This window comes from Ailuropoda melanoleuca, chromosome 2 (assembly GCF_002007445.2).
Source record: "Ailuropoda melanoleuca isolate Jingjing chromosome 2, ASM200744v2, whole genome shotgun sequence".
NCBI classification, from domain to species: domain Eukaryota; kingdom Metazoa; phylum Chordata; class Mammalia; order Carnivora; family Ursidae; genus Ailuropoda; species Ailuropoda melanoleuca.
This window is the reverse complement of record NC_048219.1, coordinates 197,841,769-197,909,517: the sequence shown is the minus strand read 5'-3', so window position 1 is coordinate 197,909,517 and position 67,749 is coordinate 197,841,769. Positions and strand designations below refer to the sequence as shown.

Genomic DNA, 67,749 nt, shown 5'->3' with positions numbered 1-67,749 from the left:
GAAGACTTCAGAGGGGAGGGGGTGGGGGAATGGGATAGACTGGTGGGGTAGTAAGGAGGGCACGTGTTGCATGGTGCACTGGGTGTTATACGCAACTAATGAATCATCGAACTTTACATCAAAAACTAGGGATATACTGTATGGTGACTAACATAATATAATAAAAAAATAAAAATAAATAAATAAATAAATATAAAAATAAAAAAATAAAAGCAGTTGACTTTAGACCGTGGTCTTCTGTGTCCCAGAGCAGATGGACGGGCAGGCTGGAGACCACGCGCCCACTCCCACCCTGTTGGCTTTCCCTTCCCGCCCATCTCTCCACTGACTTCACAGAGAGCCATTGCTTTATTGGCCAAGAGCATCTGACATTTTAGTTTTGTTTAAAACAATTAGTTTTATTTCCTGTGACTGTGGGGGGCAGGTGCACGCATGTGGGAAGTGATATCTACAAGTGTGGGGGTGTCTGTGCACACGGCCCAGACCCCTTGCATCCCGTGTGCCTGAGATGAGCCTGGCAAGGCCCTCCCTGACGTCCACACCTCCCACAGCGGGTTCCAACCCAGAGGTGGAAACGACCACCCAGCCCTCCCCTCCCCAAGGCCAGCTTTGCCACATGGAGGCCGGGAAATGAACAACCCTGAGGGTCACCCCCTTCCCCTGTGGGCCCCAAGGCCTCAGCAGACCCGTGCCCACAGCATCCAGAGAGGGACCACATGACCCGGCAACTCTCTGGGACTCTCTCTCAAGCTCCCACCCGAATCGCCGCTTTTGGGAGAAATGATTCCCCCTGACTCCGGGCGAGGTGCTGGTGAGCTCAGGCTTCTCAGTAGAGGTCGGCGGAATGAATGAGTGAATGAATGAATGAATGAGCAAAGGACGCTGAGGAGCTGGTCCCTGGCGACAAGTCTCTTCCGGGCCAAGGGATCCCCCTCGCTCCGTCGTGTGGCTGGGCAGCGGCCCTCAGATCTGGGGGCTCCGGGACTCCTCACCATCCTGAAAAGCATTGAGGACCCTGAAGAGTCGGTGTGTATGCGGGTTATAGCCGTTGAGAGCTACCGAGAGTTTTCAGAATATTTGTGAATCCATGTAGGAATAGTAATAACCCACCACATGTTAACATAAAGAATGTATATTTATGACGGAAATAGCCTATTTCCCCCAAAAAAATTCAGTGGGAAGGACAGCACCATTTTACGTTTTCACAGCTCCTTTTCACACCTGCGCTCACAGGAAAGGCCACGATTCTCATACCTGCTTCCGGGCTCGATCTGGGGCGCTGTGTTGTTTTGCTGGAGCTGAGCGAGGAGAATCGGCCCCACACAGATGTGCAGTAGCGGGGGAGGGGAGCGTTTTAATGGCTTTTCCAGATAATCGGGGGGAATCTGCTGACACTACACCCAAACTTCACAGCGGTGGTTTCTCAAAGGCCCTTGAATGTGACATCTGGAAACACGGTGAGCTTTCTGTCCTCCAGGGCAGCTTGGTGCTGCTCGGGGCTCCCGCCTCGGCCCAGGCTGAGGCTGCCGGGCCACCGCCGACACCGTCGCCGTGAGGACAGAAGAGGAAGGACTTCTGGGTGCCACTGCGGACACAGCTTCCCACGTGGACCCTCAGCAGGAGGTCTCAGACCCTGAGAGTCTCTGCCGCGGATCTCACAAGGCCTCGCTGAAGGTAAGCGGGTCTTCCAGAGCCAAGACCTTCGTCTCTTTGTTTCCCATGAACGTTGGAAATGTCTGCTCCCGTCCTCCTCTCTCCTGTGTTCGCATGTGAGTTCTCACGTCGAGAGCCAAGAACACACACCACCGAGTTACCGACACACAGGGAGCCCGCCGGCCGGGCTGCACCTCGGCCCTCTTCCCTTGCTCTGGGTCTCCAAGAAGCTGAAGGCCCTCGGGTTCTCATGGCCCCACTGATGTCCCTGAGGCCGGGGGCGAGGCCGGGGGGCTGGTCCACACATGGGGGTCCGAGTGGGCTGTGCGCAGGCCCCGCCCGGCCCTCCCTGGCCCTGGTCACCCGCATTCCCCAGAGTCTAGGCAAGGGTGCTGTTCTCTCAGGGAAGTGAGGTGGGCAGGGTTTATTTCCCATAGAAGTTACCGTTTTGTTTTTAGTGAATACCCGACAGTTTAATTTTGACGGTTCGCAAATGAAATGTTCCCAAACATAATGTCTTCTCCTGAGAAATGACTGAAAATACAGATATTTTCACAGCATCTTGCACACAGCTGCTGATGTGAACAGAGCTGGAGTCCGTCCTCGCGTGGGGGCCTCCCGTGGGTGGGGGGGTACCCAGGGGGAGGTCTACTGGGAACCGGAATCTTGCCCACGGGAGGCCAAGGCTCACGGACCCTCTGCCTACAGAGACCACGTGCACTGCAGATCATGTCTGGCCTTCTGCCGGGGGCGTCGGGCCGCCGGCCACAGGCCAGGCACTCGCACAGAGCAGGCACCGCACTGAGTATGGGTGAGGACGGGGCGGGGGCGGGTTGGAGGGGGGGAGGCTGGGGGGGCGGCGCTCCAGGGATGAGCCAATGCTGGCCCCTGACCCCCGAGGCGGGGAGGGGGCTCTGACATACCCCCGTGGGGAGGGGCGGCCCAGCGTCAGCATGTGTGTCCCCTGAGCTGCACGGCACCAGAACCGGGCCCACTTCTTACGCTGGCAGAAAGCTGGGCCCTGAGCAGGAGAGAATCCCAGGGCTTCCATTAGAGATTACCAACAAGTACTCGTGGGATGGGTGAAAGAGTGAGTGCACGGGCTCTCTACCCAGTGTCGTCCAACGAGCGGCTGAGACAGCCCCGGTCCCTGTGGCGGCCGTCCTGCCCTGGCGCCCCATGTGGGGTCCTCCCCTGCTGATGGAGGAGAGGCACTCCTTAGCGCTGGGTTCCACAGAGGATATCCAGCCACGACCAAAGCCCGGCTGATCCATCCCCCTGCTGCACTGCACCAGCCGAGGCCCGGGCAGAAAGGAGAGCCTTCTCGGTGTTTCAGGGAGAAGGACTCCATACAGGGGATTGTGTCCAGCTGGAGGAGCTGAGGTGCAGTGCAGCGCTCACATCAGTGGGGCATGCTCCCTGCCTTGGGCTCGAGGGCCAGGGCAGAGCCGCCCTTCTGAGCCCGGGAGCTGGGCGCTGGCAGGGGAACGAAGACCACCGGGAGAGGGGCTGTCAGGTGCGAGATGGCACCTTGGCATCTCCATCCTCCTGCTGCTGCAAGGTTGTCTGAGTGCACGTCCCGTGGCCAAATACCCAGGAATCCCAGAGCAGGGGCTCCAGGGAGCTGCAGGCCCGAAGGTGGTCAGCATGGACGATGGGCCCCGAGCTCTCAGCCCTCAGCTGCCCCAGCGCCAGCTACCTTCCCCACTGCTTGGCACAGCAGCTTCCCACTCGCTGTGCCCACGGCCCGCAGCGTTCCTGATCAACTCTCCACCGGCGGCCCAGCCTCCTCCTGCCTGTCTCCTTCAGAGAAGCCCCCCACCCACCACCTCACCCTCTGCACCACACCCCACCACTTGCCCTCTAGACCTGCTCTCCGCCCACCTCCTCTTTGCCTGGTGCTGGTTCCTCCGGCCTCTCTGCATGGGCTTGAAGGCTGGTGGCAGCATCTTCCCCGTAAAGGTCTCAGTCTCTGCACGCATCCCTCTCCCGTGGCTACCGCTCTGCTTCTGAGATCTGGTGATGCTCCCCTGTCAGTGGCCCAGGTGTCCCCCAACCTCGCCCCACCGCAGACCAGGGCCCTTCTGAGCGTGGACACCTTCTGGTGTCCCGTGGAGCACGGCTGATACTCTCTGCCACCTGCTTGCTTCATCCACAGAACTGGCCACAGCGATGCTAACGGACCACCTCCAGAGAACTGAAGGAAGGGAAGGTTCCAGGCTGCCAGCTTCTGGCCCCCGTGGCCTCCTTCACCCCAGATATTCTCCTCTTCCCCTTGTGGCAAATCAGCTTGTCTGCTGGCTTGTAAATGGCAGATGAACTGTGAACCCATCCCCTCTCGGGGGTCCTGTGTCCCAGCAGACATGGAGCCCACTTGCTCCACACTCGGGCCAGACTTGTTCCCGCCGGGGTCCTCTGTGAGCGGCTGGGAGGGGTGAGTGGGGGACAGAGAGGTCTTCCCCGAGGGGATCCTGCAGGCAGAGGCGTCTCAGAAGGTGGCACCCAGGTCGGGAAAAGCATTGCAGTGGGTGTTGCCCCTCCCCAGCGTCTGGGAACCGGCATTCCAGGGTGTACGGGAGGCTGGATTGGCACGTGACCCCCCCCCAAGGGAGGATGAAGGCAAGCCCCTGTCCCCAGGCCCCAAGGTGGAGGGGAGAGCACCAGGTGACTGCATGCGGCTTTGCTATCTCTAGTATGTGCCACTGAAGACTTGGGGACTCCCCTCCCTACAGAGCACGGTCTTTTCCCCAAGCAAATGGCCAAAGTTCGAGTCACCTTCAGAGAAACTTTTGTCCAAGGAGCAGGAAACCAGAGCCAGCTCTCAGGAGGAGAGCACACGCTTCTGCTCTGCCCCCAGCCACACCGCAGAGCTGCCATGCTGAGCCAGACCCTCTATCTGAGCGTGTGTGTGTGCACACACGTGTGCGTGCTCGTGCATGGGTGCAAGGGCAGGTGCATCTGTGTGTGAGCATGTGTGTCTCTGGGGATGCGTGTGTGCCACATGCACACACACACGTGTGTGAGGGAACGCTGTGAGTGTGAGTGGGGGTGTGCATGTGTGTGCGTGTGTGGAAGGCCAGGATACAGCACATTGTCCTACCTTGTCTTCTCCACCCACAGGGCTTAGAGGAATTGCCTAAGCACGTGGCCTGTGTCAACTCATCCCCAGGTTCCAGCCGTGGGCAGGCTGTGTGCGCTAATACTTCAATGACCGGATTTTTCCTGGGCTGGGCAATCACCTCAATCCCACGATTTTTTCTGTGGTGTCATCTTGGATGAGTTTGGTGAGACATGACTTAACCCCAATAGACACCCAGTTTTGGAAAATGGCCAAGCCCTTGGGCTCCTCGGTGTTCCAATGGCTGTGGTTATGAACAATGAAATAACATGGCTGTGCAGGGGCCCAGCCAAGGCTCCTCACACAGATTGGGTGCTGCCTCAGAGCCCACAAAGCCTCCCTCCTGTTCGCCAATGGCCACGCCAATGGCCACGGTAGGGGAAGGGGAGGAGCGGGGGAGGGGACAGAAAGGGAAGGAGAGGAGGGAAGTAGGTGGGAAGGAAGGGATAGAAGGAGGGGAGGGAAGTGGGGAGGGGAGGGAAGGAGGGAGGGAAGGGAGGGGCCCCAGGTCTGAAGGATGAGAAGGCTCAGCTCTGGAGAGCTCCTCCCTTGCGGCCCCACAGGGGCTGTTCCCAGAGCTGCCCACAGTTGGGAAAGGTCCCATTGTCTTCATCAGAAATACATGAGCAAACACAGCCCTCAGCCTGACTTGGCTGTCGTGCTCCCCGGGAAGCAAGCCCATTTTATACAGAGAGGTTAACAGTGACCCTGGTGGCGGGTGCTGGGTCTTAACAACCTGGCAACAATAAGGTTGCTTTTTTTTTTTTTAAGACAAAGAGCCCCGAGCAGTAATTGACAATGCTGTTTTTGGAACATACAAGCTATTTTTACTGTACCCAAAAGAAAATAGAAATTCTCTCTCCTGAACAAACGCCAGTGTTCTGTTTCCGTGGACCCTGTGGATTCACGCTTGTCTTTAAATCATTCTTCAGCACCCCGAAAAACCCCACACACCAGCTTCGGGTCGGGGACTGGAGGGGGCCAAGGGGAGGAATCTCGGCAGCCCAGACATTGGGCTCCCGTCAGAGGGCCGGGTCGGAACCCCCGTGACCCCTCAACTGGCCAGAGCCCCAGGGTTGGTTTCCTCGTCCACACAACGGGGACACAGACAAGCATCCGGGAGGCCATCACCGCAAGAATTCCCCAGTCAGACGATGTTTCCTCCGTGGTGCTGGCGCACGGACCCCGAGAGCCAGCATGAGTGTCCCCTCGGCTAATAACTAAATGATTGCCACCTCTGCAGAAAACTGATTTCGAAAGTTAACAAATTTTAAAAGGTTAATAAATAAAATTCTCTTGATGTCCTCCCCTAACTCATGAATCTGTCTTGTCTGGTTTTGGGTCCCGCTACAGCGCGACACCCCACCCCAAAGGCATCAAAATGAACGAGCATGGAAGACCACAGAAGGTCCCGAGGGGTCTCCACGTGTGGGGGGCCCCTGCTGGGGGAGGGTCTTCCAGCAGTGGAGAAGCACAGGAGGTGGGGAAGTAAGTCATCGGACCGCGGGCGGCCCAGGGCTGCTTGCCTCCCCCTTCCCTGCTTCTCAAAACAGGGCAGACGCTCAGCAGTGGAAGCCTTGAAGCCAGGGGTAAAGTCCGCATCTCTCCGAGCTAAGGCCTTAGGGGCGCAGGTAGGATCCCCCACCGCCCGCGTGGTTTGGAACAAGCTGGCGTGTGGGTGAGCCTGTGTGTGTGTGGTGCCGATTGGCTTGGTGGGAGCAGAGAATGGCTTCACGCGCGCACTGGTCATCCCTCCCGGGACACGTCTGAGCAGAGGGCTGGACTTTCGTGATGTGCTGGGCCGGGATGGACGGTCCCGAGTGTCCCGAAGCACTGCTCCCGGGCTGCAGCCAGGGCTCCTTTGGAGAGCGGGCTCCACTGGACCTCCTTCAAAGACTTCTCTCCCCCGAGGCAAGCCTGAGAGTGGAGGGAGGGCAGGGGAAGGGAGGTGAGTGGAAGGGCAGGAGCCCACCATGGGAGAGGATTTTGGGTCTTGGTGAGTCACCAACGGGGCAGTCCCTGCCTTCATGAACATGGGTCATCCCTGAAGAAACCCCTGAAAGGCCGGGCCTCTGTGCGTCTCCTGCCCCGAAGCATTGCCAGGATCTCCTGGGTCTTCAAGAACCCCAGGCGCCTGTCCTGATTCCCCGGCTGGAGGCTGGTGTCGGCTTTTGAAGGGATGACAAGTGCACACCTGGGATTTACAAGACACCCTCGGGCGCCTCCTCATTCATCCTCACAAGCCTGGAGGCAGCGTCTCCGCCACCACTTTACCAATGGGGACTCTGGGGCTTGGACGGAGGCTGAGACAAGGGAAGGGAGACTCAAACCCAGAGCCCGGGGTGCCACGTCTGCCTCCTTCCCACCCTGCGCGGAGGCCTCTGTCTGGGAGCTGGATGGCCCAGCACCTGAGGCCAGGCCGTGTGAAGAGCTGCTGTGCTGGGACGGGTGCGGCCACCCTGGCTGGAACTGTCACACGAGCGGGCGGACATCCGTCCCCATGGCCCTTGTGGGGCTTGCATCTACCAGAAGAGGCACACGGCAGTCAGGCCACACATTCCAGGATTAAACAGAGGTGGGGGTCAAGGCCGGGACAGCAGGCAGAGCATGCTGGTTCAGCTCCCCACCCAGGGCAGGCCAGGCCTTAAGTGGCCCCAAGCTGAGGTGCTGTCCACAGGGAGGGCAGACCACCACACACTCCAGGACTCAGGCCTCACAATGCAGAGGCATTTCCAGCCTGAGGCCATGTACCTTGAGTGCTGAAGAGAACCCAGCCTGGGGAGGGTGCCAGCACTCACGTGTGGGCACTCAACGTCTTCCAGGCCACCCAGGTGAAGCCTGGGGTGGAAAGAGCTGGCCCCGTGCTCAAGGAGGGCCCTCGAGTCACTCAAGTGTGGAAATGGGTGGCTAGAACCCGCCATATGCCTGCAGGGGGAGAGGAAGAGCAAGGTTTGGCAGAAGTTCTTGGCGTTCTAACAGGCTGCATTTTCCAGGGAGCCAGCCTGGGAAAAACACAGACCAGCAGCACTCTGGGAACAGACCAACGGTTCTCCCAGAGCCAGCCTGGAGCACTCACTGAACCCCAGCTACGGACCCTCGAGCCGCCCTGACCGAGCCAAGTGGAGCACAGCACCCCAAATGGCAAAACCCGTAATAAAAACAGAACAAAGCCCTCTGTGGCCATTGTCCATATCCTTGTTTTGTTCTGGTGGCTGGTGGGAGGGTGACGTGGTGGGGGGGATGAGTGAGGTGAGGTGGAATCCCAGCTCTGCCATGGTGGGCTGAGCCCGTCTGGGCCTCAATCTCCTCATTTGTAAAGTGAAGGTAATAATAACGCCCATCAGTGTTAAATGAGCATGTAATCGTGGTAAGCACTCAGCCCAGGTCCTGACACCTGCCGTTTTAAAAATATCAGCTCAACAGAGACACAAGAATCCTCTAACGAATGGCTCAGAATGAAGAAGGGATTTCTGTTCTCCTTGGCCCTCCCTCAAGTTCTGCTGTGCGTGCAGGGACTAACTGTAACGTGGTCAGAGAGGGAAATGAGGTGACAGTCTTAGATGCTATGGCAACGAGAGCCCCTTAGTGTGTGGGGGGAATATGTTCAAGGCGTGGACTGAATGTTTGTGTCGTCCCCCAAATGCACATGTGATATCTTAACCCCAAGGTGATGGAATTAGGAGGTGGAGCTTTTGAAGGCACGTAGGCCATGAGGATGGAGCCCCCATGATGGGATTGATGCCCTTATAAAAGAGATCCAACAGAGCTCCCTCACCCTTCTGTTGTATGAGGACCCAGTGAGGATCTGGCACCTGCAACCCGGAAGGGGGAGTCTCGGCAGAGCCCGACCAGGCTGGCACCTTGAACTTGACCTTCCCAGACTCAGAACTGTGAGGAATAAATTTCTGTTGTCTATAAGCCACCCAGTCTGTGGTGTTTTTGTAATAGCAGCCTGAACTGACTGAGAGAGCTGAGTACCCCAGAAAAACAGAGCAGCAGAGAAAGAGAGAGAGAGAGAGATTTTAGCAGCTGCCATGATGGGGTAGTCCTTGGAAAAAGAGAAAAGAAAAGACTTTGAGACATCTTTCTGTAGGATACGCTATGTAAGGCTCCTCTTGTGCCTCTTAGAAATTTTTTTAAGATACATTGTGTCTTAAGATGTCCAGAACCAGATCACAGTATCTTTGTGACACCATGCAGAGACTGTGCCATGTGGAGCCCTAGATTTATTAGGGTTGCTCTGACAATTATTATTCTTTGATAATAAGAAAATTGGAGACTTTCCTGGTGAGTGCAACAGGGGGGTTGGAGCTCCTGAGTCAGTTCCTCTTAACTGGGGAGTTTAACTCTGGTGCCTGCCCTCCAGCCAACAGTAAGTGAAAGGCTTGGCTCAAGAACAGAGACAGCATCCACCAGGGGTGGGTGAGCAAGAGTCTATGACAAATAAACCCACCTTCTTCCTGCCTAGAAGTTCCTCAGCTCATCAGAACCTGGCCACTGGCTCCGTGTAGACTGGGCAAACAACACAGACCAGCACCAGAGCCTTGGGGGTCCAGAGGAGGCAGGCTGGGAGGACTTTGAGGAGCAAAACATGGGTGGGACCTTGGAAGTCAGCTGAAACAGAGGAGCGGACATGAAGGAGGGACTCGAGTCAGTCAGGAGAGGGGCGAAAGCCATCACAACACTGAAGGATCCTGGCTCTGAGTTGCTCATCTTGGTAGACCCCACTAAGACATTTTGCTGTCTTCAGTCCCTAAGGTAATCTGCGAACCTTACACCAATATTAGAGAATTTGTGTGCTTGACTTCTTTGTCCCTAATGTGATGCCATTTTGATGCAAAGCTCAAAGAAGCAGACCTAAACCATGGTGATTATTAGGAGTTCCACGGCTCTTCCCTGACAGGGCCAGCTGGTTTCATCGAGGCTGATCACATCAGCTCAGGTTAGGGTCTCCCTCTGCTATACTTACCCAGCGCCTTGTGTCTTTCAGAGTACTGACTCACACATGTCTGCTTTGATTTGAGCCCACAACAGCACATGTTAAGGAATTTGGGACAGAGAGCAATGGAGTGGCTAGCCACAGCATCCCAGTGAAGGGCACCTGGAGAACTCAACCCCAAGTCCCTGCTTCCTGGTCCAGGCTGAGGTGTCAGCCACACCCAGCTTCTCCTTCCTGCAAGGGGCTTCTGTGGATAGAGAGGTAGCAGAGGGCAGGTTCCTACCCGTGGAACATTAACAATCTACGAGAGAGATGAGACACTAACATGTGAACATCTGAATAGCCATGAAGAACTTTGTGACAATCCAGCCTCCTACTGGAGGACACATGTTGGTTCTTGTTTCTTGCCCATGAATTATGTAGGCAGTCAGCTCTACAGACTTGGGACTGACACCTGCTTCTGTCAGGGGGGAGGAGATGAAAGTGTTGTGGCTGAGGAGCAAGCAGGGAAGCAGGGGGCTGTGGATCCAGCAGTGAGGGCAAGAGGTGAGGACAGAAGTGTGGGAAGTGAGGGCAGGGACAACTGGAGGCAGGGCTAGGGTCATGGAAGTCAGCCCATTTGTGACTTTACCCAGTCTCAGGGTGGGGGCAGAGGAGACCACTGGGCATTTACTGAGGTGTTGCCAACCCATGCTTTAGGGACCCTATCTGCCCCAGTGGTATTGGAGCCTCTGGTGGGAAGGAAGGGAGATTCAGGCAGCAAGTGTTGAGTCATGGTGGGACCTGGGCCTGGACCAGAGTGGGTGGCTGTGGGAAAGGAAAGGGGTGTCAGCAGAATGGATGGAGTGACAAAACCCCCAGCATGACTGAGCATGATGACTCACCAGGGGCAAGGCAAGGGCAGCACAGGGGAGGGCTGGGGCCAGATTGAGCTCAAGGCCCCAGGCAGGACTCAGGAGAAATGAAACAGAAAAGAAAAGCCAGATTGGTCACAGTTTGGGTGGATGGCAAGATGTCCAGATTTAGGAAGGAGGAGGGGTTGGCAGTGCAGCTCAGCAGAGTCAGGAGGATAGAGTGTGGTCTAAGGGAAGATTGCGGGCAAGGCATGCGCGGGCAAAGGGAAGAGTTCCAGGAAGCCCCCAGCACCGAGATATCTGGATGGGGACCCAGGGAAGTCCTAGAGATGAGAAGGAATAGCCAGGTGTGACAAGAGAAGGCCATTAGTCAGCCCCCCAAAAAGCAGTTTTCATAAAAACAGCAATTATAATAAAAGGATAGGAAGAAGCCAGATGCAAGAGACCAAAAAGAGAAGGAGCAGGTGAAGTGGAGTCACATGGACAAGAGGCTGGCACCCCAGCAGTGAAGGAAAAGTGAAAGAGACAGTGGGGCAGGGGTCCCAGTGGAGAAGCACATCTGAGGTACATATGGACGGGGTTTGGGCAAGTCTGTGGGCAAAAGGGAAAGGGTGGGCAGAGCTAGCATGGCCCATCAGCTTTGTCCTGCTCTGGTCCCAAGGTCTGGGCCTTCGTTCACCTGTCTTGAGTGAACATTGGATGTGGCTGCCCAGGAAAAGTGTGACCCTGGGCAATCTGGAAGGTCTTAGAGTTTGATCATGCCAGCAGCTGGGGCAACAGATCCTCCCTTGTGGGAGACCCAGGTGGACAATCCTCTTAGTCGTCAGACCTGAAAATAAAACTGGCCATCAAAGAAACCAGGAACAATCCAACATGCAGCTCTGAGTAGGTGCTCCCAAGAGATGTCTGAGACTGATCACAGAGGTCATTCTCCAAAATAGGTGTCTCGACTCTGAAGTGTCCAACTGAAGGTCCTCACATCAAATCCATAGGGTGGCAGGAGAAATGAGGCTGTATAAGTAGCCTGGAAGATAGGCAGATGATGTTAAGAATGGAGCTCCTGGAATCACACCAGCTGAAGTCCCATAGCTGAGCCCATATCTGTGACCTACAGAGCTGTGACTATGGACAGCTTCTCCAACAGTTGCCTCAGTTTCCTTAGATGTCAAAGACATATAATCGCAGTAGAGGAGTGCATGTGATAATCATGAAAAGCACTTAGAACAGTGCCTTTCATAGCAAGTCTGGGATAAATATTCTTTAATTAGTGTTATTTTTAGAAGAAACTGGCTGTTGGTGCAGCTGGGTGGAGAGAGATGGTGACCGATCACAGTCAGCAAAAGAGACAGATGCTGAGTTACCAAGTCTGAGATGCAGAAGATGCCCTGGGAGCTGATCAGACCCTGCTGTCCGTGCTGAACAGGAGAACCTAAGGTGCTCAGAGCAGAAGCAGAAATAAGCATCCAGGTACAGTGAACAGGAGAGCTGGTTTTTAAAAATTGCTCTCAGAGGACATTTAAACATTTAATCTCAGGATTAAAAATCCTGCCCATTTCTCACAGTATTCTTCATCAAGATGCTCACCAAAGGAAAGCATCCCATTCCTATTTAAATCCCAACCCAAACATGCACACATGTCCTTTATAGACATTCTCAGAAAAATGCAGAAAACAAAGAACATTGTCATCAAAGGGCAAGGGGGACACATTTCCAAAGAAGTGTGTTAGGAAAATAAAAATATTTCAAGTAAAAAAAAAATCTCCCTGATGTCAAAAAGAATTTAAAACACAGTGTCTTGGAAACAAAAACCGAAGGAAGAGATACAAAGAATGATAGGTCACAAAAGATAATAATAAGGTGCTAGAGTTCAGACAAAGAAATGAAAGATAAATTTTTAAATATAGAGAAATAAAAGCCACCATAGAACAACTAAGAGTACATTTTGATAAAAAATAAAGAATATGAAAGCAGAATACAATGGAAAAACAATCTTAAAATGATTAGAGAGAAAATAACAGATCTAGAAGACAGACAGAAAAGGACAGAACACACTCAAGTTGATGTTTCTGAGGAAGTGAATAGAAAAAATAGAGCCAAAATTGTAAAGATTCAAAGATATAATAGAAGAAAGGAGAAATTAAAGACTTGGATCTGCTCATTGAAGGGGCATACTATGTCCCTAGAAACATTTAAACAGAACAGATTCCAGTAAGATGAGTAGGTTTCTAGAATAAAGAATCCTGTGAGCCTCTAAGAAGAAAAAAAATAAACATGAATTGGCCACCAGAGGATTCGCTTAAGATTTCCTCCACGTTTATGGAGAACCCCCCACCCCAGACAAATTGTTGCTCACATATAAGAAAACATATAGACATTTTCAAACATGCAAAGGCTTGGGCTCAGTGTGAAAAACAACTGTGTGTAATCCAGCAAGAGAGGAGGGAAGATGTCAGTGTCACTGGCGATGCCCCACGTTGAAGTGCAGAGCTACCACTGAACTTCTCTGTGAGTTTTTCTTAGAGAGCAGAATTAATTTATAAATGTGCCAATGAAGAAATAAGTAATGACAAAATCAGGAAATGGAGGGGGAAATGTAAAGCTGAAAGATCAAGCACTAGAAATTCCACACAACCATGTAATCACAAGAACTTTAAAATATGGCAAAAGCTAAGGTGGGAGGTGGAAGAGAGGGGAACAAGCTAGGAGAAGGGATACAGGAATAAGTTCCATGGGGTTAGAAGAGATGAGATGCTAACACTTTTCATCAAGAATAGGGGTTTTACTCTATTACTAAAAGTTGTCAGTAACCACAGACCATAAACAGGTAGTAAGTATCCAAACTACTAGAAATAACACACACACAAGCACATGTACATATGTGCAAAACCACGGTCAAGCAGCATGAATTATATAGCTTATAGTAAACAAAACTCTTCCAAAAGATCACTAAGATGAAAGAACTAGAAAAAAATATTTGTCATATCATTAAACATACACAGATAAAACATGCCCATTAATAGGGAAGGAAAAGATCCTGGTCTTAAAACTCGATCCTGAGATCCCTACCGTAAAAGCTGCATCTAAACCCCAGGACTTGGGAGGAGGAGAGGGAAAGATGGTGGGAAAAGCAGCAATGACAAGAAAAAGAAAACAAAACAGAACAATCTACAGTGAATAGGGGTCAAACGTTTTCTGTGCCAGATAACGTACCATGAAAACGTTTAAAGCAAAAAAGGCAAGAAATGTGAGGAGGAATATACCAAGTCTTCAGGAAACATGTCATCCTAAGGCTTTCCAAAAAGTTCCAGAGAAGAGGTAGGAAAGGTAGATATCCAGATACTTTGTGTCAAGTCAGCATAACAGTAACTCCTGCTAACAGAATACACAGAAGGAAAATCTTGAGCATAGTCTCCTTCATAAATATTAATGTAAAAAACATGAACACGTGGAATGGAACAGAGCATTAAGAACAGACTGCATGACAGAGTTTATCTGAAGAATAAAGATTAATCAAAAGAAGGAAAGGAATTACATAATCCACCCACAAGCAGGTCATTGGAAAAAAGCCATGTGGCTGGCCGTTTAAATTTTTTTAATTATATTTTTTTATTTTTAGGTAATTGTAGACTCACATGCAATCACAAGAAATGATACCAAGACTTCCTTTACACTTTACTCAGTTTCCCCCAATGGGAACGTCCTGGGAAACTACAGCACAGTATCACATCCAGGATATTTACAGGTACAGGACATATCTGTCAGCACAGATTTGCCTTATGTTGCCTTCAATCATGACACCTGCCCCTGCCTCCTGGAAATTGCTAACCTGTAGTCCATTCCTGCAAACTTGCCCTTTCAAGAATGTTACGTGAATGGAATTATATGCGTGATTTTCAGGGTGAGATTCTATTCACCGCATAATTCTCTGGAGATCCATCAAGTTGTGTGTGTCGATTGTTGGTTCCCTTTTACTTCTGAGTATTTATTTCACTCCTTTAGGGCATCTGAATTGTTCCCAGTTTTTGACTCTCAGGAATTAAACTGCTATGAATATCCATGTACAGTAAGCATTAGTTTTCACTTCTCTGGGAGAAATTCCAAAGCGTGCCATTGCTGGACCGTATAGTAGATGCATGTTTAGTTTTACAAGAAAATGCACACCTCTTCCGCAGAGAGGCTGTGCCATTTCACTTCCCACTGGTGGCGCATGAGTGACGCCATAACTCTGCGTCTCTGCTGGCGTTGGGCGTTGTCACTTTCTGTGTTAGCCATTCTGCCCGTTGTGCATTAATATCTCATCATGTTTTCATTCCCCTCATGGCTAAGGATATGGAATAGCTTTTCAGGTGTGTGTTTGCCATCTTTAGTGTCAAAGTTTCTGCTCATTTTCTAATTCGTCTATTTTTACTGTTAAACTTTTAGAGTCCTTTATATGTTCTCAATGCATATCTTTTGTCAGATAATGTGGTTTGCAGATATTTTCTCCCATTCAGTGGCTTGTCTTTTTACCCTCTTCAGAGAGCAAACAGTTTTCATTTTGATGAAGTTCAATTTATCAAATTTTCCTTTTTTGCTTTTGGTGTCAAATCTAACACCTCCTCACCTCACCTTGGGTCCCAAGATCTTATCTTATGTTTTTCTGAAAGATTTGTAATTTTATATTTAAGTCCATGATTCAATTTGAGGTTTTTTTTTTTTTTTAAAAAAGGTCTGAAGTTTAGGTTGAGGGGGTTTTGTTGGGCTGGTTGGTTTGGTTCGGTTTGTTGGGCTGGTTGGTTTTGTTGGTCTCGTCGGGTTGGTTGGGTTAGTTGGTTGGGTTGGGTTGTTGAATTGGTTGTCTGGGTTGGTTTGGTTGGTTGGCTTGGTTGGTTTCATTGGGTTGGTTGGGTTGGTTGGTTGGGTTAGTTGGTTTGGTTCAGTTTGTTGGGTTGGTTAGTTGGTTGGGTTGGGTTGGTTGGTTGGTTTGACCAGTGTTTTGCCCACGGATGTTCAATTGCTCCAACACCATGTGTTGAAAAGTCTACCTTCTTCCACTCAGTTGCTTATGTACCTTTGCCAATAATCACTGACTGTTGAGCTTTTAAATTACAAATTCAACTCCTTCAATGGTTTTATGGTTAATCAGATTGTCTATTTCATCTTGGTTGAGTTTTGGCAGTTTTTAGTTTTTGAAAAGTTGGTCCATTTTTTCTAAGTTGTCAAATTTAGGAGCACAAAGTTGTTTGTAGTATCCCTTTTCATCCCTGTAGTGTTGGCAGTAGTGAAAGCTTCTGATATCATCCCTGATATATCATTACTGATACTGATGATTTGTATCTTTTCTTTTTTTAATCTTAGTCAATCTTGTTAGAGATTTATCAATTTTAGTGACTTTTTTCAAAGAACCAGCTTTTTGTTTCATTGATTTTCCCAATTGCTTTCCTGTTTTCAGTTTCATTGATTTCTGCCCCTACTAGTTCTTTTTTCTGGTTGCTTTGGACTTATTTTACTCTTTCTTTTCTAGTTTCTTGAGGTAGAAACTTAGAATACTGATTTGAGATTTTCCCTCTCTTCTAAGATAAACATTTGTAAACTTACAAAATCCTCTTTGAATGTATCCCACATGTTTTGATTTGTCACATGTTCATTTTCATTCAGTTCTATGTATTTGTTTTATTTCCTTTGAAAATTGATCTTTGACCCATGGATTATTTTGAAATGTCTAGTTTCATTTCTAAGTGTTTAGAGATTTTCCTGTTAATCTTCCTGTATTGACTTCCATTTGATTCCCTTATGGTCAGAGAAAACATAGTGCATGATTTAAATCTTAAAATACTTGTTGAGGCCATGGTTATGATCTATCTCAGTGAATGTTCCATGGTTGCTTTAAAAAGTAATGTATATTCGGCTGCTACCTGCAGAGTTTTCTCTGCGTATCAACTAGACGCCAGTGGTTGATTGTGCTGTTTGGTTTTTCTCCCACATTGCTGGTTGTCTGCCTAAGTTCTTTCTGCTGAAAGCAGGTGCTGAAGAGCACAACAGCAACTGTGCATGTGTCTACTTCTCAGTTAAGTTCCATCAGTTTGGGCTTCATGTATTTCAAGGCTCTGTGTTTGGTGTGTACACTTTGGGGATGGCTATGTCTCCCTGGTGGACCGAGCCTTTTCTTATATAACATCTCTCTTTGTCTCTAGTAATCTCCGAAGTCTGCTTTATCTGGCATTTAGAGCTGCTCCTGGTTTTCTTCTTCATTAATGTTTGCGTGGAGTATGTTTTCCTGTCCTCTCACCGTCAACCAACCTACACAGTTATATCTGAAGTGAGTTCCTTATAGACACACTGTTGTTGGATCATGGTGTGTGTGTTTTTTAATCCACTCTCACTCTTTGTCTTTTCTTTTTATTTTTTTGGTGTTTGTGGATCATTTATGTTTAGGGTCATGGTGGATAAGTTAGGGCTTCAGTCTGCCTTTTCCCTCTGTGTACGCTTCTTCCATTCTCCTTTTCTTACCTTCCTGTGGGTTATTGAACTATTTTTAGAATCCCATCTTGGCTTGTTTGTAGCGTTTTTGAGTCTGTTTCTTGTGTTCTTAGAGATCGTTCTAAGTGTTATGCTATACGTACATAATTTGTACTCTCCTGGTATCAGGGCTTTGCTACTTTGAGTGAAGTATACAAGTCTTGTTTCCATTGAGACACCTTCCCCTGCTCTCTGCCCTAAATATTTCCTCAAGTACAGCGAGCACCACATCTAACAATGTTGTGATTTTTGCTTCCACCATCAAGTACATTTAAGAAACTTGTGAGAAAAAGTGTTATCTAATAGATTCACCCCTATTTTATCGAGTCTAATGTTCTTCCATTTCTGAAATTTCAAGCTTTCTTCTGTTATCATTTCCTTTCTGTTTATAGACCTTCTTTCAACCATTCTTTAGGGGGTAGATTTGCTAGCAACAAATTTTCTTAGACAGTGAGAATGTGAGGATGTCTTTCCTCCCACTTTATCCCAGAAGGGTGTTTTCAACAGATGTAGAAACAGAGGCAAGTCTTTTCCTCCAGGACTTCAGAAATGGGTGTCACTTGCTACTGGCTCCCATGATTTCAGATAAGAAGTCTACCATCAGCCAAGCTACTTTTCCTTACGGGTAATGTATCACCCTCCTGACCCCGGGCAGGGGAACCTGGACAGGCTGTCTGCTTCTGAGAGGCAGGGTGGGGAGGGCAGGGCTGGGACAGAAGAGTCAAGTACCGTTGGTGTGCATATCTCCACTTGGTGTTGGGCTGGAATAGGGCAGGTATTCCCAGTTTGCGGCTGTTGAGCTGCCCTTGGCCGGAAGAACACACTGATCTCAAAGCCTTTTTTGTCTGTGCCTGCTGTTAATTTAGGGCTGGAAGCAACAAGGGAGCCCAGGGACTTCCTGGGAGTCAGTTCTCCTGAGTCCTGAGTTCCCTTGGCAGCCCACCTCCTTCCTTCCCCTTTTCCTTCTTCCCTGTGCCTGTGGGTTGTATATATCAGAGATTTTTTGCTGTAAGAGTGGGAACCTGGGAGGAATGTGGGTACTTCACGGGGTGGAACAGGAGTTCTCCAATCCTTAGATTTCGAAAGTCACACTGTAAAATTCAATATCCATCTGGCTTCAAATGCTTAATAAACTAACAAAGAGATGCTTGGATCATTCCTTAGGAACATCAGAAAACTTGTCCCACACAAAAAGCCAGAATCACCCTTAATAGTCAGAGAAAAATAAATGCTCTCTTTAATGTTGAGAGCAAGCAAGGACATCCCAAAGTACCACATCACTTTTCTAGAAGTGCTATTCAACACAACAAGAAAATAGAACTGAATAAGAAGAGAAGCAACGTCTGATTATTTGCTTTCCACTTGCAGACAGAGCTGGAAATGTAATTGAAAATACTGAGAAACTTTAAACACTTAACACAAAGCTGTTCCCAAAATTAATACAGCAAGCTCTTACACAAAATAGAATCTGTTAAAACTATGAAGGAAGAAAAGACGAAAAAGAAAATACCTAGGAACAAATTTGACGAGAAAGCTGCAAAACTGTATTAAGAGAAGTTAAACACCCTAGTGAGGTACAGAAAAAAAGACTCGAATACACTGAGAGGTAGGTCTTAATGTTGGGCAAGAACTCAATTTTCAGAAGAATTGGTGCATTAGTGACTTTCAGAAACCTTAATGTGATCCTAATAAAACAACAGCAGGAACTTGACAAGCTAATTCTAGAGTTTGTATAGAAAAATAAACAGGATTACAGCCAGGAGGACCATAAAACGCAGAGAAATGAAGGGTTAATTGTTCTGAGCTGGAAACTGCCCTTCCTACCACCAGGGAGTAACGGGGGCGGGTTTATCCTCCCGAAATCACTAAGCACTGGGACAAAGTGTGTGTGTTCAGGACACTGGACGGTGGGTCAGGCAGGGGAGTGCTCCCTAAGAGGCGGACGCAAAGGGGGTGAACCCTGGCCTGCCCGGCAGAGCACAGAGAGGAGAAGGCTGCATACAGAGAATGTTCCGGAGAATAGGCAAATATACAGAGGCCACCCCCTTGAGCTGGAGCAAAGTGCCCACTAAGGCCTGTGAGTGGGAAACCGTTGCCCTGAGAACCACCCAAAAGAACTGGAAAGAAATAATACCGGCTGCACAGAGAGGGAGGGAGGGTTCCGTTCCCGCCAGCCGGGTGGAGGTCCTCCCCATTCCTGGGCACCGAGTAGAATACTGGCAACCATTCACCCCAGATTAAATGCTGCGGACACCCCACCCTGCACCCCGGACCAAGACCCGAAGGAACAAACTTGCCTTATAGCTCTCCTGCACCCCAGAAAAGAGCTCAGGAGATGTCGTACTGGTCCCACGAATCCAATAACCTGTTAGTCCTCACAGACTAACACCAGAAGGGAAGTGTCTTTCAGTGTGACCACTTTTAAATTAAAAACACAGAGTCTATGCCGCATTTCCATTTATGGACATTTCTAGAGAACAAAGTGGGTCTGTCACGTGTGAGAACAGGTCAGTTAGTGCTGTGGGAGTGGGGGCAGCGCAGGCAGGACAGAGGGCTCACCAAGGGCACCAGGAAAGCCTGGGCTTGCTTCCAGTGACGGCTGCAAGTGTGTGAGCACATGCGTGCACACGCGCCTGTGTCGAGTGCCTCAGACCGTGTGCTGTAACCCTGTACGTCTGCTCTCTGATAAAGCTGCTACGGTTGTTACCGGCGAGCAGATCGTCCGACACGTTACAAACCTGGACGATCTGCAAATCCGTGGAAATTAGAAATCCACGAAGACGGGGCTGCCTGTTCTCTGGGCGCCCCTCACCTGAGAGCACAGAGCCGGGCACAAAAAACCTGAGACCGGGATGTGCTTGTGCAGAGATGCGCACCCACACATCTACACACATTGTGCCCCACCACACGCATGCCACACGCCACACACATACATGCCACACGCCACACGCATGCCACACACCACACGCGTGCCATATGCCACATGCATGCCACACGCCACACACGCATGCCACAGCCACACACGCATGCCACATGCCACACACGCATGCCACATGCCACACACGCATGCCACACACCCCACACATGCCACATGCCACACATGCATGCCACATGCCACACACACGCATGCCACACGCCACACACAGACACACACATGTACTGCCCAGGCATCCTTATCACTGTCCTGTGACCGTCAGCGGGCCTCGCTCTTTCCTCAAATGCAAAGCCTTCCTGCTTCATTGCAAACAAAGTCCAGCCAGGTCCTAGAGCTAAGAAACCTGCACACATGGATGTGGGTCAAGGGCACGTGGCCAATAGCAGGTGCGTGACCGCGATGGCCCCGCAGGAGCAGGCGCTGGGTCAGCTCCCAGGCGCCGGCCCAGCAGAAGGCGCAGAATTCCCACGAAGCAGTGAGGTTAAGGAGTTGTTGGAGAGGTTATGGAGGGAACAGAGAGGATGGGGGGGCTGTGGCTCAGGTGGCTCGGGGGACAGAAAGCCACAGACGTGGAGCAGGAGGCAGGCAGAGGGACACGAGGGTCAGGCTAGTGCGGGACGAGAGCCCCGCCAGGCTCCCTGTGCTTCACAAAGACCCCAGATCGTTCTGCGACCTAGCTCCCCGGGGTGTGTCGATATCCTGATGATTTTTTTTTTAGATTCTTCTTCTTTTTTTTAATTATTTCATGTTAGTCACCATACAGTACATCCTGATGATTTTTTTAAACCAAAAATGAAGGAGACTAGTATTTTACTTTGCAAACCCAGCTCCGGCTGGGGTCTGAAACGTTTGTTTAATCTGCTTATGTTGAGCAGGGAGATGAGGGAACGCGTCCTCTCATTGCCTCCTCACTGGAGAGTCATTAACCTCGGAACTGTTTATGGCGGGGATCTGCAGCGTCTCTCACATATCATAATTTGAAGGATGGGTGTATGTTAGATTAAAAATCTTTCTGAGTTTGCTATTACCCTCTCTAAACATGGGAAGGCCCTATATTGAGGATCTCAGATTTGGTATAATTAACTTTTAAGGGCTTGAACCTGTCTGGATGTGTAATTTCTTCCCGGAACATTTGGGAGCTATTATGTAGCCCATGATATCATTAACATAATTATTGTCAGCATTTCACGTTGCACTTTCTTCTTATAGCTGGAGGTGCATCCATAATCACCTCTCTCCTCTATTGGTCACACTGCTTTACTCTGTTCCTCAAAAACTGCGTGGCCTCCTCTTTCCTGCAGCACGGAGCCGCCTCGGCTTAGCGCAGGGCTCACCTTCCCCCACCTCCAGTCACACAGAGAATCAGGTCCTACGCTCCCCGCTCCGTAGCCTGGCCTGTGCCCCCGGAACTCACTTCCTGCATCCTCCAGCAAAGACTGCACCTCATGGCCGAGTTCGAATGACCCCCGCTGCAGAAAGCCCTCCAGGATTCCCACACCATGGTTCACACAGGAGAGAAGGGATGGAACAGGGCTGCCCTGACCCCAGGTTCCCGGATGCTCCCAGGGGAGCATCAGGATGATGGAGGTGTCTGGCCTGACAAGAGCTGGGTTGAAGTTCAAGGTCAAAGTTCTGCAGGGTCTGGTGGTCTGTCTCCAGGAAAGGAAGGGGCCCCATCAGTTGGGAAGGGTTGGACCCAGCTCCTGCTTCCTCTGGATCGTGGTTGGCTCTCAGTGTCCCTGCCACCATCACCCCGAGTTCCTGAAATACGCACCACGCTCCACAGTCATGTCTGACATCAGTTGGAAGAATGCTTTTGCAAAACTGGCAAAGAAGAGAGAGCTGGAGGCCTATTTGCGGGCACTGTGCTAGGAATACGGCCACGGGAAGCTGTATTTGTGGATGGAAAACAAAAATCATGTGATTATTTGCTTTTTGGAACATTTTCTATGACTCTCTAGTTTTTCTCCCATCTGCAGTTTTGGGGTTCCTAACCAGCTCGAAAGAAAAGCTGCTTTTAATTACCATTGAGGGTCTCTGGGAGTGTTGGGTTATAAATGTTTGTAAGGTAAATGAAGGGCCTGTGGGAGGAAGAGGGACCATGGGGTCAAAACAGTCAGCAGCCTGGAGTGAAATCCAGGGGGGCAGGTGCTAAGGGTTTGCCACCAAGATGTCCCATCCCCCATTTGCTGGTGTGGGGCACGCACCTGGGCTTCTGTGCACTTCGCTTCAGGTGGGAGCTGCAGCCGGCCTCCATGCACAGCCTGTCCGGAGCTTACACGGGGGGAGGGGGGGAAGGACTGCCCCGGGCAGGGTTATAGAGTCCAGACCCTGAGGGCTCAGTGGTAAGTCACGCTGCAGAGCTCCCTGCGGGATCGACACAGGCTGGGCCTCCACCTGAACACCGCCTGGCCCCTCCTCCCTGCCCCTCCAATTACTGGCTTCTCCAGACAGCGCGTTCTCCACTCACCCCTGCACCCTGCTGCACTCACGCTCCCCCTGCATCCCAGGGCCTGCTTCTACAGGGCACGGGGTCTCCCGCAGCCCGCAGGGAGTGCCGGAGCTGGCCGCAGGGCCCGGAGCAGAGCAGCGAGGCAGGAGGGGCCTGCGTGGCTGAAGGGGCACGTGCCCCGACTCTCCCCTGCCTGGAATGGGTCTGAGCCCCTTTACCTTCTGAAGTGGGAGCTGTCAACGGGGGCGTGGCGCTGTCGCCAGTCTGCAGCCTGGCACTGAGTGCCCTAGGGGCTCTGCTCCCAGGACCAGGTCACCCCCTGTCACCAGCCTTATGCCTCTCGTCTGCACTTTTACTTTCCCTAACCCACAGCTGCCGAGAGGGTGGGAGACCACAGTGAAAGTCAACGTACCTCATGCATAAGGCATTTTAAAATAACAAATTACAGCGTTTCAGGTGACTGCCCCGAGGACGATGTTTCATGGTATGTAATTAGATCTGCAATTTGAGGGAGAGAAATGTGTTTTCTTCAGAGCACACTCAGGGCTGAAGTCACTTTCATCCCATCGGGGTGGGGCTTTGAGTGCTCTGCTCACAGGAGTGGCCGCAGCGGGGGACAGTCTCAGGCTCTGGGCCGCAGAGGAGCGGGAACCAAGCTGATGCGGCCATTCCCCGGTCTGCAGACACGGCAGCCAAGGCCTAGACAGGCAGCGACTCGGCTGTCACACAGTGCGGTGGTTAGGGCTCCGGCCGCAGCCTGGGGCGCCTTCTCCGTCTGCGTGCTGGATTCTTTGCACCTGCGCCAGGTGGAGGGTCTTTTCCTGAGTGGGTTTGGGGGCGGGGAACTGGGCATGGAACCATGGTTCCAACGTGGGCTGGGGGCCCCCTCTGTGTTGATGAGACAGCCGGGTGAGGGCGCCCACACCTCCCATCCCCGGTGCCTCACGCTGTGTGTCCTGCCGGGCACGGAGAGGCAGTGTGACCTGCCAACACTTCCTGCTTGTATTTCTGGTCGTTCAGAGTGGCTTGGCCAGCAATCCAGGCAGACAAACAGCTCCTCATTTAACTTTCCCACCCTCTCTCTGTGGGGAGAACATTTCTGTTTCCTTTAGGTTAAGCACATTCTAGCAACAGCCTTTCCCACCAGACATCCAGCAATTTTTTCCCAAGGCCGACACTGTTGAGACACAGGCTCTGAACCATACCATTTGCAGTCACTGGTTAGCTGTTGGCTTCTTTGTTTAATGTCCTTAATTTCTGGCTCTACTCCTTTGTCTCCTTGTTATGCCTTGTAATCATTTTGATTATAGTTCTTGCACCAACTTTTTATATAAGCTCGTCTCTAACATTTACAGGCAATCCGGTTACTTCCATTGCTTAAAACATGTCATTGCTTCATCTGGCTGCCTGTGGCTCCTCCGGCTAGTGTTCTGGAAGGAGGGCGTGGGACCCCCTGGGATCCCAGAGAGGACAGAGCCGTATTCTTCTGCCAGCCCGTTGTCCTCATTCACTTGGACTTGCTGGCACCAGCTGTGAAGAAGGAAGGCATCCATCTGCTTCAGAGCGAGCCAGGGAAGCAGAGCCAGGAGGGCAAATGTTATTGACCTTGGTCACCTTTGACCCTTACCATGGCTATGCACCTGTCTGCTTCTCCCTGAGCACCCAGGTTACCCCGAGGGGTCTCAGGCTTCATTCCTGGCCCCTAAAAACGGCATCTGTTGGAGCCACCCCCTCTCCTGCAGACCGCAAAAGTACAGCAGGAGGCGGGTCACTGGGCAGATCCCGAGTGGCTCTCTCCTGTTGCCCAGGCAATGGTCTAAGCCCCAACTCAGATGGTTCTTTCCCAAGCCCACGGAGGGGGCAGCGCTTTTGTGCTCATGGTGCAGATAGGGAAACAAAGCTTAGGGGATATAGCTGGGATGGGGAGATGCTGCCAGAAGAGATAGGGTGTATGACGTGCTCTGTGGTCCTTGGCCCTCTAGTAGACTGACTCTGACGCAGGGAGCTCTGGCTGCATTCCATCATTGCCGGGGCCGGGTAGCAGTTACCAGCCGGGTCCTAACACATTTCTTAAAAACCAAGCAGCTTGAGACAGCAAATATTTATTATCTCACAGAGTTTCCGAGGGTTAGAAACCTTGGAGCAGCCCAGCTGGGTGGTTCTGGGTCAGGGTCTCTCATGGGCTTTCAATCAGGCTGACAGCTGGAGCCAAGGTCTCATCTGAAGGCTCAGACGGGCCTGAGGCCTCCACTTCCGAGCTCACGCTCACGGTTGTCCGCAGGAGGGGGCACTGCCTGGTCCTGTCGGCTTCCCCAGAGCAACGGCTCAAGGAGGCGAGAGAGAACATCTGAATGGAAGCCTCGGGGCCTTAACATCTAACTTTGGAAGTGACATGCCATCACTCCCAGTCACTCAGACGCACTCTGGCACCCTGAGAGGAGACTGGGGAGGAGACTGAGTTGGGGTCGGGTACCCAGGGACCCTTTGGGAGGCAGACAACCACAGGTCCCCTCCTGCTGAATTTGTAAAGTGTTGGTAGCTCAGAAGTCAAAGTATAGTTAAGATAATTACGTGCTATGCATTAGATCATTTCCATGCAGCACAAGTGTGGGTCATGCTGATGGCTCGTCCCCCCAGCAAAGTGAGGTGGGCCTTACATCACATCTATTAGAAAAGGCAGTGGGGTCCAGCAACGGACCCCCAGGAGCCCTGCATTGCTCAGGACTCTCAGTGGCAATTGCAGACACCTCACTGGCAGGCACGCTGTAAACTGGAAGATGGGATGAGGACCCTTCATACACACTGAGGCTCCAACCCAAGTGGGAAACTGAGCCAGGTGGGGCTTGAGTGGGGACCATGCTCCAGACCGCTCCATCCTCCTGGCTCCGTATGTGGGCTGAGATCTTGGTGCAGGCATGGGAGTTTCTGTACCTGACCAAGAGGAGGACCAGAGAAGTTGATCCAGGGTCCCCGTTGCAGAGCAACCAGAGGATATCTCTCTGGCCTGGTGGGATTCCCCAAAGAGAAACTCCCATCCCACACCCCAGAAGCATGGGGCTTCAGGGGCTGACTGGTTCCCAGGAAGGCCCCTGGGTGAGGAAAGGAGGCTGCCATCGGCGTACACAGAATTACAGAGCCACAGGTGTCAGTGGGCAGGGATCTCCACACCGGGCTGCCCAGCCTTCCATCGGCACAGGAAGTCCAGAAGGTTAAGGGGGGTGCCCAGGCCCCAGGAACAGTGAGGCAGATCTTTGTGAAGACCAGACAAAGGTAAGGGGGCACTGGCTGACCTCCTGCCAGGGACCTGTGCTCAGCCTTGCCCATTCGTCCACGCATCCCCGTAGCCTCTGGGATAGGCACCAAGGTCACCTGCATTTAAGGATGTGGGGCTCAATTCTCAAAGGGGGGGAGTCGCCTATGGGGCATAGGGCTTTTCCCACATCCCGGGTCCATCTCCCAGCCACCGGCTCTCTCAGAAGAGAATTCTCTCCACCAATGTGACCAGTAGATGTCCTTTCCATGGGCTTATCTTCCCTTGACCCACATCTTCAGGAAAGTGCATTTGAAGACTGCCAACGTCTTTCCACTGAATTTACAGGCAAGGGAGGCCCTGGGAGAGAGGGTTAGGGGACCAGGGGCGTCCCAGGCCTGGTGGTGCAGACCCTTCCCTGCACCTGGGGGCAGAAGGCCTGCAGAGGTGAGGCCCACCTTTGCCAAAGCTGGGAGGGTCTTTACAACGTCTGCCCTCTGGGACTGAAGCGAAGGAGAAAACAGGCCTCCGAAACAGTGTGGACAGGGTGGAGGATAAGGGAGCCCCAGGAACGGGGAACCTGAGGGCCTCTGAGGCAGGAATGGGCTCCCCGAAGTGCTGGAAGGATGATTCACGAGGGGACAAAGAAAATGTTAGAAAGTCCTTTTGATCTGAGCCCCTGGTTTTCATTGTCCTTCTGTGTCCGGTAAACAACACCACAGCCCCACGCTAAAGGCTCGTCAATTAAAACTAAGACAAGGCGTATTCCAAGACTATGTTGTATAAGAATGCAACAGTTTGAGGCCATTTTAGGACGGACCCCGGCCCAGAAGGAGGTTGTCACGTCTGACTCTTCACTTCCATTTTAGAGGTGCTCTGAGATTACACTCAGGACAAAGGAAAGAAACTGGGAAGTTCCAAGAGCGGCGTGGGAACGTTTGAGCACCGGCCGCGGGCCAGGCTCTCTGCCAGCTACACCCATCTGTTTGCTGACTGACAAAGTAGGGAGCCTCTATTCCACCCACGGGAAAACTGAGTAACGCCTTTAGGAGACATGGGCTCAGTGCTGCTGGGGGGTGCTGGGTGCTGCGGAGAGGTGCTGGGTGCTGCTGAGAGGGGTGCTTGATACTTTTAGGGAACACTGGTTGCTGCTGAGAGGGGTGCCAGGAGCTGCTGCGGGGTTCTTAGTGCTGCTAGGGGTACTGGGTGCTGTTGGGGGGCATGGGTGCTTGTGGGGGGTTCTGGGTGCTGCTGAGAGGTGCTGGGTGCTGCTGAGAGGGGTGCTGGGTACTTTTAGGGGGTGCTGGGTGTTGCTGAGGGTTCTGGGTGCTGCTGGGTTCTGGGTGCTTGTGGGGGGCTCTGGGTGCAGCTGAGAGGTGCTGGGTGCTGCTGAGAGGAGTGCTGGGTGCTGCTGAGGGTTCTGGGTGCTGCTGGGGTTCTGGGTGCTTGTGGGGGGCTCTGGGTGCAGCTAGGGGTGCTGGGTGTGGCTGGGGGTGCTGGTACTGCTGAGAGGTGCTGGGTGCTATTGAGGATTCTAGGTGCTGTTTGGAGAAGTTTAGGTGCAGCTGGGGGGTTCTAGGTGCTGCTGGGGGGATGGGTGCTGTTGTGGGGTACTGGGTGCTATTTGGAGAAGTCTAGGTGCTCCTGGGGTTCCAGGTGCTACTGGGTGCTTGTGGGGGGTTCTGGCTGCTGCTGGGGAGTTCTGGGTGCTGCTTGGCTCCAAGTGTCAGATTTTCTTAGTTATCAGCACTCAGGGCCTTTTGTCATTCCCTGAGGGAATCATGGAAGGAAAGAAGGGAGGGAAGGAGGGTAGGACGGAAGGAAAGATCAAGCAAAATAACAGTACAGGAACCTCAGTTAAGGTTAATTCTGGATCAAGAAAAGTGCATAGGACAGATTTACTAAACACTGAAGCTAACACCTAACTGGACTAGGTTAGTATTTTATCTGGCGGCCCTATGGCCCCCACAGGAGGGGTGAGGAGCCCCAAAGTCAGCAGGTGGTGTCTCCCATATTCTCCTAGATCCCCTTTCCGTGTCCTGCAAACCTGGTTCCTGGTGACGAGCTCCCGCATCTTTGCCTCACCGGCTTTGTCCAGTTCGGGGCTTGTTGAAGCATCTTCATGTGGCCCAGACGACAGGTGCGGGGTGTAAATGCCCCAGCCCCTCAGCTCCTGACCGGTGCACTTCTATTTCCCAGGACTCTGCCCCAGGACTGGGTCCTATTGCCCTCTGTGCTCTCTAATCTCCCCTCAAGGGTTGCTGCCCCTTCTCCAGCCCCTGTCCATGTCCCCATGCCTCCTAGAAAAGCCACACGCACCGTTCCTCACCTGGGATCTCCTTCCGGGGCGCCTGGCTAGGACACACCCCGCGCCCAGCGCAGGCAGTGCTGCCGCCAAGCGGAGCCGCAGCCAGAAGTTCACCATGGGGACGGTGAGGGGAAGCTGTGCAGCTGAGGTTGGAGGGCTCACAGGTGGGAGAGGGACGTGCTCCCGCTGACATGGGTGAGGTGCCACACAAGAGCTCCTTGACCTGGGGCGGGGGGTTGGGCGTGGGGTATCAGGGGCGCTGCCACCATCTTTACTGCCTCCCTGGTGTCCTGGGTCCCTGACTGTCTCGCCATTTTGCATTGAAACGCTTCCCTGGGGCACCAGCTTCCCCCTGTTCCCACTACTCTGAACGCTGGATGGGGGTTCAGGAGACTCGGGCTGGTGTTCCTGGAGGGATGGCCCGGGCTCTGTTTGTAACGAATTATTCACAAACCTAGTCCTTAGATATCCTTGGTATAAACCATTTACAGAACCCACCTCCACGTTGGTTTTGACCCACAAGTGTCCTGACCCTGTGGCAGCACGTGACCAGTGGCAGGTGGGATGTGGCGTGCACTGAAGACGTGGCCTTTGGGCCGAGAGCCTCCCACGTGACCCAGCAGGGACTGCCACCACAGTCGCGGCTCAGGTGGGATGGCAAACTGTTGAAAGTTTAATAAAGAAACTTTAAGATGGGAGGCTCTTCTCCAGGGGTCATGCCAAGAAAACCAAGGGGCAACAGCATGGAGAAACGAGGACCATGTCCTCCGCTGTGTCAGGAGCGGCTCTGAAGCTTGATTGATGGTCCCCTTTGCAGCGCGTGGCATTGTTGAGCTAATAGGAGAATTACAATTCTCCAAGTCTCCATGACAGGTCTCATTAAATCTAAGCAAACATTTGGTACTTAGGAGCTCTGCATTACAAATCTAATTAAGACTCCATAAAATAATATAATTCAAGTCTGCATTCAACCATTCCATTATCTCACACGGTATATGATTGCTCCTTTATTAAACAACAACAAAGAAAAACAAGTTCCAAATGGATCTGTCCGTGTGTTTGGGAGCGGATGAGACAATAGGAAGCTCAATCACTCCTAACAATGGGCCCCATCTTTCTGAGGTTTTCAGCTGCCGTGTGCATTACGTTCACCAAGCACATTCTATGTGGGGGTTCGTCAGACCTCGGGGACACAGAAGCGCAGGCCGACGCGCTCCAGGGCTGCCCCACGGCTCCGCTCTTTCCATCTGGGATTCCAGGGGTGGGTGTGGGGCTGGGTGGGCTGGTCAGTGAGAGCTTCCCAGGGCAGAGAGGTTCACAGGTGGGTGGAGTAGGGACCCGTCTCCTCCAGTGAGCAGGGGGGAGGGGCAGAGGGCACCCTGGGAAGACGCCCCGAGGACACCAGGGCTGGGCGGCTTCCTCAAACCAGTCACAGGTCCTCCGGAACGTCAGGGTCACCTTAGCTAAGTCTTCCTGCCTTCACAGGGACATGGTGATGGCTTCCTGGTGGTGTCCTGCCTCCCTGGCATCCACAAACAGCTCTCATTCACCTCTGCTCCCCAGCTCCAGGCATCGTTAGCGGATATTCACTACGTTGACAAGACAAGTGTTTGAAACCTAAAATTAATGTCACAAATGTCTTCACCAGATCCCCGCTGTCCACACACTGGTTCCTGCCAAAATTCAGGTAGAAACGGTCCTCCACGCTTTGCTTGAGTCCCATGGTGGAATGCCACCTTTCAAAGGCACTGCTGCCATGGGCAGTGAGGCCCACTGGGAGCCAGAGCCTGCCCGCCCTCCATGCCCGCTGCCACGGCTGGCACCCACCCCTCCCGGCTCCAGCCCGGAACTACCTGCACAGGGGTTCTCTCCCTGGTGGGCCCTGCAGGTGGACGCCAGCTCCCCCAGGGTGGTGGTCACTACACAGGTTGGCTTCTTGGGAAATTCAGTGGCTTTCTTACCATGAATAAGCACGCCACGAATGCCAGTTCCTTTTTCCAGGCTTACGTCACGGCCAGGACGCAGCAGACCAGGTTACAGTGCGCACAGCCACGCGACTTGAGGACGAAGTGCTTCTATGCCCCTGCACCCCTCCCCTCCTTGGGAAGATGGGGGAGCCGTGGGTTAGAGTGGCTTCTTACAAATCAAAGTCTACATTTGGTGGGAAGTGCTTTTCTGTTAAAAAGCAGAATGAAGTCTTCAACGGATAAAGCATCAACCAGGAGCCGGGATGATAGGCATTCTAACAGTGCCAGTCGGTAATTCTCTAGGTGCACCCCAGAGTAAGCCCTGAAGTATTTCCAGTTCCCACGCAGTAGGCATCACATTCATGTTTGCCGAGCAAATGAAGGCCCGGCAGGAGCTCAGAGCTGCTGCTGGTGGGTCACGGGCATGTCTCCAGAGCAGGTGCTGATGGTGGAGGGACTCTTAGGGTCACTCGATGAGCCCGCAATGCCAGCCTTTCATGGAACAGAAAGTTATTAAAATAATACTGTGAGCACGAGCTCTGGTATATTAAACGTCTGCTGATGCCACGAAACGCCCGCGTCGGCCCACCGTTCCCTCATCTGAAACAGGAGGCGAGTCGCCGTTTTGAGGGGCTGTGACTGAGATTAGTCAAGTGACTGGGTCTCAACTGCAGCCTACAGTGTCCACTCTGCCGGTTTAAATTAGAAATGACTCTTGGGGAAGCCTGAGATCGAAGGTCCCAGAGACGGGAGGCAGGGGACCACATGGGAGGAGGGCCCAGAGAACAGGCTCAGCAGGAGCTGGGGACCCTGGAGAACCCGAGGTCGTGGGTGGCCAGCACCTTCTCGGGGTCAGGGTGCAGAGGCAGGAGGCGGCATGAGGTCTCCTCAGTGCGTGGGAATGTCACTAGGCCACAGTTGATGGGCGGGGGGCAAGAAGGGGAACTTGTGGCAGGGCAGCCTCACCACACTGGGGCACCCGGCCACTTGGGCGGGGAGCCCATCGCATGTGTATGGGGATGTCGAGGCAGCAGAAAAAATACAAAGTTTTAAAAATATGCATTGCCCAAGGAAAATCAAGTAAGTGCTGTATAAAACAGCATAACTTCTGCTTAACTGAATTGTTGGAGTCCTGCTTTGCTTGTGGACACCTTTTCTCAGCGAAGTTCCAAGCGCCAGCGTTGCTGGTGACCTGCTTCCTGAGGCCGGGTGTCTTGGACCCATAGGGTCTAACTTCCCCCGGTCCTGGGGGAACGGGCTGTTTGGTTTCCCAGGTGCCCCCTCTCTGCTGGCCTCTCCGGAACACCCGCTTCCTGAGCTGCACGAGGAACTCTCTTCTCTCCTCCCCGGGCTCCGTGTGGGCAGCCGGGGACTTCACTCCCTTGGCCGTCTTAAGCCAACCGGCCCTCACGGTGGGCCAAGGAAAAGATGAAACATGATTCAGCGTGGAAAAGCCTTCTGAGGAACTGGTTTTTTAAAAAGTGTTCTGTTATTTTTTTTTAAGATTTAATTTTTAAGCAATCTCAATATCCAACGTGGGCTTGAAACCACAACCCCAAGATCAAGAGCCACAGGCCCCATCGACTGAGCCGGCCGTGCAACTCTGCCCCCCAAACAGCTCTCTTATTCTTTTAGCATGCTAACATGTGCACTTATGAGAGAAAAAAGGGTAAAGCCCTTTTTTAAGAAGACAACTTTGAGGAGAAAAGTAAGAGAAACTGCCAAGTTGTGTTGATGAACTGTGGTCAGGATGGCCCACAGAGGCGTGTCCACATGAGGGCAGCTGTCAGGGGAGGAGGGTGGCACTACGGCTGCTCTGACTTGCCGGTGGAGACAGCTCAGGTGCCGGGGAGAGCCGGGCACCCTTGAGGCAGATGGCTGGCGTTTGGCCAGCTCATGGGAGCCGTGGCGCCATGCTGGCCTTGCCCAGGACACTCACGCTCTGGAGTGTTCCCAGCTTGTCAGACAGAACATTCTGGGCTAGTGGGAGAGTTTCCTCACAATCTGGGAGGTAAACTCGGAAGTTAGGCAAGAGGAGCAACTCAGTAATTCTAACGCTTGCTCTTCTTCCGTACCAAGCGACGTGTGTAGGTTTCATGTATATCACTACTGCCAAGAATGACGCCGTGATGGCAAACATGTACCCATTTCACGGATGAGAAAATGGAACCAGGTTAGCTGAGAGGCCAGTGTCACGTGGCCAGTAGGAGGGACAGCAGGAATTTGGAGCCACACCACCACCTCCAAGGCATTGGCTATGAGAGAGAGACTCACTTCCTGCTGTGGGATCGTTCTCTTTAAATCTTGCTCCAAATTACTTTTTTTCTTACTTTTACTTAATAAAATAATTTGCTGTTAAACCGCAAAATTAATTATCTCTAGTTTGTCCACCACTGTACTTCCCATCCTCATGATGTATCTTGGATAGAAGAACTCACTAGGGCTTGGGTGGGTTAATTAATTAATTAATCAATCAACCAGTCAATCAAATGTGTCACCGAGTTGCAGCCTGCAGGATGTGGGACTCCAGGGCAGTCTCCAGAAACTGTTCCCTTTCCAGTCCCCTCTGCTGAGCATAGGACATAAATATCTGAGCTGTCCTGACCAACGGACACGTGTAATAATGATGGGCAGACACTGCGTGACTTCCACCAATGACTTCTGCACAAGGCGAGTCTCCTCTCCTCCCTCCGCCTCCAGTGCCCCTCACCACACAAACACCTGTCAATGACCCCTCAGAGCAGGACAGAGCCACCACCTGTCAATGAAGAGAGGCCCCGCTCAGCAGCCACTGGGGCCATCTTTGTCCTGAGGGTGCTGGAAGCAGGACACACCATAAGGTCTTCATGATTAAGAAGTGAGCTAAATGGATCTGTGGAGTTGCAGCTGACCAACACCCTGACCTAAAATCTGAACTCTGAGCAACTAGAAGAGGAAAGACAGACTTACCTGCCATTCATTGATCTATCCATCAGATGGGCATTCGGTGCCCATGATGTTGCAGAAGGGATTGCAAATGCTAGGGACATATATGGATAAAGTGAGCAAGATCCTTGGAAAGGATGGTAAATTAGATGATAGAAAGCCAGATGAATAGATAGGTGTATAGGTAGGTAGAAAGATAGATGATAAAAGGATGTCACACACATACACACCAGAGAGATGGTAGATAGACGGACAGATAGATAATAGATGGCTATACAAATAGATGATGGACGATTGGATACATACACATGGACATACGTAGTTGGTAGACAGATGATAGATAAATAGATGATAGATGGTTGGATACACATATATATACATAGCAGATAGATAGATAGCTGATGGATGGATATATATATGGCAGATAGATATACAGACAGATGATGGATGGATGGATGGTTACATATGTACACACATAGTTGGTAAATAGATGATAGATAGATGATAGATAGGTAGATAGGTACCTATAAGAGAGAAAGAGAAGCTGAAAAGAGATCTATGAATAAACAGCAAAATCAGATGATGAAAATACTGTAGTGCTTCCCAGCTATTGTAGGAAGGAGCCAGATAAAACCACTGGAGAAAGTGCAGCCTGATCTGAATGACTATGGGAACAGGGCACACAAAGAGGAAATAAGAGCATCCCGGATGGAGGGCTGAGTTAATGCAAAGACCCTGAGGTGGAAATAAGAAATTTGTGTTCCTGGGGCGCCTGGGTGGTTCAGTCATCAAGCGTCTGCCTTCGGCTCAGGGCGTGATCCCAGTGTTCTGGGATTGAGCCCTGCATCAGGCTCCTCCCCTGGGAGCCTGCTTCTTCCTCTCCCGCTCCCACTGCTTGTGTTCCCTCTCTTGTTGGCTGTCTCTTTCTCTGTCAAATAAATAAATAAAATCTTTAAAAAAAAATTTGTGTTCCTAATTCAATACATAAGGCGACCATTCCTACATAAGGCTGGGCAGGACAGCCAGTGGACACAGAGGGGTGGGCAGACAGGCAAGACCTGAGAAAAGACTCCAGACCCCACAGGAGATGTTCCCAGGAAGGCTTCACAGTTCCTGGTGGAGGACTGAACATCAACCCAGAACCAAGACAAGTCGTGTCTGTCTTTTATTGCCTGTGTCAGTTTGCTCAGCTGAACACTGTGGCACAGACATACTTCTCTTTTCATAATGTGGTTTCAAGAATTGCCTGCACAACGTGGAGACGAGACAAGAAGACCAACCCCGAGCTGCCTGACCAGGTGGTTCACCACCATCAGCACTCCCAGAAACCCAACAGACAGCATAGCCACCTGCCAGCTCGCATGCGTGATCAAAGGATTTTCAGACATTTCAGTAAATGTCACCTTTCTGAGAGTTAGTTTTCCATGCTACAAATGCCCACTGCCAACATGGGCAGTTCCAAACAGCATGGCCATCTTGGGATTCTCGGGATGTGCCATCTCCTTGTAAAAGTGAGCACAAATGCTACCATCACCCACCAGGCAGGAAAGGTTGTCACCAGGACAGGTGCTCTGTGGATTTCTGAAGGCCACGTGAGGTGTCTCTGGAGGGCAAAGGCCAGAGCAGGATCTTAGGTTTTCGTTCATTGATGGCCACTGGGTCCTCAGACAACCAAGCTTAGGGGTTTAGTCTGCCTCTTAAGGAAAGCAACACATACAGGTAAGGACTGAAGAGGGTGAATGTCCATGAGGTGGACAAGCATCCAAGCAAAGCGCTACAGCAATGCCAGCCTCCGTGAACTCCAGCCTCAGGGCATTGGAGCTGTACCGCGTTGGTGGGAAGTAGCCGAGAATTGAGTGAAGCTTCCTGAACCCATGAAGGCACAATCTCCTGACTCCCACCCAGACCACACCTAACCACTTAATATCACTCATCCACTCCTGAAACCGTGTGTCCCGCCTACCTCCACATAGAATGCCCGTCCCAGCTCTCTCCACTTGGGACCTTCTAGGGCCACCCAATCACAGTTTTCCCTCATGCCCCCTCTCCCAGGGGTTGCCCCCTACAGTGCTGTCTTTCTCAATTTAAGAGCTTCTGGGGCAGCAAGCACAGAACCTACCTGTCACGGTGGGTTTGTCTGATGCAGACATCATCACACAGTGAGCTGGGGTGTGCCTGCTCAAACAGGAGCCCAGACCTCATCCTGGGCACAGCCACTGGGCTTTTAGAACAGGGCCTGGGAGGTTGGCATCCTGTCCACCTCTCTATAAATATCAACAGTGACCCCCATTGTCCATCACAGCAGGGCCTCCCAGAGCAGGGCCTCCCAGCAGGGCCTCCCAGAGCACCTGCTTCATGGTAATTTGAGTTGTTACCTCAATGGGAAGACTCTGCCATGGAAACCACAGCCCACCGGGGTCTTTTCCTTGACCTTGGACCTTGAACTTGGGCAGGCTGGACAACAGGTCCTTCCTTCTTTCAACTGACCCAGTGTCCCCATCATTAAAGTGAACATAATAATAATAATAACTCCAAATGCTTGTCATGAGAAATGGGTAGACAATTTCTATCCAAGGGCTGGGAAAACTATCAAGGACAAACAGAAGTTGTGGTTCACCCAGGAGATTCGACCAGTGTTGAGAGGTCACTTATCAGAATGCCGTGGAGAGAAATGCGCATTTGGTGCTTCCCAGGTACCAAGTTCTGGGGACAGTCAGAGGCACCAGCAGGAGGGTTTCCTCCCTCCAGGAAGGTCTGCATGCACCGGGGTCTGTAAACACCAGGAGGGTCTGCACGCACCAGGCACTGGAATGGAAGACACCTCAAAGGTCCTGTGTGTTCTCTTCAGACACTTTACTCATTGATTCAACAGAGATTGTTAAACGAGTCCACCTGTGTTGGGCAAACGGAGATGCTGAGACGGGACCCCCTTCTAAGGGATTGTTTCTGTTCCCTGTGGCTACCGTAACAAGTACCACACACTGAGCAGCTCCAACAACAGGAATTTGCAGTTCTGTCAGTTCTGGAGGCCAGAGGTCAGGGTGCTGACAGGGCTGGTTCCGTCTGAAGGTGTCGAGGAGAATCTGTTCCAGGCCCTTCTCCTTGGCTTGTAGATGGCCATCTTCTCCCAGTGTCCTCATTTTCTCTTCTTATAAGGACACCAGTCATGTTGGATTGGACCCCACTCCAGTGCCCTCACTTTTACTTGATTACCTCGCCAAATAATTATCCCCAAATAAGGTCACATTCTGAGGTATTGGGCATAAGGACACCAACATATGGATTTGGGGAGACATAATTCAGTCCATGACTAGGATGCAAAACCAAGTGTGGGAGACAGAGCCAGGCAGAGGGAAGCCAGGAGTTGTGGGGGCTCAGAGCAGCTGAGGACAGGCTGGCATCCCCAGAGGAGATGGTGTTTGAGCTGACAGCAAAAGGAAGGTGGGTGTGGTTAGTGGGAAAGAGTGCCAGGCAGGGGGAAGTGTGTGTAAGTCCCAGAGACATAAAACAGCTGAAAAATGGAAAAACCAGCCATGCAGACAGGGGTGGAGGGGACCCAACCCTCTCCCATCCACACTCCCCTGCCTGCTCCAAACAAACCCTGATCACTTCTGGGGTTCATGTGTATGAAAGAAACACCATCCAGGCTCTGAATCAGCCAACACCACACTGTAGTGGCAGGAAGGAGGTGGGAACATAAACCAAGTTGAATACTTCGGGTGATCTGCAAGGTCTGGTTCAGAAATGTTTGGGGAGGGTGGTAAGAAAGAGGCCCAAGAATGATTCCCATGTTGGAAAGACACAGTGTGAGATTCAGGAGGTGGTGAAAATGGTGACTACAGTTGAGCCAGGTTGAGGGTCGGGGACGTGGGGACATCACTCAGGCTGACACAGAACAAGGTTAGGCAAATGATGTAGAAAGTGTGTCACCAGCATTTAAAACTCATTGAAAGCCTGGGCTTGATGAGACCACTGGAATTGTTTTGTCATCCACTTATCCCTGTTCTCTCAGTTAGTATTTAAAGAGAATCTATTACATAGAGAAGATGGTGGGGAGACCAGGCCTGCCCCACATGCCATGGAGCTGGCCAGAAAGCCCAGGATTGAGGACAACCCTTCGAAAGCACTTTGGCATCAGAGATGGCCACTCTAGATGTGAGGGGAAGAAGGCACCCACCAGCTGTCCTCCAAGACCAAAACATTTGGAACAATGTAAATGTCCATCCAGTATAGAAAAGATATGTTACCTGTGATCAGCTCAAATGTCAGAATGTTATCTCGCAGCGTTAATTCCAACTAAATGCGCCAGTGTGGATGGATCTCTAGGACATTATGCATAGTCAGAAAGCATATGTTCAGTGTGGTTTTATTTATATGAAGTTTTAGAATGCACAAAACTAAACACACGCTGTCTAGGGGCATATAAATAACGTAGTAAAACAAAATGAAACACAAAGGGGATTATACCGAACTCAGGGTGACAATCACATCCAGGATGGGGGTGGGAAGATCCCTGTACCTGCACATAGAGGGGCTCCAGAACTTAATCTGGGGGTGATTCACATGCATGTAACATATTATAATTATTCCTTGCACACAGGTGTTAACTATTCTTTTGTATCAATTCAATATTTAAACTGAAAAACAAATTGACAAATATTCCCACAAATGCTTACTTAATGTCACATTATGATGGGAGCTACAAAGGAAAAGAATAGGATGTGAGAGAGAATGACAAGGCACCCTCCTTCCATCAGGGAACAGGGAAGTCCTCTAAGGAGTCACATGGAGCCCAAGAGCTGAAGGAAGGAAGGCACATCCATCCCAAGGATGGGGGGACAGTACAGGCCAAGTCCCTGAAGTGGAGGATCTGGAAGAGGTCTGGGGAGCTAGGGCATCATGAGGAGATTGTGCCAATGAGGAAGAGCAAGGAGGCCATGCCAAGGCTCTGAGATTTTATTCTAGGATATGGGAAGCCATTGGCAGACTTTAATAGGAGGAGACATGACCCAAACTCATAATTCGACAAGGTGTAAGCAGTCAGCTGTAGAAGCAAAACCAACTGGTTCCACTATAGAAAACCTAGGCATGAGCAAAGAATTATTTTTGACTGGCTCCAGAAACATGTATGTTAGCATTGCACATCCAAATGCTAGGAGACAAGAGCGGGGTGGGGAAATCCTCTCTACCATGGACTCAACAAAAATGGAGCAAACGCTTTAATTAAGCAAATGTTAAATTGTAATCACATTGCCAATATTAGTCAAGGTGGATGCCAAACCATGGTGGACACATGTTCTGGCCTTTAGCCAAGAACAGTAAGGCTCAAAAGAGTACTCACTCGTGTCCAGTGCCTGCATCAAATCAACAAGCCCTTTGAGTAGATCCCACTGCAATGGCTAAAGCCAAGTAAAACTAGAGACAGTATGTCAAGAAAATACACCTCAGATACTCTAAACCCCATGCTCACCTTAGAGAAGGGGAAACTGAGGCCCAGAGAGGAAGTGCGATCTTCCTGGTGTTGCCTGGGGAGGAGTTGGCAAGGTGGTAAATAGCAGATTCGAATAGTTTTTAATAGTGAGGAGGAAGTACCATGGATGGGAAGCCTTAGGTGCTAAATATAGACATGCAAATAGAGTCTCCATTAAACTAAACATATCGACGGTGTGAGTCCCAGGGGCCTGGTGTTCTGGGTGATCTCTGCTGCAAAGCCTCCTTCGATGTCATTTCACTCCTGGACAGCCAAGTATCATATGCTCTGGAGTTGACAGAAAGATAAATGAGCCTCATGGAAAACTGACATCAGTTTTAGCAATTTCTTAAGCCAATAAAACACAAGCCAGCACAGGAAATGTGAATTCAAAAGCCAACTCCTGGCTGTGACAGAGCTGGTTTCAGTCTAATCTTCCTGATTTATGGAGGCCAACACATGCATGCAAGCAGCTGTTGGAGGTTCCTAGAGACCAACCAAGGCAGCCAGGACATCAGGGGTCAAGGTCCTGGAAGGAAGGGAAGTGCGCAGAGGTGAGGCCACGGTGAAACCCCTTCCCTCTCGCGTATGATTGCTGGTTGGCAGCACAGGACACACAGAGGAAAGAGTGGGCTGGAGCTCGCAGCAGTTTAGAAACTAAATTGGAGTTTGGGGCTACCAAAGCAGCCACAGCATGAGCACAAGATCCAGAGGAAAAAAGAACCACAAAGAAGTGAGCCTAGAACTCTGCAGTTTCCCTCGAGACATTTCCCAAAGCCTAAGATGCATGACTCGGAGTGAGACCTGAAGAAACCAGTCAGAGAAAAGGAAGGAAGGAAGGGGGGGAGGAAGAGAGGGAAGAAAGAGCAGGGAGAGAGAAAGAAAGAAGAAAAAAGAAAGAAAGAAAGAAAGAAAGAAGAAGAAGAAAGAAAGAAAGAAAGAAAGAAAGAAAGAAAGAAAGAAAGAAAGAAAGAAAGAAAGAAAGAGAAAGATCAGTCAGAGAGCAGCTTCTGTGAGGTTAGGGGATTGAGCTGGGATTACAACAGTCTTATGGAACCGGAATGACAAAACTTGTTCAGGTCCACCAGGCTTCAGTTGAGCCCCCGGAAGTATGGGCAAACTGCAAATAGAAGACCTTACGTGGGTAATGGTGATCCTCCCAGACTCATCTGTCTGGAAAAGAAGAACAGTAATTTGTCTCTGGAAAACAATCACATCACTCAGGAGGTTACGATTCTTCACATGTAATAGTTCACAGTCAAAAATTACAAGCATGCCAGGAAATTGTGCCAAATGACAGAAAACAAAGAGAAAAATATAGGCCACGAGAACAATGCTACAGATAATCCAGGCATTTGAGTTATTTAACACAGAATGTAAATATGTATGATTAAGATGTTCAAGAAAACAGATGAAAAATTAATTTCATCAGAGAAGTTGAATCTATAAAAAATACTCATTTGGAAATGTTAGAGCAACAAAAATAATAATATAATAACAGAAGTAGCAATTTCATAGATTAATTTAAAAGCAAATTAGATATAGCAGAAGAGAAGATCAGTAAATCGAAAGAGAGGTCACAGGAAAATACTTCAGATTGAAGCATAGAAAAAAAGTGGTTGGAAATGCAAGGAAAGAAAATAAGTCATATAGGACATGGTGAAAAAGTCATATAGGACATGGTGAAAAAATCATATAGGACATGGTGAAAAAGTCTACCGTGTATGTAATTGGATTTCCAGAAGGAGCTATAACAGGGATATTGGGGCAAGAGCAATATTTGAAGATACACCTACTGAGAGTTTTACAAAAGTGATAAATTACTGTAAACAGAGAAACACACACACACACACACACACACACACACACACACAAAAGGAAGAATACACCATGCATCATAGTAAAACTGCGGAGAAACAAAAACAAAAGGGAAAAAAAACAGCCAGAGTAAAAAAGATACATTACTGTCATAGAAGCAATAAGACTGAGAGTACTTTTCCACAGACATTATTGAAACCAGAATGTGATGGAATAACATCTTTAAAATGCTAAAAAAAAAAAAAATTACTACCAGCAAAAATTCTATATCTATGTCAAACATCCTTTAAAAAGGTATATTAAAAACTTTTCAGAGAAACAAAAACAGAGAATTGATTACCAGCAGACCCTCAAATAAACATTGTAGGATGTTGTTCAGGCAGAAGGAAAATAATACCAGGTGGAAATATGGCAATGCCAGAAGAAACTGGAAAGTGCTAATATTAAGATTAAACCTAAAGGATCATTGGGTGTTTAAAACAATAATAGAAAGGGTTTAAGAATATGTGTTGAATTAAAGTTCCTTGTAACAATAGTATCAAAGTTGAGAGGGGTAAGTAGGATTAAAGTGTTGCAAAGTCATCACATTGTCCACAAAATGATAAATCTTCTAATTTATGGTTGAATCTAATAATGATTTGTCAAGGATGCATGCTGTAATCTCTAGGGAAACAACTGAAGGAAAATAAAAAAGTATAGATTACTAAAAAGTTAATTGATCCAAAAAAATAGAATAATAAAAATGATGCATCAATTTAAAAGAAGGTAATAAGGAAAAAAAAAAGATAAAGAACAAAATGCATTAATAAAATTCCAATAGCAAGATGGTAGATTTAAACCTAAAATAGCAGCAATGACATTAAATGCAAATGAACTACACCCTTTACTTAAAATGCAAAGATGGGGCACCTGGGTGGCTCAGTCAGTTAAGCATCTGCCTCCAGGTCAGGTCATGATCTCAGGATCCTGGAATGGGGCCCCACATTGGGCTCCCTGCTCAGTAGGAAGTCTGCTTATCCCTCTCTCTCTGTGCCCCCCCCCGCCCACTTATGCTCTGTCTTGCTCTTTCTCTTAAATAAATAAATAAAATCTTTTTAAAAAATAAATAAAATGCAAAGACTGTAAGATCAAATTTTAAAAAATAACTATAAACTAAATACAAGAGGCACACCTTAACTATAACAGCACAGACTAACAAAAGAAAAGACTAATCAAAAGAAAGCTGTGAAGATTAAATAAAAGAAAACTGGTGAAGTTATACTGATATCAGACAAAGTAAACTTTAGGGTAAGTAGCATTAAAGGAGAATATTTCACAATGAAAAATTGGTGAATCTACAAGGTCAAACTCTAAATTTGCACATAACTAAAAAATAGCTTCAAAATATAAAGGCAAAAAGTAACAGAAAAGACTGGAGAAAAAGACTAATCTTCAATCATAGTTGAAGTTTTTACTTGCTTCTCTCTGCTGATAAAACAAGCAGATAAAAAATCAGTAATGACATAGAACAGTTGAACAAAATTAAGAACAGTTACTGAGTCGACACATATAGAACATTGCACCAGCCACAACAGAATATGGCTTCCCTCAAGTGGGACATTTTCAACCTAGACCATATGCTGGGCAATAAAATAATTCTTACTAAGTGTCAAAGATTGAAATCATACAGAGTATGTTCTCCAACTACAAAGAATGTACACTATATACAACCCACGAAGAATTAGAAAATGAAAAGTTAAAACTATGTTGTATAAAATAGAATAGCATCACTAAACATTTTGTATCTGAGAATAATGACAATATTATATTTTTATTATATTATTCCCATGTCATATTGTTACATTTTCCTGTACACAGAAAACTACAATCATTTCTGGGAGAAATCAAAGACACTTTAAATAAACATAATGACAGGTCATGTTCATTGACTGAAAGCCTCAATATTGTTAAGATGTCTATTCCTTTTTTTTTTTTTTTAGTTTTTATTTTATTTCCAGTCAGTTAACATACAGTGTTATATTAGTTTCAGGTGTACGATACAGTGATTCAACACTTCCATAGTATACCTGGTCCTCATCCAACAACAGGTGCACTCCTTAATCCCCATCACCTATTTAACCCATGCCCCCACCCATCTCCCTTCTGGTAACCACCAGTTTGTTCTCTAGAGTTAAAGGCCTGAAGATGTCAATTCTTTTCAATAAATCTACAGAGTCCAGGCAATTCTCATCAAAATCCCAGCAACCTTTCTGGTAAAAACTGACAAGCCAATTCTAAAATTTATAACAAAATGTGAAACGTCAAGAATAGGCAAGACGATCTTGAAGATTAGAATTGGGTGACCCAGTTATCTATTGCGGCTCAACAAACAGCTCCAAAACTCAGGGGCTCAAAACAACAATTATTTGTTTGGGGCCAAGGCCTGACGGGAATCACACACCTTTGCTCTCAGTGCCTGGAACCCCGTGTGGGAAGACTTGAACAGCTGAAGGATAGAGCAGATGGGGACTCATCGTTAGTCTCAGGACCTCTGAGTCCCTGCCTGCAAATCAGCCCAGAATCACTGTAGCCACTTTATTTGGTCCAGAAGTCGCTGAACCCGCCAGGACTGATGAGAGAAATGTCAACGTATCTATGGCATTGCCGAGCCGTCCCAGTGAAGGACACGTACTATCCGATAAAAGGATTTATTTGTAAGTGTAAATAAACATAAAAAAGGAAGCAAGGATGACAAATAGCCAGAATAACAGGATCGAAGCCCAGAAACGGATCCACGTGGTTTATGACAAACATCACCGCAACGTAGTGGAGAAAAGCAGTGATTTAAGCCGATGGTGGTGTTCCTGACTGATATTCAATATAATAAAAATAAACTTTGATTCCTATCTCACACCATACACAAAATTCAACTCCAAAAAGCCACAAGTCTTAAAGTGAACAGTAAAAAATAAGTTCCCAGGAAAAAATAAAATATTTTCATGACCTTGATCTCAGTGAGGATTTCTTAAAGAAGACATAAAAACAAATAGCTAAGAGGAAAAGATTGACAAATTTTACTTCATTAAGGTGAATAATGCCGATTAGCCAAAACACACAAAAAGGAGAATGAAGTCCAGCTGTAATGTGGGAGAGGATGTTTGTAATAGAACCAACACAGAACTTATATCCAGAACATAAAAAGAGCTTTATCCAGTCAATAAGGCGACCCCACAAAAAAATTAGAAAAATATTAGATGTATTTTTCATAATAAAGGATATACAAAAGGAAACAAGCATGTGACAGGTACCCAATATAATTAGTCATCAGGGAAATTAAAACCACAGTGTAGTTCCACTACACATTCACCAAAATGCCCGAAAGTTTAAATATATATGCACACGCTAAGTGTCGGAGAAAACGTGGGACAGATAGAAGCACGGCACTCTGCTCCATGAGCGTGAATGGGCACAGTCACTTTGGAAAACTGCTCGGCAGTATTTATAAAAACTACGCGTACACATACGCCATAATCCAATGATTCCTTCATAAGTGTAGACCAGGGCGCCTGGCTGGCTCAGTCGGTGAAGCGTCTACCTTCGGCTCAGGTCATGATCCCGGAGTCCTGGGACGGAGACCCGCGTTGGGCTCCCTGCTCACGGGGGAGGCTGCTTCTCCCGCTCCCTCTGCTGCTCCCTCTGCTTGTGCTCTCTCTGTCAAATAAATAAATCAGATCTTTTTAAAAAAGTAAGTGTGTACCCAGAGGATAGACACACGTGTTTACCAAAATATTCACAGCAACAGTATTTTAACAGCTGAACACGGAATGTTTTCCTTCATTCCAGATGTCCTTCAATAAGAGGTTGAATAAATAGAGTATATTTATGCAGTGGAATACCATGTCGTGAATAGAGAACAAGCCACTGCTATGGGGCACCGGAGGGGCTCAGTCGGTGAAGCGGGGTCTGTCCTGCCACCGCGGGCTCCGAAGCACAGCCACCAACTCTTACCAATGGCCCGCAGTCCCTCATTACCCTTCGGCAGGGCCCACCACCCTTACATGCTCCTGTCTTTGTTCAAACACTCACATCCCTGCACCTGCCAGGGCACCTGAGGAATCCACGGCCCTGTGGGTTGTGCCGGGAACGGCCCAGCGCCCACTGAGCACCTCGGTGCCTGCCGAGCTACACGTAAGCTGGGCCCAGACCTCCATCCGACCCGTGTCTAGAAACCAGACAGAGCGATCACAAGAATGTAATTTGTGCCAACAACTGTCTCTGAGGCTTCTCGTCCACACCCGCTGTCTCCTGACTTTACACACGAATGGGTGACAGGGCCCCAGGCTGAGCTACCTGACCACCGAGCACGGGGCCGTCACTGAACATAAGAAATCCGAGACCTCCATCCTGGGAAAATCACGTCCTGGGCGGGCTCTGGCACCTGTGTGGCTGTGCCATGGCCAGGACAAACAAGACACTGTCTGGCATCGGGGTTCAGGTCCAAGGGAAATGGGCGTGTTTTTGCCTGAGCAGAGGCCGAGGTGGATGGTTCTCGGTGTGATGATCTGGGTTGCAAGCAGTCACTCTAGGAGCAGATCAGCCCCAAACTCCTGCTGGGAGGCCCCCCTGGAGGGAGGCCGGCTGAGCTGGGCTCCATGCCTTCTGCGGTCTTTCTACAGCTCCCTTCCTCTTAGCGCCCTTCCCCACGGTTTGACTGCTAAGAGTCGCCTGTGGGCCTGCCTGCCTGCCTTCTTTCACTCCCCGGGCTTCTGACCACATTCCTCCCATGCACCAGCACGGTGCTGGACCCTGGAATGACACCAGGACAGCCAGGCCCTTGGGAACCGCGCTTGTTGCTTCCTCTCGTGCCCCCCATTTGACCCATCATTTGCTGTAACTACTGGACAACGGCATCGATAGGTAATAACCAGCTCAGCATTCCATGCGCCAGCAAAGCTCATTCCATGAGCTAAGCAGAGGGTTCCTAATAAGCTTGCAGCAGGTTGGATTTCGGTGGCGGGCGTGAGAAACGGCATAGACGGTCCCCTGCCGGGTGCTCACCTGCGTGCTCACATCTGCCGGCTCCGCGTGGACCGTGGTCGTGCGAGATGCCACTGGCGCAGCAGGTCTCCACCGGAAGGCCTGCCCCGGGGGAGCCCGGGCCGCTGTCCCGCCCTGTGTGCACCTTGCTGAGGCCCTGCGGCCGGCCCTGCGACTTTCTCAGCTTCCCCACCTTCAAGCACCCTCTTCTTCCGGCTGGCCTCCTCTTCGGGGTGATGGAACTTCATCTCAGCGTCACGGCCCATTTATCACCTCCCCGGATGTGTAATTAACATTTATCCCTCGGTCCATCAGAGCTCTCAGACACCGCCCGCACATCTCGACACTTCGAGCACTTTTAAATTTTTGATTAAATAGAAATGAGACAATAAATACTCGAATGGCAGTTTCTACAGTGCATATTTCATTGTATTCCAAATAACCGACAGGCGGAAATCTCATGTATCAGATTCTAAGGTCGGGGCACCTGGGTGGTGCAGTCGCTAAGCATCTGCCTTCGGCTCAGGGCGTGATCCTGGCGTTCTGGGATCGAGTCCCACGTCAGGCTCCTCAGCTATGAGCCTGCTTCTTCCTCTCCCACTCCCCCTGCTTGTGTTCCCTCTCTCGCTGGCTGTCTCTATCTCTGTCAAATAAATAAATAAAATCTTTAAAAAAAAAAAAAAGAAGAAGAATTCTAAGGTCAATTTCAAAGAGGTTAGGTAAGCAAATTCTCAAATATACATATTTTGGTAAGTAATCACCATCTCTCTGTTACCCTCCACTGTTAACATTTACAAATTAGTTTGTGTTACTACTTAATAATAATACTTATTAATAGTGACTCGTTCATTGCCAAGAGCAGTGATGTGAAAACACCATCAGCTGAACTTTGGGGAAAGACACAAAGGGGGGAAGGGAGGGGAGTGAAGAGGGTGGGGGGGGAGGGAGGGGAGAGACAAAGGGAAGGGGAGGGGAGAGGTGAGGAAGGGGAGGGCAGAAAAGGGGGGAAGGAAGGGAGAGGGAGGGGGATGGGAGGAAGGTAAAAGGTGGAGGAGGGGAGGAAGGGGGAGGGAGGAAGGGGAGAAGGAGAGGGGAGAAAGGGGAGGGGAGGGGAGGAGGGAGCAGACACACATGCACGTAAATGACACCACCCTTCCAGGAGCTCTGAGGCTTAGGCATCTTTCCTCTTGGCCCTGGCAGCGTTCCCATGACGCCAGGGGTATCGCCTCCAGGACCCTGAAAGTCATCCCCGCCAGCACAGGTCGTGCTCCACAATGGATTCCCAGCACCTCCTTTTCCCGTCCACCTCCTGACCCACCTTGCCCCTCCTCGTGCTGATCCGGCACATCCTGGTCTCATCGCTGTCTCCCTGCCCTCGGCCCTCCCTCCTTCCTTTCTGCCAAATTACTTGTCATCATTCACCATTCCAGTTCTGACCGCGCATACACACTCACCAGCTTGCCCTCACTCCCTCACCCTACTGCATGGACCGTTCCTCCTCCATACACCCCTGCACCACCCTCCCCCATATCCCTGTACCCCCGTCCCGTCCCCACACTCCTCGACCATCCCCTCCCCCACACTCCTAGATCATCCCCTCCCCCACACTCCTCGACCAGTTCTGTACAAACGCCCCCACCCCATGCAAGCCTGTGCTGGTTGGACCCCTCACTGCGCAGGTACAGGCCATCAGGGTGTGACTGACCTTGCACAGTGGAGCCCCCTGCAGGGCGCTCTGTGGCTGTCACAGGTACAACGCCCACAGCACAACCCTTAGTATTTCAAGGTTACTTCACCAACGGTACTCCAAAGTATATAAAAATCTGAGAAAATACGAGTATGTAATTATTGTTATAATCTGTTGCTTTTACAATTGCTTTAAATTTAATTAGGCCTTTTTAAAAATTTACACTTTACCATTATTCATAAGCTAAATTAGGGAAGTGAAATGTGCATTATTTTTAGCCCTGCTGGAGCGATTGCGGCAAGGTGCGGTCTTTCGCAACGCAGCAGAAGTGGGCCGAATGACCCTGAGCCGAGTGTTGCCACAGCAGTGACACAAGAGGGTGTGGAGTGGCGTCCCTGGAGCCCTGAGGCTGCGGCGGAGCTCCGTCCTGCAGCCACAGGTGACGACGGGGAAGGGCTAACACCGCGTACGGGGCTCGTGGAGACGTAGCAGGAGCTCAAGAGGCAGATGAAACTGTCAGAACCTACGTGGGGTTTACAGACAGGATGTAAAGAAACTCAAAACCAAAATGTGTTCTTTGAAAGAGTAAGTATTACAATAAAAATCTAGGAGAAGCGGACGCTCCGTGTTTTACAGACCCGAGTGCTCCGTGAGTTTCCCGCAGAGCCGCGTGTAGGGCTCCCCTGGTTAGATCACTGCGGGGCCGGGGAGGGACCGCATCGCAGATGCTGGGCCGGGAATGCTGGCGGAGTCCACGGGGAGACGGGGCAGGTACCCTTCCAGGGACACCAGAGCGCCATATATTCGGGAACTGGCCTGTGATATGGAAGCCCAATCCACAGCCCAAATAGAGCCAACAGAGCCATTTTGCACTAACATTTTACAAAAACACAGACATCACAAATGGGCAGTGCTTCCAGCACGTATGTGATCCGAACGGGACACGAAGGAAGAAGCTTGTTCGGCTCCTGTCCAACACGCACAGCCAGCTCTAAACTGTATAAAAGCGGGAGGACTGCACTGCGGGTACTGAGCTGCAGGAGCTGACACCAGGAGGGACACCACACACGGCTTCCTTCATCAACAGTCTTGTTTTAGGAAAAGCAAGAAACAGAAAAGCAAGCATCTAGACTCAAGGCGGGTTTGTCGTCGGTGGACCTGGTGCGGCGGTCTAAGCTCGCACTACTAAGGCTAGCGTGCTCCCTGTGAGAGCAACGCCTTTGTGATCACAGGGAGCAGATGGCCAACATCTGCGAGGACCCCGGAAGCGCAGTTAGCCACCAAATGGAAGATTCCGTCTAGACTAGCTCACGTCTGGATAGATCTCCTGGTGCCCTGGAAGACAAGAAGCCAGTTTGGTCCCAATGCTTCAAAGACCAGATTTGCCCGGACAGACGTGTTTATTTCCATGAGGCGTCTGGTATGTCAAACCCCCTTCCCGTGAGAAGAATGCACAGACAGGACGGAGGAGGTCCTGGCCGCAGTCGTCTGTCCTGCACACGGTGGCTGGGGGTCTCTGTGGAACGTGAGTCCCATCAAGCAGTGCTCTCGGCAGAGCCTGTCCTTCCACTTGCAGTGACAGCCCCACTATTCTCTAAGGTCTCCTGGGTCCTGTGGCCCGGGCCTGGTTCCAAAGCCTCCATTCCCTCTCCCCACAGTGCCTTCTCTGCAGCCGTGCTGCCCTTCATCCAGGGCCGTGGGCCTTCCCAGACACGCGTGTCCCTGCCTCAGGGCCTTGGCACCTGCTGTGACCCAGGCCCAGACTGATCTGTGCAGGCTTCGGGGTGGGTCACGCTATCGCTTCCCCTCTGGGCAAGGTCCGCCGTGGTGCTGCTGCCCGAACTAGACGTCCGTGCACGTGGTCTTCCAAAGCCGCGTCTTGCTTTCCTCCCTTCGGGACGCGTCTCGTGACCTGAGCTACACCCCTTTGCCGTTTGTTAACTGCCTGGCGTGAATTTTAGCTGCATGGTTTGCTGCTGTATCCCAGGGCCTGGAGCACGACTGGGGCACGGTAGGCGCTCCGAGAACACGTCAGGATGAAGGAATGAAGGGACGAGTGAGGGAGTCTTACAGGAGCTCCTTTCCACGCCCCGAAGGAGGCTCCGCTACCCAGACGTGGAAACGCCCCGTTAACGCCGTCCGTTGGCCACGGAGCACGCTGGGCCCCCGCTCCAGGGCACGCGTGCGTGCACGGTGACCGGCAACAGCAAGCAGAGGCACACTCAACACGCCGACTCGGGGAGCAACCCGGGAAGAGTGTCGGGACCTGGAGCGGGGAGACTGACGGGGCTGGGAAGGGAGGCAGGAGCGGGCTTTACCCACCTTAGAGGGCTGTCCATCCATTTTCTCGTCTCCACCTTTCAAGAGCCTGAAATATGTGCCCTCATCACGTGGCATGGGGCAGGATGCCCAGGACATCCAGTGTCTCCCCTAAGGTCACAGACACAAAGAGCCAGGACACAGAGCCCGGGCGGAAGGAGTAGAGAGGCGTCAGGAGAGCGGAGAGCAGAGAGCCACCGGCGGGGGTCTGGGGCCCTCCCACCCAGCTCAATGTCTGGGTTGTCCACCTGAGGGCGTCCTGCTGGCTGGGGCTGGTTCTGAAGCTTTGGAGCAACTGGAGCAATCCCGGCATAGGAATAGAAGCTGGCATCCATCCAGCAACACCCTGCAAGGGGTGAGGCCGGCATCCCATTTTCCCTACAGGAGAGGCCCAAGACAGTGCACGGCCTGCCACGGTGTTTCCAAGCACGGAGACGGGATGGCAGCGACACCACTGAGCAGCGGTCTGTCTGCCCCAGCACAGCCCCCCGCCGGGCACACCGGGGGGCCAGATGTTGTGAAAATCTCGCTGAACGAGGACCGAGACAGGGTGGTTCCCAGGAGAAGGTGGCACTGTTTTTTAGATTTCTTGATTTATTTTAGAGAAAGAGGGAGAGAGAGAGAGCACACATGAACTGTAGGGGCAGAGAGAGAGGGAGAGAAAGTCTCAAGCGGACTCTCCACTCAGCAGGGAGTCTGACACGGGGCTCGATCTCACGACCCTGAGATCACAAACTGAGCCAAAACCAAGAGTCAGACGCTTAACTGACTGAGCCCCCCAGGTGTCCCGGCATGTCCCCTTTCGAAAGACTGGCCTGTGTGCATGAAGAGACAGCTGGCCCCTCAGATGCTGGGCAGAACGAGGGGGGACAGAGAGCCTGACCCAGACAGGCTCGGGAGCCCCTGAGAGACAGGCCAGAAACTGAGACAAGGGTCCCGGCCCTCAGAACCTGCCTCCGTGTGCCTGATGGATTCTCCGGTTTGCTTCGTCCTGGCATGGGTAGGGGGCCTGGAGGGTGGGTGGGCTCTGAGGGAGGCACGCAGGCAGCATTTGGGTCTCACTAGGAGTCAGCCTGCATCTAGCACATTTGCAAGGTTTCTTGACCTAATTGCACCAAATCTTCATGTCCCTGTCCCCCCTTCACGGCTGAGGAAACGGCATCTGGGAGGTGAGGAAGCTCACCTGTCACCAGCCTCACCCCACGCTCCCCAGCCTCCAGGGCCTGTGTTGATGTAGGTGACCAGGGACCCTGGGGCTGGTGACCCCAGGGCAGGGGAGTCAGGTTTGCTTAAGAATTGAAATTTTGAAAAAATATATTTTATACTAAAACACACAAGAGATAATGGTAAATACAAAAATCCACATGCATCTTTAAAAGAAACCCAGGGGCGCCTGGGTGGGACAGCCGTTAGGCATCTGCCTTCGGCTCAGGGCGTGATCCCGACATTATGGGATCGAGCCCCACATCAGGCTCCTCTGCTGTGAGCCTGCTTCTCCCTCTCCCACTCCCCCTGCTTGTGTTCCCTCTCTCGCTGGATGTCTCTATCTCTGTCAAATAAATAAAATCTTCAAAAAAAAAAATTAAAAAATAAAAATAAATAAAAGAAACCCAATTCAAGGTTGAGAGAAAGGCTTTGCAAGCAGCAGGTCAACGGGACTCCACTCCAGCCTGGGGTCCCTATGCTCCAGCAGCAAAGTGGCCAGGGGCTGAGCCAGGAGCTATGGCTGGCCCTCGTCCACTCAGGGGCCCTGGAGGGCAGTGGGGGGCATAGGGGCATGTCTGTCAGTAAAGGCGAGAGGGAGAGAAGGACGCTCCCCACCACTCATGGCCTGCCCCTCCCCTGGAGAGGGTCTGCCAACAGCCGACCCAGGACAGGCCAGCTTGGTGACTGCTGCATCCTCTTGACCCTCAGCCGTCTCAGCTACAGGAGGTCCCCATCCCCACTGTGAGGTCACCTCTCCCAGCCTCACCTGGGGGGCCTTACCTCATTGCCCCTCCTCAATCACCTGGAAAGGGAGAGAAAACCACCATCCCAGAGAAAACTCATTCTCTCTTTTCTCCCTTCTTCCCCATGGTTTGTCTTGGCCAGCCCCCAGGATCCCCCCGGCAGGTGCCCTCATTGCGTCCCTGAACCCCTCCTCTCCAGAAGCAGGAATGGGTCCCAGGGGCCACTTCCTGGCTTGCTGAGCTGGGGGAGTCGACAAGAACACTCCAAGATGCTCTTAACACTCATCTGAAAGTCCTGCCCCATCTCGAGAGGCACCTTCCTTTGTGACTTGACCATTTGGGGCCGCAGGACAGTGAGCCCGTGGAGCCGGATCTGCCCAGAGCAGCCTCAGGACCGTGCTGCCATCCAGAGGGTACCATCATCTGTGAACGTTCCTGGCCACCGACAGAGCCTGTGTTTTGAATTGTCAACAAAGTGGTGATGCTGCTGGCGGTTTCCAGCTAAACTTGGCGGCAGAAACACCAGGAGAAGGGAAACAGGTACTTCTCGGGACAGGTGTCATTCAATCACCTCGTCTTCCAGCTGTGGAAAGCTTCATGCGGCGGCATGTGGGGCACCCCTGCCCCGGGCTCTGGCAGCGTGCAGAGCGGCGTGGGAGGCGACCGGGTGCCCACGATGGAAGTGGTCTTCGTCACCCCCAACCCAAGGGCTTCTAAACAAACAGCTCTTAGACACATCCACCTCCTGGGAAAGAGGTTTTTCCAAATCGCAGGGCTCTGTCACGCTGAAACGGGTCAATTCAGGAGGTTGCAGGGCACCCTGGGAGCTGGGAGGCGGCGTAGAAGGACTCGAGCCTGGGAAAGAGCTGTCACGACCCTCAGATCCTGCCCCTCGCTGGTTCATCTGTTGGGAGAATACACGGCTCAGTGAGCGAGGCGCTGAGTGTCCGCCCTGGATCACAGCCCCGTGTCCTCCTGGGAAAGGAGCGGCCCGTTGGGAAGACAAAGCATCACAGCGAACATGTGGCCTCTGCCGCATGGCACAGGTGGAGCAGGCCGCAGACCCCACCTCGGGGACGGGGCCTCTGAGCCGGGTGCGGAAGCGAGCAGGGGAGAGAGTGTTTGAAGAAGAGGGAGCAGCCGCAGCAGGCCCAGAGGCCCAGGGAAGCGGGAGTGCTTGGCTTGACACGGGAGGATGGGGCAGGCGTCCTGTGCCTCTGGTCAGAGGTGACAAACTGGGCAGAATGTAGACCAGTCTTGGCAAAGCCCCCTGCACCTTTTGGTCAAGGCCCTTGAAAAGACCTGTATTGTCTGAACTGTGCCTTCTCTCAGCAGATTCTCAGCAAGGGTGGCTCTGAGGCACCTGGATCCTCCCCAGCACGGTCTCCAGGGCTCCCGGGGTCCCTTGGGCTCCAGGATCAGGAGAGGAGGCCAGGCAGCCAGCAGGCGCTGGGGAGCTCCCATCAGGAGATGCAGGAGGGAGATGCAGGCTCGCCCGTGGTCTGTGCGAAGCCTCACTCCACCAGCTCCTCCGTCTGGCCCAGCCCAGGCCTTCTGGTCACCCTCGCCACCACATCAACCACGTCACGAGGACCAGCAGTGGGGGGTCTGGACTCATCCTCTCGCTGAGCCGGCAAAAGCCTGGTGCAATCCCGAGCTCGCCCCACGCCCGTGGTTTATTGCCGATTTTTCTCGTCAAGACCTCAAGTTTCCTAAATTTTACACACATTGCTGCAGAATTCAATTTACAACAGAAACACTGTTACGAAAGCCGCCAGTCGGGCTGGAACACAGGGCGGAGGCAGGAAACCGCTCCCCAAGCCCCTCCTTTTGCTCTCGGGCGCTGGGCCTTGCCTCACGCGCAGGAAGTGAGACGTTGTGAGCTGCGCGACCAGCGTCCTGCTGCAGGTGCCGAGGTGGGTCCAGACCCGAGCTCTGCTCCTGTGTCTGCTGCTTACTTGCTACGTGAGCTTCCTTGAGAACAGTTCCTGGTGGTGAAGAAACACGTTCATCCATGCAGCGGGCGCGAACCCGACTTACACACTTACCGTGTGGTTCTGAAGGACACACCAAAGGGTGCATGGCCCGCAGCTCACTCCCAGGTGCCGGGATTAGCAAAGCCCCATCAGCACACCTGTTTTATCACCTCGTCTTCCACCTGTGGGTGAGGGGGGTCCCGCCCTAGGGTTAAGGGGATGGCCAAGCTCGCAACACCCAACACTGGGCACGTGATCAGTCACACGTACTCACAGCCCTGGGGGGGGGGACCCCGCACACCTATGGCCACACGGGCTGCCCTTGGGAACAGAGTGAACAGCCAGGGGTGGTGAGAGGCAGGCTTTGTGGCGACGAGAGGATGAGGTGTCCCTGGTTCCCCCAGGAGGGTGGGCTTGGCACAGGTGAATAATTCCAGGGGCCGGCAGGGAACAAGGGCACTCCTTGGGGGAAGCAGGCACTGTGGCTGGTGCCTGGACGAGGAGGACTGCCAGCGGGGCAGCCTTACCCGCGGGACAGACGAGGAGGGGGATTTGCGGTTAGGCCATTCATGGGGGGCTGGCTTATCTCAGTAGCCAGGCAGGGCCTCCCTGGGGACAAGGACCCCACCCTGAGCCTCTGCGTCAGCCAGGAAGCCCAGCCAGAGAAGCTCTGTGAGCACTGGCCTATTGGCCGAACGCGTCCTTCCTTCCAGGTGAGCAGAAACACGGGGAAGGCGTCCTCCCTCATGGGGGACAGGGCTCAGACGCCAGGGACACAGTGTGCTCAGCGCACAAAATAGAAGTCCCTGCAAATCGAAGCTCATCATCTCTATACCGGCTTATAAATAAGCTTCACTGAAATTGCATAATTTTAGGGCCCACGAGCCCTGGTCCGAGTGTCTCTGCTCCACACTCAGACACGCACCCGTGAACTTGCCGCACTCCTGGGTCCCTTCCTCCCCCAGATCTGAGGAAATCACTGTCGTGGCCAGCACGCGGTGCCTCATACGTGACAGGTGCTCAGTAGATGCTTGCTGAGGGATACGTGAATTTCCACTTTTCGGACGAAGAGAGGCGGAAGAAAGATCGAGTGGTCGTCCAAGGTCACATAGCGAGTGTGTTACTCTGTTCTGTAGCACTGACTGGGGTTTTAAATAACACACACTGATTTCTCAAGGTCCTGGAGACTGAAGTCCAAGGTCAAGGCCCTGGCAGGGGCGGTGTCCAGTGACGTCCCCGCTTCCCCGTGTCCTCACATGGTGGGAGGGGCTGGGAGCTCCGTGCAGTCTCTCTTAAAAGGGCGCTAATCCCATCCTGGGGCTCCACCCTCGTGACCTGCAAAACTCCAAAGGCCCCCTCCTGACACCATCACAGTAGGCCTCACGATTCCAACCTGTGAGCGGCAGTGGGGGGGCACATTTAGTCATTGTGGTAAGTGGCAGACGTGGGATTCACCCCCCAAGCCTGTCTGCAGTGTCCTCTGTGTGGCCAGGACTCCAACCACAGGGCCTTGACCCTCAGGCCCTGCCCCATGGCTGATGTCTCTTCATATGTAACCATGTGGTCCCTGCCTTCGGGGAGCACGAGCAGGAAAAAACAAGTCCATAAATAAGTAATCACCTCCGGTAAGCGCTGGAAACAAAACATGCAAAAATGGCCATGATGGGGACAGACGCCTGGCTGTCACGGTGTGCTGGGGGAGGGGAGGGCAACTCTCGGGGCAGACGTGACAACCTGTGTGAAGGGACGGGCCCAGAGGAGCTTGGCTCAAGGGAGGGGTGCGTGTGTGCGTGTGTGCAGGTGTGTGTGCTTACATCTGCCAATCTGTGCACGCGCACACACGTGTGTGGTTGTGTGATACATGTGCACATGTGTGTCTGTGTGCGCTGCGTGTGTGTGTGCACGTGCATATGCACGATCTGTATGCCTGCGTGTGTTTCTGTGTGTGCGCGTGTGTACACACGTGTGTCTGCCATGTGTCACCGTTCAGTGGCATGGAGAAGAGCATGGCGTGCTTGGAAGAACACAGAACAGAGTCAGACCAACTGGACCCAACCTCCAGTCCTCCCGCTGGTGGCCCTGGCCCAGGAGATTTGCCTCCCTGAGTCCCAGGAACCTCGTCTGCCAAAACTGCAATGATTCCGTGTTGCCGTTGTCACAGGGCCACCGCGAGTGACATGCTCCAGCATGTTCTGAGGGATCAGACGTGGGGCAGACACGATCGGCCCCCTGCCCGGTACCCCCATGCACCCTTGCGCTTGCCTCTCAGACCTGGTTGTGCTCCGGCAGCTGAGACCCAGCTGCACACTCGTCCTAGCCTCCACCACTGCCGCAGAGCGAGGTTGGCGTTGTGGGAAAGCTTCCGCCAGTGAGGTGGAGACACAAGTCTGCCAGAGACCCTCGCATCTCCGATGCCGCCCTTCCCGCCCCCTCCTCCTTTCTCCCTGAGGCGCTGATCCACACTAGCTGCCACCCTTCAGGACTCGGTAGGAGGTGGAAGGAAGCCCCTACCTGTTCGTGCCTCTGACGCCAAGTTTGCCTTTGCCTGCAGCTGTGCGCGCTCCCCGCTGCAGCAGGGGTGACCCGCGTGCTTTCTGCAGGTGTCCTCAGCCTGAGCCTCTCCCAGGGAGCAGAAGGACAGGCTACCCATTGCTGTCACGGCGTGCAGGACCCCATAGTCAAAAACTGCCTCACACCAGAGCCAAATGGAGCCCCCAGCACGGCCTTCCTCGAGTTCAGCACCAAAACCCCAAAACCAAAACATGTCCAGTCCTGCTGAAGGCAAGCTGTCCCCGCTCAGCCGTGGCCTGGGGCTGCCAGCAAGGCTGGGTGCTGGGCCACTGAAACTCCAGGGGAGGCCCCGGGCGCTGGAGACCCTGTCCAGTCCCAGTCCAGGGCCGGAAGCCACCTGCCCCAGGCTCCAGGGGCTGAGCTTTGCAGGACAATCAGACCTTCACCACTCCTGAGGCGCTGGGGGCCACCCGATGACCGGGTCTGCCCTGCGGCCAACGGAGGTTGGAGGGGTGCGCCGTGGGGACCCGCCGCTGTGAGGATGGCTTCTAGGGCCTTCTCAGCTCCGAGCCTGGGGCTGCACGTGGGCACAGCCGCATCAACCTGGAGAACGAGGGGTCTCCTCCCGCCTGGCTAGAAGCCGGCTACACCTGGGGAGACGGCGCAACAGAGCAGCCAGAACCACCTGGATGGGGGTGGGTCCCACTTCAAGGGCTTGCTGCTCCCCGTCTGGGGTAGATGCAGAGATGGGGCGAAACAGGAAGATGCAACACGGTGTCACTCCAACCCTCCCCTGGGGCTTCTCCCGCCCCCCGCCTGCCGCCCCGTGAACCCCCGCTGCTGTGCACACGCCCGCGCTCCACATGCGAGCCCGGGCACCCCCTGCGGCCCAGTGGGAGGAGGCCCCGTCACAGCAGGCGGGGGAAGTGACGTGGGAAGGCCCCCCTCCCCGTACCGACTCTCATGTGGGGCTGGGTACGCTGGCTTCCCAAAGAAACACGGTCACATTTTCCCAGGAAATTCTGTAAGGTGTTTGGAGAAAAGTGGTTGTTTCTTCTCTAAAACGGCCCAGGACCTAATTATAGGACGTGGAGTGCAGCTGGGTCAGTTCCCAAAATGTTATGAAGAAGCTAAATGAATGTCACGTTTCTTCTTATGAAAAGAAACAGAACATTTTACCAGAAAGCCGTGGGTGGGGGTCAAGAAGGGGGGGTAACAGCAGAGGGAATGAGGCAGACGTGGTGGCGGGGGCTCATGGCTGAGCAGCAGAGAAAATGCTAGAAAAGGCAGTTGGCGGAGGAGATTGTCCTTCTCTGGTCCTGGCGGTCATGAAGGTGCTGGAATGTCAGCCCCACCTCCTGAGTGCCAGCATCTGGGGTCCTGCGTGCCCCCAGCACCCCCTGCACTCCTTCTGCAGCAGCTGATATGAAGACCCCAGGGCGGGAGGGGGGCGGGGGAGACTCACTCTCCCCCGTCCCCCCCTCCCCCCACCGCGCCAGACTGGCCCTTCTAGACCTTTCTTCACTGGCTCCTTCTCCTCTGCCTGCCTCTAAATCTGCTATGGCCTGGGCCCTGCCTTTGAATTCCACTTCCCGGGAAGACGGAAGAAGTGCTCCCGGCATCACCGGCCCGAAGGCGAGTTAGGTGGGGCCACCGGTGCCGAGGCCAAGCCGACAGGCATCCAGCAGGCTGCTCCCATGGGCAGGGCGCCTCACGCACACCCTGCCTTCCACGGAGCGTGACAGTTCAGGGAAATTGGGGTCTGCGTGTTTGTGAGACACAGGACAATTATTTCTTTCATTTGCAAGAACTTGGGAAGGCTTTTCCTTCTCGGGTTTCTATCCTTGCCCTATTGACTATTTGAAACTCAAACGTATTTAGTTTAGAAATGTAGTTTTAAATGTGTAAATGAGCTAAGTTTGTAAATAGAACGAAGGATTTGATTTGTCCAGCCTAAATTAATCTAACAGCAGTTAGCTTCTTTTTTTAAAAAAAGATTTTATTTATTTATTTGACAGAGAGAGAGAGAGCATAAGCAGGGAGAAGCAGACTCCCCACTAAGCAGGGACCCTAATGTAGGACTGGATCCCAGGACTCCGGGACCATGACCTGAGCTGAAGGCAGATGCCAGTCACACAGCTGACCAGACATGAAGGCTCCCGGCCCAGGAACCTGACCCATCTCAAAGCGTTGGAAAAGGCATGGACTGGGACACGGAAGCTGCTGCCCAAGGACCCCTTCACAGGGACACTGGTTCCTTGGAAAGGTCAGCTGTCCACTTAGTGTAACCAGATTGCTCCCAGAACTGCTAAGCCACCAGCGCCCAAGGGGGTGAGAGGGCCCCACACATGCAGCTGGCTCGTTATTTCCAGAAAAGCCTCGAACACGTCCACACGGCACAACCTCAGGGAAGAATCCGGAATGCCCACCTGGATATATTCAGAGGGACACTTACACCATGGGATTTATAGCAGTGGAACGATGGAGCATCACTTGGCAGTCCCTCCGTCTGGGAGCCACTAAACCGGTGCAGGAACCAACAAACCCTGTTACGTGGGATTTCTTTTTAATTTTTTTAGAGAGAAAGAGAGAGAAAGGGGCAGGGAGGAGCAGAGGGAGAGAGAGAGAGAATCTCAGGGTGGCTCCACACCCAGGGCAGAGCCCAACATGGGGCTCGATCTCACGACCCTGAGATCACACCTGAGCCAAAATCAAGAGTCGGACCCTTAACTGATGGAGCCACCCAGGGGCCCCTATTTCCAGTATTAAAAGGAAGCTTTCAGTGATGTGGGAAAACTTGTCTACAGTATTAAAAAGAAGCTGAAGGTCATGAACCCAATTGCATTTGTATCACGAAGTCAAACACGGAAAGAAAAGAGCTCCATTATGCCGAGAAAAGGCACAGAAAGAAAAACGAGTTGCGCTATCAGTGTTTCCTGCTGAAGATGAGCGGGAATGATGCTTTTCCTGCTTCTGTTTAAATTTTCTACACTTAATGAACTTACTACAAAATATACATTAATTTTATAATCTGCAGAAATAAAACCAGAGGACATGGTAATTAATGTGAAATCGATTGTGAAAGTTGACAGCCATCGTTAAAATTCCTTTAATGTTTCTGTCATACGAATTACCCTGTTCCCAGTGGCCGGGAAAAACAGGAAGTACACACACTTCTCTTCACAGCTCTAGTAACCAAGGAAAAATGATGAAAACTGCCATCCAGAGCCCTCTCTGCAGATTGGTGATAAAACGGGTCCCAGAGGATTTCTCGTGGGTTATCAAGCTAACAGGTAGAATTTCTACCTGTTGCTTGTAAACACCTGTAGCTTGATAAACACCTAGCATTGCTTTCCCTCCCTTTCACCAGCAAAAGACGGCAGAATTCACAAGACTATCTTAAACATCCATGCACTGCACCACGTGGGCAACCGTCCATGTCCCACGGCCGCCCCAGGAGGGATCAGTCCCGTGCTGAGGGGTGGCACTTGCTCTGCTCCCTGCTCCCCATCTTACTCCATGCTCTGCTCAGAAGCCACCCCAACTTCCCCAGCAGCCAGCGTGGAAGCCCTGGGTGCTCCTTCTCAGGATGACTGAAAAGGGAGAAGAATGTGCAGAATTCTCCATGGGAGCAGCTGGCTGCTGTCCTCAGGGATGAGATCAGAAAGGTCCCTGGGGAGAAGAGTCTGATGACGAGGACGAGGAGCAGATGTGAATAAGGTGGCTTAGGAGGGGGAGCAGGTGCCCAGCTGGCTAGCACCCCCCGGCGAGCAGAGCAGGGCCCCTCCCAAACCTAGCCCAGGGCCTGCCTGCCCCCACTTCAGCAAGACAGCAAGCGCCCCGAGAAGTCGTGGGGTCCGTAACCAGGGAAGCCGCGGTCCAGTTGCCGAGCCAGTGCCAGCAGGGGGTCATGGCTGGACAGGAGGCACCGGAAAGAACAGCAAGGAGCAGCCCACACACCTCCAGCCTCGAGGTGGTTCCCGGCAGGAGCCACGTCCCCGACCCTGACACGGGCAAGGTAGAGGCGGCATGGAGGGGGTGGGCCCAGCAGCCGTGTTCCGCAGCTCTGGTCCAACCACACCCCTGCGGGGGCTGCCCAGACGCCCAGTTCCCAGGGCACAGAGAAGACAGCGCCCTGGCCGCAGGGGCAGAGTCGGGCCCTGGTCCCGGGACCCGTGGCCGCGGGCCGTGCTCCATCTGGTTCTTTTTTAAACCGACCCAATTGCCTCTGATCACCTCTAAGGATTCCTCTCTCTTTAGCTGTGTTTATTTTTCAGTCATCTGACACATAGTTACCCTTGCTGTGCAAATCACCGGGTTTCTGTTGGCTTTCTCTTCTTCAGCTCACTGTAGGTCGTGTCTTTGCGCGTGCCCCGGCTTGTACTGATGCGCGAGGATTCTGACGCGCGGGGATGCGTGGGGACCCACGGGCCTCACGCCAGAGGCCTGCCTCTCAGGGGCTCCACAGCGGGCTCCTGCGTGGACACGTGCCCCAGGGCATGCTCCGCTCCTGCTGCCCTGTCGTCCACCTTTCCCGTCTCAGCTCACTGTTCCTTCTCCGGTCTTCAGACACTCACTTACTGGATCGTGACCCCCGCCACGTTGATGAAGTATTTTGCATGGCCCACGACCTGGCTGCACGTGGCCAACTACGGAGAGCGTCGCAGGGCGGAAGAGCAGGCCCACACGCTCCCCCACGGCCCGCACCCTGATTCCTGCTGTGCGCTCCTGAGAGTCCAGCCTCCCGCCTTCCGTGGACGAAGCCGCCCCCACACCTCTCCGGTCCGTGGACTCCGGCAGAGCGGTGCCGCGAACAAGTCCAGAGTGAAATGCGACCTTCGATCTGGCGGGTCTCGCAGCTGAGGGACAAACCACAGGACTCGAAGGCCACTCTCTCCGCGGCTCCCTGCGGTCCTTGGGTGCAGAAGGTTCATTCCGGGCAGCGGCCCCGCACGGCCTCCGTGGCCCTGGCGCCAGCCACCTACCCCCTGACTCTCCTGGTTCTCTGAGGACTCGGCTGCCTCGGGGCTCGAAACCTCTGCCCACGGACTTAGAAATGTTGAGTGAAAGCAGCAAACAGTCCTCCCTCCACGTAAGAAAGGGCTCAGAGGCCCAGGAAGCCTTTCCCTGCGACTGAAGCTTTCCTGCAGCCACATCTCCTGGGAAAGGAGGCCCCTGCAGGTCAGGGAGGCTGCAGGATGGCGAAGGCCAGGGCGGCTTGCTGAGGCGCCTTGCAGGCCTTCCTCCAAGTCCAGCACAGCCGGCCTCCCCCCTGCAGAGGTGGGCACGTTGCCGGCTGGTGCACCCGGTGTGTGCAGCGGCCTCTCCGGGCTGTCCGTTGCCTGGGGGTGCAGTTATGGTCATCAAGGTCATCTAGGTCACCAGAGTCACAGGATGGCACGGCCGCAGCTCAAAGCCCCTTCCCTGGGCCACAGCTGACCAAGCCTCACCGACGGAAACCTTGCACACCGTCAAACTCTGCGAAGGCCAAATGTGGTCATCTGCACCCAGCAAAGCTCTCTCCCCGGTGCCTTGTGCCCTCACGCCACAGAGATGAGGGGACGCTAACACCTGTTCTCCTGGGCAGGGAGAGGCGTCCCGGGGACAGGGACGTGGCTCTGGGACCAGTTTCCCCTTGCTGAGCATGTGATAGAGCGGTAGGCTAAATTCTCCACCGCTCCGTCTGCGATTGTGGGCCCTCCATGCCGCTGGGGACGTGAGTGGGACTGAGGAGGGGGACGGGCGCTCTGTGGTGTGAGCACCCAAACGCCGTGCCCACACCCACTCTGCAGCTGCATCCTTCCAAAGAACGGGCAGACCTGCTCTGGGCTGTGGCTCAGACCCCAAAGTGCAATGGGAGCCGCACCGCGAAAACCCCCAGGAAGGCGGGAGGGTCCGCGGAGACGCGCAGGGGGACTGACCTCCTGCTCGCAGGCTGCACGAACCAGAGACGTCGAGGGGCCCTGCTTCTCTGGTAGGGGAGCTGGAGGACGCCGGGCACCAGCAGGACCCCCACTCCAGTGACCCTTCAGCACGGCCCACGCTGTCAGCCAGCATACCCTGCTCTTGGGGGTCTCTGCGCCGACGGCAGAACACCCCCAACACTGGGGGTCACACGCGGGGACAGCAGCAATGTGCGCACACTGTCGGCTGACCGCACAGCCCTTTGGGGGCACTCAGCTCTCCCTCCCCTCCCGAGGGCATCAAAGGGCCTCATCACCCAGCTGTGACGCTCCCAGCACTCGCAGCTTTGCCGTCCACACCACGTCCCCTGGGGCCTCATCCGACCTGGACATTTCTTCCCCACTGTTGTGACCTCTCTGAAGGGGGCTGAGGGAGAGTCCCCGCCCAGAGTCACTGCGCTCTTCTTGGTCTCCCCCCATGGGGAACTTGGGACGTTGGTCCTGCACCCCACAGCCTGGCACTTGGGGTTGGACCCCAGCACCCTACCTCCTGCTTACAGCTCTGATGTTGAGATCTGCACGATACCCCTGCCCCCCACCATTAGTCTGAGTGGCTGAGCCCAGGGACCCCCAACCCCCCCACACACACACTGAAGTCTGTATCCAGCACTGAGAGCCGCCCGGGAGGATCACAGGGCTTCTCCCCCAGCCCCAGCCCCGCAGCCCTCAGCCAGCGTTTCTGCTCCAGAGAACAGCTCGGGCATGCACAGAGCCTCCAGGCCGGTCCCAGCCAAGCCCCCAGTCTGGTTTGCAACTTTAGCTGACGGCCGCCCAGCCAGATGTTGACCAGAGCCCAAAGTGCACTTTGATGTTTCTTTAGCAATCTCTGGGGAGTTCACAGACCCCACTTCCCCAGGAGATAAGAGCCACATACGGGCTCCCCTGGCTCTGCAGAGGAAAGGGCGGGTGGGGAGGGGTTGGGGCATCACTGTCCCCTGGCAGGGACAAGACAGAGCGTGTGGGACGAGCAGGACGGGGGGCAGGCTGGAGACAAGGAGGGCGTGGTATGAGCAGACTGAAGGTCTGCGCCCTGTAGAGGGGCCTCTCCCGCAGTGAGCCCCACCTGTTCCCGGCACCGCCCTGCAGGGATGGAGGGCTGTGGTCTGCAGACCCCGGGGCCTCCTGGGGCGTCTGTTGCTCCCCGTCTGCACTTGTTCAGGAGGAAGTAGTCAGGAGGCTCTCTGGGGTCCCCGATGCCACCTGTGCGGGTCCCAGCCCTCACCCCTGCTCTCAGGCAGGCAGGCCTGCCCCCTCCCTGCAGCACCGGCCAACACCGGTGCACTGGCTTCCTCTGTGTCTGCAGGAAGACCCCCTTTCTCACTACTGTGGGGGCCTAGAGAAGGAGGACTCGGTTTGATAGCGTCAAGCCTCAGCGCTGTTGGGACAGTCTCCAGGTGACATCAGAGTGTGTCCCCAGCTCTGCAACACAACACAGTCATTCAGCGGCCCCATTTCACAGTTGAGAGAGTGGAGGCCCAGGGCAGGTAAGTGAGGGTCTCGAGATGGCAGAGCTGGCAATTTCTGAGCCTGGGCCTGTGCTCTCCATCGTGGGGGGGAAGGGGGGCACATGGGGCCACAGACACCAGGACCCCCTCCTCCCTGCACCCCGTCCTGCCCCAGAGTGACATAGCTGGGGTCGGGGGTCGGAGTCCTTCCCACAGGGAGATCCAGATCTGACTGACACACAGGTCCCCAGATACCTTGGGAACCAAACGAGCTGCCTTGATTGAAATTTCAGATTTTTCAACTATAAACCTCAACAGGGAAACCATCTTTGCCTAAAAAAATACCTCACTTTGGGGTGCTGACCATGTCCTGTCTTCTATATGAATGCTGCATTCACAGTTATTACATCTATAAAAGTTCCGGAGCCATACACTTATAATACGTCCGCTTTTCTGTATTAAATTAGATTTCAATAGAACACTTTTTTTAAAAAACTACATTTCAAGGCAATTTTCCCGAGAAAGGCTTTCCTAGCAACTGCTTTTGAGCCATTCAACTCCTTCTCGGGGGCTTCAGGCGACTAGAACCTTGGTCCTCGTTTACATCAGAAACACAATATTTAAGGAATAATTTCTCTTTAAGATGATTTATAAGTAATGGAGCGCTTTTACAAAGAACATGACAGCACTTTATGAACTGATATAAACAAATCTCGAAAACACGCCGTTCGGGTGCGGCGTCAGCTCTGTAATCAGGGGCACTCGGTGTTACTTGAGAAAATACAGGAAGGAAGACGATGTACGTTGGTGTTTGCGTGTGCATGGATGTGCCCTGGTCACGGAGGCCAACACTCCGACGCCCCTGGGGAGGGGGACTTCTGGACGGCTGAGGGTGGGGCTGGGAGAAAGATGCTTCTTTCCATTCTATCTGTTTTTATTCTTCTGAATTTTATTCCCAGTGAATTATTACTTATTAAAAATTAATTTGATTTTAAAAAGGTCAAGTCTTCTAAAGAGAAGGCCGTGTTTTCTGTCGTCACCCATTCGCAAATCCACCCCCTTTCCATGGGCCTCTCTTCCCTAAAAGGAAGAGTTCAGAGACGATTCCCGCCAACTCCATCTGTAACATCAGATGGCAAACACCGTAATCTCGAGGGGCTTGCTCTTCAAGAACTGAAAAATACAGATCATTCTTTTTGCATTAAAAATATGCAGGAATGCCCATACTTACCGCACATGCTGATCAAAATTCCCCAAGGAACACAGTCAGTGCTCCTGCTCCCAATTTTAAAAGCATATTTAAGCCGTGGAAACAGGACGAACACTTCTCAAAAAATAAACATAGATTTTGCATATGATCCAGCAATTCCACTCCTGGGTATAGCTGAGTACTGAAAGCCCAGTACCAGAGAGAGATTTGCACACCCATGTTCAGAGCAGACTATTCACAGTGGCTGAAACACGGAAGCAATGCGGTGTCCGTCGATGGAAGAATGGATAAGAAAGTGTGGTCTGTTCACACAAAAGAGATGATTCAGCCTTAAGACGAGAGGTCATTCTGACGTATTACAATGTGGATGAGACTTGAAGACACACCAAATAAGCCAGATATGAAAGGATAAATCCTGTCGGATCCACTTTGAGAGGTCCCTGGACTCATCAAAGTCATGGAGACGGAGAGCAGGAGCGTGGGCGCCAGGGGCTGGGGAGAGGTGGGAGCTGGTGTTTCATGGGGACAGAGCTTCTGTTGGGGAAGATGGAAATTTCTAGAGGTGGGCGGTGGTGATGGCTGCACGACAGTGTAAACTGGCACGGAAATGATGACACAAGGGACGGCCCAGTGACACCTGTGTGGATGGTTGACAGCACAAGCTGCAGTAAAACCACAAGGCGGGTGCAGGGCGACCCACACGACCGCGGAGGAAACTGAGGTCCAGAGAAGTGAAGTGGTGTGCGGAGCAGTCTCAGAAATGGAGGACAGCCCCGGTGCATTCACACTCGGCGTCCTCCCTGCTGCGCCAGCCCCCAGCGGCTCAAAAGCAGAGGTTCGCCCAGAAATGGGAGGAGGGCCCAGGACAACCACCGCTATAGAAGAAACTCTGGGCATGGGCATCAGCACTACCAGAAGCCCAGGAAGCCCCACAAGCATTGAGCACCTGCAGTATGCCCACTGCAGCCGCTGGATTCTAAAGTGAGTAGGAAGGGGGCGTTTCAGAGATTGGGGGCTGCTCGACGATGGAGCAGGGACATCGGACAGGGCACTAGGGAGCATGACTTGTTTATTCCGTGGAGTGAAGAAGAAATGGGGAAAGGTTTGGCCTGGGAAGAAACCAGAAGGCGGAGCCAGATTGTCGAGGCCCCTGTGTGTTACACTAGGTGTATCGGTCAGCTGCTGCCTTAGGAGAAACATCCCCAAGCCTCGTGGTGGTCACGTCTGACATGTCTGCAGGCACACTGGACAGAGAGCTCTGTGCTCTGGGCCCATCCTCTCATCTCTACCGGGCTCCTACTGAGCGTGGCGGACATCTGGCTGGTGGGGGGCTGTCTCAGGGGGCTCTCCCCCATCCAAGTGATCTGTGACCCTCCAGGAGGCTCCCCCAGCTTGTTCTCATGGTGGAAGCGGAGGTATGTGGAGGGGGGAAGGGAAGCTTCGGGGCCCTGCGGCCTCTGCTCTGCACCGGCATGCCCCACTTGCCCTGCACTGTGCGGGCCCAGACCAGCCGTGGGGTCTGCCCCAATTCAGGGGACGGGCGCCAGCTCCCCTCATCATGGCGGGAGCCGTAAGTCACAGTGCAAGGAGGGATGGGGAATCTCGGCATTTTTCCAATGCACCACACTCAGACTATAGCACCTATGGGTGCAGATAGTCATTGGGGGTCTTCACTGGAATGGGACGACAGCATAGTTGTTTTCAGGAAAGAAATGAGCCAGTCGACTCGCGTCTGCTGTGTATGTGAGTGAGAACCCTGAGCTATTCTGCTGTTTCTTCTCTCCCCGGGGTCTGTCACCTGCAGGCATCTTTCTCCTGGAAGTAATGGTCCAGAGTGTACATGCCAACAGTCTGCAGACACACCCCCTTCTCTGCAGGCGGGACCTGGAGGCCAGGCAGGGAGGGGGCTGCTCCAGGGCCAGGTGTCCCCGTGGGAAGAACGGACCTGGAGGCTGGGTCTTGGGCCATGGCCAAGCACCGCAGTTTCACTCAAATAGTCCGGCGTGCTTCTTGACGCAGTGGAAAAGGTGAATAGCAGCAACGAGGAGGGCAGTCGAGGAGAAACCAAGAAACTAAAATCCTGGTTTAACATACAGTGATCTAATTCAAGACTTTTGGGCATAAACATGACAAGAAAAAAAATTTAAAAGAAGGAAACTCCCAGATAGAAACTTTTCTAATAAAGCNAACTAAAATCCTGGTTTAACATACAGTGATCTAATTCAAGACTTTTGGGCATAAACATGACAAGAAAAAAAAATTTAAAAGAAGGAAACTCCCAAATAGAAACTTTTCTAATAAAGTGCTCACAGCTTGATAAACAGACACTGTTTATCAAGTCGGGGCCTCTGCCGACTTCTCCCAGGCCACTGGTGCGTGTAAACAATGTAATATAGTGATTCAATTTTCTAAGAATCCGTTAGCAATTAAACCCAGAATGTTTGGGAAGAGATATCAAATTCTAAAGAGAATTGCCATTTAAACTTTCACTTTTCTGAGCAACAAAGGGATAATGGGGAACAGCTAGGAAGTTTCTCTTGAATTTCAGTGAGGAAATTATAAAAATTGAGGTCAAATGCCCTTTGGGATTCTTTAAATGAATCTGTGACCTTGATATGCCAGTAGGAAGCGTCAAGGGCATTAGGACGGTCTTACGGGGCGCTCATTCGCATTTGTCCCGATTATCAGAGCTGGGACATCCAAGGGGTTCTTGGCTCATTGGTTAGGGGCCATTGGGAGCACCGTCCGTTCTGAGCAGATGGTTTTAAAAATACAGTCCATCTACGGCTGGGAAATGTTCACGAGATATTCATCCAACGATGTTCCATGAGCAGTTAGGGTGTGTCTCAGATGGGGCACGTCCAAGGCCCCAGAAGGAGGCACCAAGCACTGTGTCAGAGGCCCTGCTTCCCAGAGAGTCACCTGCCCAGTTCAGAAGCCTCCGGAAACCACAGCTGAGGGCTGCAGGGATGTGGTCTTCGGGGCTCATGGTTGTTAGAGAAGCCCGGAGGCCACTCTCAGTCCGCATGGACGTTACCCTGGAGAGCGGCACTCCAGCTCGGGCTCCTGAGCCTTAGTCTAGACTGTCCCCGAGCTCACCAGTCCCCGTGATGGCCCATGGGGATTAAGACTCCGAGACATCCAGCTCCAGCTTTGAGAAGTCCCTCCGTGCCCTCTCGTTCTGTCAAACGGGTCTGACCTGTTGGTCCAGCTTTTCCCAGGCTCGGTTTTTGGGCACACACATAAACGCGGTGTGAATTTTATCAGGCATATGTTCTAGAAATGTAATTGTTGTGGAAATTTGCTATTTGAGGTGGCTATCAGGGACTTATGCATAAGCATGCCAAAGGTCAACAATTTATTCAGAACCAAGATGATTGAGATTAATTAATCAAACCTCATGTAGGTAGCCCCTCCCATGGAGAATGGGGTCGTGACTAGAAATTCTGGTTGAAGGAGGAACAAATTTCTATCAGGAAAAAAAAA

General features: G+C 52.1%; 3 long non-coding RNA genes across 3 annotated transcripts in view; 1 reads left to right on the top strand and 2 right to left on the bottom strand.

Moving 5' to 3' along the window:
• Nucleotides 1–43,405: 43,405 nt before the first annotated feature.
• LOC117801178 lies at nucleotides 43,406–45,806 on the bottom strand. The gene is made up of 2 exons (XR_004623704.1): nucleotides 45,225–45,806; nucleotides 43,406–43,877 (listed from the first exon to the last, which is right to left on the bottom strand). It is a non-coding gene; the product is annotated as an uncharacterized LOC117801178 (long non-coding RNA).
• A 6,130-nt stretch (nucleotides 45,807–51,936) lies between these two features.
• Nucleotides 51,937–55,777, bottom strand: LOC117801177. Its single transcript, XR_004623703.1, has 4 exons — nucleotides 55,646–55,777; nucleotides 54,060–54,527; nucleotides 53,207–53,316; nucleotides 51,937–52,062 (listed from the first exon to the last, which is right to left on the bottom strand). It is a non-coding gene; the product is annotated as an uncharacterized LOC117801177 (long non-coding RNA).
• A 7,333-nt stretch (nucleotides 55,778–63,110) lies between these two features.
• The window catches only part of LOC117801176, a 22,579-nt gene continuing 17,940 nt past the window's right edge, over nucleotides 63,111–67,749 (top strand). Inside the window, exon 1 of the long non-coding RNA XR_004623702.1 lies at nucleotides 63,111–65,678. This is a non-coding gene — a long non-coding RNA (uncharacterized LOC117801176). The remainder of the gene's footprint in view (nucleotides 65,679–67,749) is intronic.